This window comes from Malus sylvestris, chromosome 9 (assembly GCF_916048215.2).
Source record: "Malus sylvestris chromosome 9, drMalSylv7.2, whole genome shotgun sequence".
Classification (NCBI taxonomy): domain Eukaryota; kingdom Viridiplantae; phylum Streptophyta; class Magnoliopsida; order Rosales; family Rosaceae; genus Malus; species Malus sylvestris.
Window position 1 is genome coordinate 20,807,139 of NC_062268.1, and position 72,089 is coordinate 20,879,227.

At 35.4% G+C, this 72,089-nt stretch overlaps 3 protein-coding genes and 3 long non-coding RNA genes across 8 annotated transcripts; 2 read left to right on the top strand and 4 right to left on the bottom strand.

Moving 5' to 3' along the window:
* Window positions 1-8,769: 8,769 nt before the first annotated feature.
* LOC126634045 (N-terminal acetyltransferase A complex auxiliary subunit NAA15-like) lies at window positions 8,770-20,899 on the top strand. Its single transcript, XM_050304531.1, has 26 exons — window positions 8,770-9,007; window positions 10,101-10,179; window positions 11,272-11,354; window positions 11,460-11,609; window positions 12,892-13,007; window positions 13,087-13,192; window positions 14,106-14,177; window positions 14,286-14,401; window positions 15,042-15,174; window positions 15,351-15,428; window positions 15,514-15,567; window positions 15,689-15,759; window positions 16,057-16,111; window positions 16,214-16,309; window positions 17,017-17,145; window positions 17,459-17,541; window positions 17,637-17,867; window positions 18,061-18,193; window positions 18,269-18,376; window positions 18,520-18,651; window positions 18,961-19,017; window positions 19,112-19,209; window positions 19,311-19,369; window positions 19,462-19,573; window positions 19,671-19,771; window positions 20,198-20,899. The coding sequence occupies exons 1-26, from the start codon at window positions 8,957-8,959 to the stop codon at window positions 20,386-20,388; spliced, it is 2,694 nt and encodes an 897-aa protein (XP_050160488.1). The 5' UTR covers window positions 8,770-8,956; the 3' UTR covers window positions 20,389-20,899.
* A 297-nt stretch (window positions 20,900-21,196) lies between these two features.
* On the bottom strand, window positions 21,197-25,520 carry LOC126634054 (E3 ubiquitin-protein ligase At1g63170-like). 2 transcript variants are annotated; one of them, XM_050304546.1, is made up of 5 exons: window positions 25,361-25,520; window positions 23,642-24,481; window positions 22,478-22,603; window positions 22,090-22,351; window positions 21,197-21,618 (listed from the first exon to the last, which is right to left on the bottom strand). In XM_050304546.1, the coding sequence occupies exons 2-5, from the start codon at window positions 24,310-24,312 to the stop codon at window positions 21,439-21,441; spliced, it is 1,239 nt and encodes a 412-aa protein (XP_050160503.1). In that variant the 5' UTR covers window positions 24,313-24,481; window positions 25,361-25,520; the 3' UTR covers window positions 21,197-21,438. The 2 variants fall into 2 exon arrangements, with proteins under 2 accessions (XP_050160503.1, XP_050160502.1); XM_050304545.1 differs by having other exon boundaries at window positions 22,090-22,378.
* A 2,396-nt stretch (window positions 25,521-27,916) lies between these two features.
* LOC126634066 (uncharacterized) lies at window positions 27,917-28,382 on the bottom strand. Its single transcript, XR_007627177.1, has 2 exons — window positions 28,238-28,382; window positions 27,917-28,134 (listed from the first exon to the last, which is right to left on the bottom strand). It is a non-coding gene; the product is annotated as an uncharacterized LOC126634066 (long non-coding RNA).
* A 47-nt stretch (window positions 28,383-28,429) lies between these two features.
* LOC126634065 (uncharacterized) lies at window positions 28,430-29,947 on the top strand. 2 transcript variants are annotated; one of them, XR_007627176.1, is made up of 4 exons: window positions 28,430-28,465; window positions 29,157-29,235; window positions 29,385-29,451; window positions 29,530-29,947. It is a non-coding gene; the product is annotated as an uncharacterized LOC126634065 (long non-coding RNA). The 2 variants fall into 2 exon arrangements; XR_007627175.1 differs by having other exon boundaries at window positions 29,385-29,439.
* Window positions 29,948-49,550: 19,603 nt separating this feature from the next.
* LOC126634305 (uncharacterized) lies at window positions 49,551-51,784 on the bottom strand. The gene is made up of 4 exons (XR_007627277.1): window positions 51,592-51,784; window positions 51,387-51,508; window positions 50,566-50,624; window positions 49,551-49,703 (listed from the first exon to the last, which is right to left on the bottom strand). It is a non-coding gene; the product is annotated as an uncharacterized LOC126634305 (long non-coding RNA).
* A 7,301-nt stretch (window positions 51,785-59,085) lies between these two features.
* On the bottom strand, window positions 59,086-60,708 carry LOC126633874 (uncharacterized). The gene is made up of 2 exons (XM_050304409.1): window positions 60,599-60,708; window positions 59,086-60,371 (listed from the first exon to the last, which is right to left on the bottom strand). The coding sequence occupies exon 2, from the start codon at window positions 60,340-60,342 to the stop codon at window positions 59,086-59,088; it is 1,257 nt and encodes a 418-aa protein (XP_050160366.1). The 5' UTR covers window positions 60,343-60,371; window positions 60,599-60,708.
* Between the last annotated feature and the right edge of the window lie 11,381 nt (window positions 60,709-72,089).

Here is a 72,089-nt window from a genome sequence, read left to right on the forward strand (position 1 = left end):
AGCAATATTCTCAATTCGCTGCGAATGAAGATGCTTGGGGTTATCAAGGCCATAGCCAATCATGGGACAACATGTTTTCCAACGCTTACAATTTGGATTGGAGAGATTATTCAGATTACATAAAACCTCAACAATTTCAACAAGATGGATAATTGCAGCAAGAAGAGGAGTTCCATTCAAGACCTATGCAGCCATCATAACCTCATATACAATATGCTCAATCAAACTCAGGTTCGTCAATAGATTATGATCGAATTTTTGATGAAATAAATTCTTTGGTGCAAGGCTCACAAAATCAAACCAAGGAGGCTCAACAAGATGGATATTGGCAGCAATATGATGAGTTTTATTTAACACCTATGCAGCCACCACAGCTTCCTTTACAACAATTCCAATCAAATTCATGTATGTCCACAGATAGTGATCAAAATTTTCAATTACTAACCTCTTTGGTGCAGGGGCAGCAAAATCAAAATGAAACAATGCTCAATCAAACTAAGGAGATGAGCGAATTGAAAAATCAACTTGGAGAGATTATGGAGTTCATGGCACAAATACAAGAGCAAAGTGAACTCTCCAACTCAACTATTGAAAATTTGAAGGAAGATTTTGAAATCCATGATGCTATCACTTTAGGAAGTGCTATGGAGGTTGGAGGTGAACCCAAGACATCCAAACCAAGCCAAAACATGGATGAACAATTGATGCTTAAAGAAGAGGAGAAGAACAAGGCCACGGCAAGGGAAGAACCACCCTTGCCGTAGCCCCATATGCTCTCTATGCCGTCCACTACAACCAAGGTAAGCCTAAATTCAATTCGTCTTGACCTCGTTTCACCAAATGTCCTTATTCCTTGCAGGATCAAGCAATCCAAGAAAGAAGAGGGTGAGAAAGGCATATTTGAAACCTTTCCAAAGAATCAAGAGCAAGAAGTGGATGGGAATGTCTAGAATTCATCAAAGAAGATACACATGAGACGAAAAATCCTAAAGAAGTTGGATTTTATGACACGAGACAAGTCATAACTCTCAAAACACCAAATCTGGCCAAGTCTCATATCCCTGCAACCTTCAAAGATGTGGTGTTCGTAATTGAGTTTGTGTCAGAGCAAGTAAGTAAGCCATCTTCTCCAACTTCGATTTTATTTTATACTAACTTGCTAATTTTGATGATTTAGGCACCTACACTAGAATTCAAACCATTGCCAGATCACGTCAAGTATCACCTTCCATTTAAGGATCAATTCCATGCTATAGGCCCTATCCAAGCTTAGAAGGAAGTTTCGTCCGGCTGGAAGATGTTAAAGCAAGCACTTCTTGGGAGATATGCAAGGTATTTTTACATTCATTTTCATGAAAAAAAAAAGGAACATTAAGCAGAAAATACAAGAGGGAGCCTTCACAAAGGTTGCTTAGGAGAAGTCTCAGTAGTTAGAGGAGTATCAGCAGTCGGCAGAGCCACAAAAGGAGGAGGTATCAGAGGTTGATCATTTGGAGCTTCACTAAACGGTACAACCCTAGAAGACGAAGGCAAATGCTGTTGAAACAAACCCACAAACCTCTAATGATCAAGTAAAATCTGACCATCAGATTCCTACATTTGGTCAATTTTCCTCTTCATGTTTGTAACATAGTTATGTGCAAGCTTGTGCAACTGTTTATTCTCATGCTTGAGCCCTCTAATCTCCTGTTTGAGACTCATCACTTCAGCCGCCAATGATTCAACTTGACGAGTTCGAGCAAATAGACGTTGTGCCATATTAGACACAGAACCTGCACACTGCACACTGAGAGCCAGAGAATCCTTAACAGCCAACTCATCACACTGTTTGGAAAGCAGTCTGTTATCTTTGGGAGTGACAAGGTTTCAGGCCACCACCGCAGCGGTCATATCATTCTTCATCACCGAATCCCCAACGGTAAGAGAACGAGTAAGGGATATGAAGGATGGGCGCCATATGTTGTCTGGAGATGGCATGGCTGCCTCTTCACCAAGGTTCAAGTCAAAACGATGGTCGGAGGAATCAGACATTTTCAAAGGTGTTGAAGAAAGAAAAGGTCGGACAAGTCAAGATCGTAGAAGTGCAAGAAGTGAGTTTCTACAGGCAGAAATTCAAGTGTGCTTTGAAACGTACTGCATGCCTCTATAAAAACCAGCACTCGACAAGATTTCAGAGATCGAAGAGGCGAGCTCAAAAATCGAAAAGGCCAATTCAAAAATCGAAAAGGCACTAGCTTTTTCAAAAGCTAGGCTTGCTCAGAAACCACAGGCTAATCTTCTTTTCCAGATTTGTCCGCACTTGTCACATGCAACCTCTGCACTCGACGGAGCTCAGAACTTGAAAAGGCGAGCTCAGAACTCAAAGAGGCAAGCTCAGAAATCAAATAGGCATCTGTTTTTCCAGACGTGTCAGCATCTGTTACATGCACACTCAGCTTTGCGAAAATCAAAGGCAGTTTGTCGAAGCGCCAATTCCAGATATCGAAGAGGCACTTACTTTTCCAGACGTGTCAGCGCCTGTCACATACACACTCAGCTTTGCGGAAATCATGGGCAGTTTGTCGAAGCGCCGATTCTAGATATTGAAAAGACACTTACTTTTCCAGACGTGTCAGCGCCTATCACATGCACACTCAGCCTTGCAGAAATTACGAGCAATCTGTCGAAGATTTCTTGTGAAGTAGAAGGCATGTGAAGTTTATTATTAAATCATCCAACGGTTGCCGACAAGAGTGAAAGAATAGTACCGGTTATTAATTCCTATAAATGTCAACCTTCACCCTCAATTGCAAGGCAGACATACATAACCTTTCTTCATCTCCGAGAATGTCTTCCCAACGAAGCCTCTCGAGTCACTCAGTGTTCCTTATTCCTTGGGGTACCTCTGCAAACAACTTATCCAAAGCAAAAGTATTTCATATCATGAAGGTTGAAAGCAAGAGTATCTCATATCATGCTTTCTCCCTGTCCTTCTCTTTGTCGTTGCTTTCATCTACGGGACAAGGAGAAAGAGAGCAATCAGCTAGCACTTGGTATCAATCTTCCGATTTGGAACCGACTGCCTGGAACCCCTTCCTGATTGCTTACCTAGCCTTGCTCTCGAGTACTCATCTTCAACATCTTATGCTTCATCTTCGTTTACCACATATGCCTGGGGAACAGATAAGGGAAGTGAAAATGATACCTCGAAACATGTGGAGACAATGTGCTAATTCATCCTCAGCTAGGGACAAGGAGAAAGAAAGCAAATGGTGGGCACTTGGGAAGATTGAAGAAAGAATCAGACCATCACCTCTACCTCGTGCCTGCCTGCCGTGCAGAAGAAACAAGCAGAGAAGAATGCAGACTGCACAATCAAATTAACCCAGTAGAAGGAGTCTGATTTGAAACCAAGGAACTTTGATATTCCTCGCTCAGAATTACAAACCAGTTCGAGATCAAAGCTGTGGAAAGTCGCCAAGATCATCTATCTCCAAAACCAAATTTGCATTCTTAAACTCTACTCTGTCTGGTTTTTACTTTACCATACTTGTCATGTTTATTCGTTGTTTGTTTGTTTGCTTGTTTTTGTGTGAGTTTAGGCTTGAAACATTGAGGACAATGTTTGATTTATGTGTGGAGGGGGTAACCAAGTTGTTTTGCATGAAATTTGTAGGAGTTTATCACCCATTACTTCTAGTGTTGTTCCTTGTTGTTTTTAAGTGTTTTTTAAGCTGTTTCGGAGTGTTTTAGTGTGTTTTGACATAAAAATCCAAAAATCTCATAAAAATTTGAAAAAAAATTGTTTTGAAAAACCCAAAAAGAGTTGTTTTTGTGTGTTTATTTGTGTCTTAGGGTACCTTCCAACACAATGATAAGGATTTGGTTTTTAATTACATGACTGTTAAAGAGAGTTATAAACATGGATGAAAATTTGATTTACTCTTTGGTGTATACTTGGTTGTGGTTATAATTTATGAATTCACATGCAATCATAAAGGAAAAATCAATTTTTGTAACATGCTTGAATGAAGGAATTCAAATGAACGCTACAACCTTGTGAGACTTGAGCCTAAACGTTTATTTGGAGAGTTAATAATCTGTGCATCATTGTTTTCTAAAGTCGTTGCATGATCTCATTATTCTTTGCTTTGTTGCTACTTAGAAGGCGTTTCATCATTTAGTTCCAAATGCTAAAACTCATGCCTATTTCATTCAAAGCATGCTATTGATTTGCATAACACATATTCAAGATGAAGTTGTGTAGTGACCACCAAAGCCAAATTGCCGTGCCCCTATTTCATTATGTATTTAAGTTTAACCCCGTTGAGCCTTGTTAAGCCTATGTTCTTTGTTAACCCACATTATCCTTACCTAGCCTAGGTTTAGGACCATCCATACCCTTATTCTTAAAGCATAGTAAAACATGACTTAAAATGAACTCTTTTTTTATCAATGTATTGCAGAGAGCAAGTGTGGGGGAAATGATTCTTGTGTGTGTGTGTGTGTGTGCCAAAATCCTTAATAAGGCATGGGTAGAAAAGAAAAAAAAAGAATTGAAAAAGTATGAAAAAGACCTCTAAAGTGTTGTTCGTTAAAGAAAGGGTCCAAAACATTGAATTCGGTCCTAAGTGTTGCATGAATCTTCCCTTTGTATTTAAAAGTTGATTATGCATTCTAAAGTGATTTCCAAGTGTCTATTTCATTGCTTTGCTTGCTATCGCTTTAAAAACGTTTGTTATCCTTATCCTTTCTTTGTTAGCCATTATCCCCAAGCCCTGTTACAACCCTTGACTTCAATCTTGAGTGATGTGTGTTTCAATTTGTGGAGTTCGAAATTGGTATGAGCATATGGTGTCACTGGTTCTCGAATCTAAGTAGTAGCATTCCATTCATGAGATCATATCTAAACATGCTTAATAACTCCAGAAAATTGCTTTCTTTGTTATAACATATGTGAGTCCTAGTCTTTCGTGTTTACATCAATCTTCTCACATATACTAGTGTAGGGTGTGTAGTCAGAAAATGTGTGTGAAAATAGAGAGTATCTTGTAAGGAATTGAGCAAATTCTCTAAGGCATGTTACTACATTCAAAACATTGTTTTAATTGGTTAATTGTGAACTAGTAAGTGGTGACTGTGATTAAGTATGTGCTCAAGTGTAAAGATGACCAAAATTTGTGGGAATGATGATTTTTAACATGTCATGTTTCATTAAAAATCCCTGAGGCAAATGTTGGAAGATCTAGGTTGTGTTTTGTTTGTTTCGTTTCTTTTGTTTTGCTCGAGGACTAGCAAAAGCTAAGTGTGAGGGAATTTGATAGGAGCATATTTATGCGACTGGGTTAGCTTGTTCTCATGCATTTATGTTGTTATTTCTTAGTTAATTATGTATTTTATTCTATTTTTGTGTGTTTGTAGGTCCATAGGCCTTATAAAGCAATAAGATGCATTTTGGAGCAGTTTTGGGCTTGGAATGAATAGCACATGCATTGAGCAAGGTGGATAGACAAAATTGAAGACTAAAGAGGCTAAGAATGTGTTAAAGAGAAAGAAGAATTAATGTAAAAAGGACAAAGAGCTCAGCCACAAAGGGGTGTCACTCCACCATTCACCTCTCCATCATTTCAGATTTCATGCATCATTACATTAAATCATTGCACTCAATTGCTACACCATTCCTTGTTCCTTCCATCATTTCAGATTTCATGCATCATTGCACTCAATTGCTACACCACTCCATGTTCCCCTCCATTGCCATGCACTTCCTCTATAAAGGGAAGTGTGTGTAACATAAATGGAGTTCATACTTGGTTAGATCATTCACTCCCATTTCAACACAACCTTCATCCAAACACATCCATTCCTATATACAAACAAACCTTCAAACACTCACCAACACCTTGTGCTGTAGCAAAGGAAGGGAAGGAAAGTGGTTGGACGTGCTTGCTGTCCAACTTGGATCGTTTGAGCGTTTAGGTGTTTTCTTTCTTTTGTTTCTAATGTTTAAATTCATTTCCTTTCGTTTTGTTGTAAATATGAGTGGCTAAACCCTTCTTGGCTAGGGGTGATTTCAAAGCCATGATTATGTGTGCAATATAATTTGATAAATTCTAGTTACGAACTCTTGAATCGTGAATGCAATTGGCTTAACTATTTGATTGATAACTTATTTGTATTTGTTAATTAAGGATCGACACTTAATTAGCATGCATAAATCCGTTGCTAGAATATAAGGAAGTTTCACATAATCGTTACAAACTTATATTCACATGTAGTGAAGGTCGCTTATAAACGATCGCGTTAAGTTCAATTCCTAGCATGAGTGACATGATGTCATAGTTGCAAATGCTTTGTCAATGCTTATGATTTTCATTAAACGTAATGATCTTTGATAGTATCTCTATTATGATGTCATGTAGGGAACTTTTGAAGAATGTTTTGGGTTGTCAAATGATGTCATCCAATCCTATAAAACAAGGAAAATCTGAGAGTTAACTAGTGATGTCACGGTTAATTTGGAGCATTGTCGTTCATAATTCAATGAAGTACTAACTAGAAATCGAGTTGTTTGCATACATATCATGTGTGGAGAAAAAGCCTCTAGCTATCCCATCCATCATTTCTCAAATTTGTTTTACAATCTATCTAGTTTTTCATACTTGTTTGTTTGTTTCAACTTCGTCCAAAACTCAATCCCCCTTTACTTTATGTGTCTAATTAGTTAGAATTTGTATTAATTTGTGTTTTTAAATGTTTTGATTCAAGTAAAAGTCAATTTTCGTCCAAAGTCATTCCTAGTGTCTAATTTAAGTTTATTTAGTTGTTTTTAAGCTGTTTTGAGTATTTTAAGTTTGCTTTGAGTCTTGTGAGTCTTGTTAAGTATTTTTAAGTTTATTTTTATATTTTTGAGTCAGTTTAGAGGTTATTAGCATGCCCTCATAATCCCCCGTCCAGAACGATCCCTACTTATACTTCTACTACAGTTGTCAAAAGAGGGTTAAATTTGTGTGTTAATTTAATTTTCACATCAACATGCGCAGCCACGCGCCTGGCACGCTGGACAGAAACCCTAACGACGTGAGGGAATATTCCTTAAAGATACCTGACGCCGTTAGAATATTCCATCAACTTTGACTCCGGCGAACCAAAGTTGACGGAGTCCGGCGCCTGCACCGTTGCAAGTGCCAGATTTTGGAAAATGTTCTAAGCTTAATTTCTCACTCATATCTCAATCAAAATCCATGAACTTTGAACCAAAATGAAGTTTAGGACGAAGGGAACAATTCCTTACCACTTTTAGGTCTTAAATCTACCGAAAATTCGTCGGAAAAAGTCACGATAATCCCGCCACCCTACAACTCACTAAATCCGAGTGTTTCTACGTCAAAATTACTCCAAAATTAACCCAAAGTACTAGAAAAGCAAGAATAAAACCTTTCTAAGTCTTAAAACTACCTGAAACCAACGCGATCATGACAAGTGAATAGTGCTCCTCATCAGAGCTTTTAGTTCCAGAAGCCCTCACGTCCCACCAAGGGTATAGTTGAGTTCATATGGTTACAAGGAAGGTGATGATGGCATTTACAAACTCAATCTATGCATGAAAAAGTAGATTTGAGAGATTGTCCGTACAATTGTACTGAAATGGAAGAAAACTTGAGAGGGAAGGAGAGAGAAAGGGTCAACAGGTTGATGTGTGTGTGTGAGCGTGTGGTCCAAGTTGCACCCAACCAAAAACAAGGAAAAATTGAGTTCTAATTGGGTCCAAACAATTAGGACTTAACATATTTGGTCCACATCCAAAACTTAAACCGCACATCACCACACAACACTCAAGGGTTAGACTAGCTCAAAGAAAGTTACAACAAGGACATGAGAAAAGAGGACGGAGTATTCAGTGTCGAAACAATGTAGAAACTCAAAAAAAGGTGTGGAGGATGGGTTGTGTACAGAAGACGCAATTGCATTTAAGAAAATCATCTAGTTTCATTGTATGCATTGTGGGGATCGTGGCGCTTCTATGTCTGGTAACCGCTACAACTATGTGAAAGGGTGGACAGTTTGATTTATCTAAATTTCTCTTGTTTTTATTTATAAACTTTTATTTTTTATTTTTTTTTACAATGGAAAGTTAGAATATGATGAAATAGTTGTGGGATAATTAATCTAACTATAAACATATTAGGTTTCTTTTTTATTTTATATTTTTATTCAATTACTGAAAGCAGTTTGAAAACTGCAGAATCTCCCACAATCCCACATTTCTTTCCAATTTTTTTTTTCATTTTTTGGATTGAATTTTTTAGTCAATCTCTCACCTTATGTATTTTATCTACTTTTTTTATTTATTTTTAAATGAAGATCAGTTAGCAATCACTTACCCATTTCGTGGACTCTTGACCAGTATTGGTTTTAAATTCCCTTTTCTTTTTTCTTTTTCTTTTTTTATTTATTTTGTTTTCCAATACAGTTTTTTGTTGAGATATGGTTTTTTACCAATTTGTCTTTGTTTTTTTGAATGTTGTGGGTTTTGATTGTGAAGGAAACAAATGGGCATTTTTAGCGTTATGGAAAACTTCACCAAACTGGGGCTCTTCTTATATAGATATAGATTAAAAAAAAATTTTGATACCTATAATAGTCATTTGCACTAAAAAAAAAGTAAATAAAATGCATAATTTCCATTTCACAAGCGGTACATAGATAGAAACTTCCCCTATCAAAAATTTAAAAAAAAGAAAAGAAAAAAAAGAAGTAAAATCCTAACAGCTTCGAGGTCTTATTTTACTCTTTCGGTCTCTCTTTGCTTCTCCTTCACAGTAGGGTTGCAGCAGATAAATAAACGCCACCATTTTCTTCCTCTCCTCTCCTTTCTCTCTCTGTGTGAACGCAGCTCATCACCGCCGACCGCCGCACTCCCGGAAGCCTCTCCGGGCCCTCTAGTACGTGAGGCCCTTCTTCTTCGTCTGCAACAATGGGTGCCTCACTCCCCCCCAAAGAGGCCAACCTCTTCAAGCTCATCGTCGTAAGCTCCGATGCCGCTCGTTATCTTACTGCTTATCACTAGGATCCAATTTTTTTTTCACTTGTTCTCACTAACACAATCCAGAAGATGAAAAGAAGCAAAACCCTAGATTTTCTGTGCGATTCTGTGCTTTGCTTGTATACTGTATTCTATATTGCTCAGGAATTAGAGAACTTTGGTAAATTGTAGTAATTGGGCCTCTTTCAGATTGATGTCAGGGTTTTTGAGCTAAATGAATGGTTAAGTCTACTGGGTATTCTGCAATTTCATCAGCTTCGTTGATTTTTTTGTCTTTCGTCTGTAAGGAAGCATTACAGTTTAGGTTTTGTTTGTTTTGTTTGGTTTTAGTGAATGTAAAGCTTATTACTTTGGTACTGCTTCGGTTAAAGGATTGAGTTTTCAAGTAGAAGAAAACGATTGGGAAGTGAAATTTTGTGGGTAGTGATTATTATAAACAAATCAATAAGTAAGAAAAATTAATTTGAAATAACTTACCATCTCTGGTAATTTGTTGCACCACGGTAGTACATTCTTAATTGAGAACTGTATAATGTGCACTACAAAGCTCTGTGCTGACCCTGATTGTTAACGTAAAGTTGGTTAAATATTGTCTATCCATATGGTGCTGGTTCTAATCCCGGATAGTTAATATGGAATGCAAGCATTTTACAGAAACTTTAACTGAGGTTTACGTTATCACGACTGCTCTGCACACAGTTAACCTCTGGGTTTGTTTTGTGGCCAATAACAAAAAACCCTCATATAATTTCACCTTTTCATTTCCATCGTATGAGCTGTCTTGGTAGAAGAAAGAGATACATCCAGAAAGTTTCTAGTAAATTTTGTTTTGGTCGAATTTAGTATTCAAGTTATTATCGCAGGATTACTTTTTTTCACCTGCTGGCTTTTCTACTTTATATATGATTACGATACTGGGTCTTGTTATTTAGCCTGTTGTTATTATTAATATGGTGATAATAATTGGCAGTATGATCTGTATCTCTTGTAATTAACTTATCACACATTGTTAGTGGCTGAAGTCTCTGTGCTACAACTAATTTAAACCTCTTTTTTCTTGTTTACATCATTGTAGAAATCATATGAAACTAAACAATATAAGAAGGGACTGAAGGCAGCAGATGCCATATTGAAAAAGTTTCCAGACCATGGAGGTATGCTTACAGCCTTTACTAAATGTGTTGTTTAATTTAAAAGTGCTTGTCTTTTGGCCCAACTAAATGATCTGTTTTGTTTTCTTACTGAGACAGTTCCGTGAATTTAATGTTTTAATTCAAATATGCTCAACTTACATAAAGTTTATCTGATAGTCTACCGAAAATGCTTTTATGTACCCCACTGAATATTATGTCTCATTGTCATTGGTAGTAGATGATTTCTTATTTAGACATTCTCATTGATTTGTTTAATGCGTTATACGGGAATTAGTGAACACTGAAAAGAAAAGCCCTGGGTTCACGAATCCAGAAGGACAGGTGATATTGAAGAATCCTGTTCTGAAAAGAAAAAGAACCAGTACAACTTAAATGCAAGAAATATATGAAACTATGGGATGATAGAAGTTCTTGAGCTCAAAAGATGATTGCTTATCAACAAAATACTTTATTATCTATCCCATATGTCCAATTACTTGGGACTAGGATGATTAGCACTTCTCAGAAAATTAGATTGATAATGAAATCATGATGCTGGTGATATAATCATTGTCGCTCTCTTCCTGAGGGTATGGATGTCATTAGTTAGGTTGTTGATTTTGTAGTATCTCTCCGTTGTTAAAATGTATAGTTTTGGAATATATGATACTGTAGTTTGGATTTGACTATATATTTGAGCCTTTATTTCTGTGAAGTATGTGGCTCATGAAACTGTGAAGATATTGGAGACGGTGTTCAGTTTAGCGCTTTTTTTTTTTTTTTGTGTTTTGTGTTTTGTGTTTTGCTATTGTTTGTTTTTACTGGAGCTATGCTATTTTACTTATCCACCCAAAAGTTTCCTTTGTTTTTTTCCCCATTTTGCTGTGGTTTCCTTTTGAACGCTCATACTTATGATTGTTTCTTAAGGCAAGCCGAAAAAAACCCAGTTGTTTCTTGAGTTCTTAGTTGATTATACTTGCTGTTTTTCTTTATGGTAGAATGATATTGAACTTTAATGTAAATATACTAATTTTTGTGTCAGTAAAATACTTTCTGTTTCCCATCCCTAATAAAAGAAAATATCTAATTTATGGAATCATGCTACCCTTTCAGAAACTTTATCAATGAAGGGATTAACATTAAATTGCATGGACCGCAAATCTGAAGCATATGAACTTGTCCGGATAGGACTCAAGGTGAGGATGTTGTTTCAATTCTTCTTTTACTTTATATTGTTTTGTGGATATATCCTAATTACTCTGTAATTTATGGGACTTACCTTTATGTCTTCCTTTACCCAGAATGACCTCAAAAGTCATGTTTGCTGGCATGTTTATGGTCTTCTTTACCGGTCAGACAGAGAATACAGGGAGGCAATAAAATGCTACAGAAATGCTCTGAGGATAGATCCAGACAATATTGAAATACTACGGGATCTGTCACTCCTACAGGTATACATTAGATGTCACTTAAAGCTTAGAATCAAGTAAATGCCTTTGTTGAATTTTTCTTATCAACTTGCATGCAACAAGAAGATAGTGTTGCCTAAAAACATAAAATGGCCATTGTCACTTATCGATGTTTGACATGGGTGCATGCTTTACATTTTCTAACCTACTGATTGCAACATGTTTTGTCATTTGAAATTGAGATGTTATAAGTCAAGAGTGTCTTTGCATGATATTGATGATTTTTCCTGTGTTCTCTCATTATACCAGTATTGGAGGTTAATGCCTATCTGGAAAAGTAATAGGATGCATTATGGTGTACCCTGTAATGGTTGTTTGGATCCATTGAGATTTTATTTGCCAAAATATATGCAGGAACGACTGACTATTATAAAGTAAGACTTGTGAAAAATTAACATGAGGTTTTATATAAAGAGTGACTTTGAGTTTTGGATGGCTGAGAGGAGAGAATGTTTCCAAATCTTGTGACCTCATTGCTTTAATAAGTTGTGAATTAAACTTGGCATAACAATGATAAGTTTTTGACATATTATCTTGTGTGAGTAGAAAGCGTAATGCATAAATAGAGGGCTGAACATTTTTGACACAAATTCAAGGGTGGTGCAAACTGAAGTCAATGTCGGAAATGGCTAAACAGCACACATCAGTTTGGCTGCCACTGGAAAGATGGTCCACAGTTGATTTTGTATTGGCTATCTGCCGTTGCCTAAATTAATATTCTTTATCCAGTTAAAAAAAAAATATATTTAATATTCTTTATGGGTCTCTGAACTTGACCACAAAAGGGGATTGTGCTACATTTCATTAAGGACTAATTTCACCTGTATGATATACGGACCGGAAATCCTCATCGTTTGCAATTTGGTGCACTTGTTTAGGAAGTGGGACGATAAGGACATGCGTATTTTTAACTTATGGAGATACCAATTACTATATATATGTATGTATATGTGTACTATGAATCATAAATAAGTTTATACTTGCCGCTTGGGGTCCATCAGACTTGTAGAAAAGAGAATTTATAAGAAAATATTTTGATCGCTAGTATACATTTGCATTAATTCTCAAGTTCGTCAGGGTTTTTCTGCTTAACATATACATTTCACCTGTGTCGCTAGTTTGTTGGTTACTGATATGATGCTTTCGTTAATTTTTACTTTTTCTATTGTGCTATCTACAACAATCTTGGAATTTTTTTTTTAATTTGGTTTATTTATATGCAAATTTCAAGCAGCTACTGATGCATTTACCCATCTTGTTACAGGCTCAAATGCGGGATTTGACTGGTTTTGTTGAGACAAGACAGCAACTTCTGACTTTGAAACCAAATCATCGCATGAATTGGATTGGCTTTGCTGTTTCCCATCATTTAAATTCAAAGTATGAATCATAACTTTTGAATTTTTTTTTTAAATTTTGCAGTAAGTAGTACACAAAAAATTAATTTGTTATCTTTTAGTGCTTTAAAAGCTGTTGAAATCCTGGAAGCATATGAAGGGACTCTTGAAGATGATTACCCTCCAGATAATGAGCGTTGTGAGCATGGGGAGATGCTTTTATATAAGGTATTTTTCACTGATGCTTTTTCTATAGGTTCATCTCCTCTCTGCTGTACGAAATGGAAAAGGCCTGTAAAAACAGGAACTGTAAGTCCATGTGAGAATTGTCTATGCCCTGCAGAGGGGTATGCTTCCAGTATTGGGGGCCTGTACATTCAACTGTATGGATCAAATGAATGTACCTCTCCTTTTCTATTAAATGAGGAGGATTCGTGCTCTTTAATATAAATATCTTGGTTCTACCTCTTGTACTTCTACTTTTAATTTTAAGTTGGGTTTCAAACTGTCAACATATGATGAGATCAATTTTGGTTTGAAATAAATTGATTTTACATAGGTGCTTAAGTAATTTGTGTAAGTGTCTTATATTAGCTATATTTGATGAATATATTTTGGAGTTTGGATAAGCCATGGAAAGACTCAAAAGAGCTTAAATGGCTGAAATTGGAAGATAAAGTTGGGGTTTGTTAGGTCAAGTTTTGATCACTACTGAGTACTTAGCTACTATACGACAAGGAAAAAAAGACTTCTAATTTGAAATGACTTTCTATTCACGGGTAACGGTATCATCAAAAGGACGTGTTTCATAATAATTGTAACCTTTCAATCATCATTCTTTTTTAATGACACTTTAATTATTATTTTTAATGTAATGCTTTCTATAGATCTTTCTAAAGAATGATTTTAAGTGATTTGAGAAACTGTTTTTTTGGTTGTCGTAAATGGTGCCATTGCTCAAGGTAGGAATAACTCAATTTGGCAAATTTCCTTCTGCATAATCATGCCTAGTTCTTTATAACTCTGCCAGCATGACTCCATTAGCTTGTTATTGTACCAGATTTGTACTTTCATGCAAAATTTATGGTATTTTTAGTGGCTACCTCATAAGTTTTTGATCATTGTATGTGAATGTCTCTAGATTTCGTTGTTGGAGGAATGTAGCTTAATTGAGAGAGCTCTTGAGGAGTTGCACAAGAAAGAGTCGAGAATTGTAAGTGTGTATTTCAATTTTTTCTGGTCAATCGGGTTGTTTAATTTCATGCTTTGAATATTAGTGGCTTCTGGTTCTAACCATTCTTTGTTGATTTTTTTTTTCTAGGTTGATAAGTTAGACTATAAAGAGCAAGAGGTTTCTCTTTTGGTGAAGCTTGGTCACCTAGAAGAAGGTGCTAAATTGTATAGGGTATTGCTTTCCATGAATCCCGACAACTATGGGTAATGTCCATTTTCCACTTACCATGTTTGCATTTTTTAAACCATTTATAGGTCCTAAATTTCATTTTAGATGTTTGGACAAGGTGCAAGAATTTTATTGGATGAACGATATGTGCTTATTTTGAGTTGGGATTCTTGAGAACAGTAGTTGGAGTTTTATGTTATTTTTAAACCTTAGAATTGCTTATCCTATGCTATCCTAGACAAAAACTTTATTGATTAAGCAAGTTAAATCAGTTTTGTCCAACAAAAAAAAAAAAAAATGTAAATCAGTCAAATTTGTATCAAAGTTACTTGGGTTGGTATTATAAAATGTTGACTCCTGGTGGAATATTCCCAATCCCAAGTACCCAAACAGAGTGGAAACAACGAGACTATGGTGTGATTCCTCATGCCTATTGACTTTGTAAACACTGAACTGGTTCCATTCTCCTTCCCACTAAACATGTCCTTAATCAATGGTGCGTGACCTTGGTTATCTCAAGATTGTGTTCATTTTTTCTGCTTTAGTTTTTTTTTTTTTTCTAATGTTGTTGACTAAGTTTTTGGTTGGAAAGTATTACTATGTATAATGTAATCTTTCTTTACACATTTCCTATTGTTTAAGGTGAGTTTAATTAGTTGCTTTTTCAATGGCCAGATATTATCAAGGCCTGCAAAAATGTCTTGGGCTGTATGCAGAGAATGGCCAGTATTCCCCTGATGAAATCAAACGCTTGGATACCTTGTACAAATCCCTTGCGCAGAAATACAATTGGTCGTCTGCCGTTAAGGTAGCATACTTTCTATTGATGTTTATAGTGCTATTTCTTTTTTCCTCAGTTAATTTTTTATTTATCTATACTATCTTAGCATTCCCACATATTCAGGGGTGCGATGTTTGTTTAATTGCATGATTATTTTCTCTCTACTGTCTTAACTTTCTTTGTTTCCTGTTTTGTTCAATCAGAGAATTCCACTTGATTTCTTACAAGGTGACAAATTTCGAGAAGCAGCAGATAATTATATCAGGCCTCTCCTTACTAAGGTATCTATGGTCATATGTATGCAGTTCTTATCGGACTACCCAGTTTTGGAGTTTAAATTTTGACTAATCTTTTTTGTGTTTCTAGGGAGTTCCTTCATTATTCTCCGATCTTTCTCCTCTGTATGATCACCCTGGAAAGGTTAGTCTAATCATTTGTATTATGGTTTGAATATTTTGAGCAGGTTGTGGGAAGTAGATGATGGTATTGGGATTATTAACTCTTTGGGTTTGAAATTTTTATTTTGGGAACTCTTATCCAGGCAGACATTCTGGAACAACTTATTCTTGAGTTGGAACATTCTGTTTGTACGACTGGTCGATACCCTGGGAGGTAATACGCAACTGTAATTATGATATTGTGAAATTATGATTTAGGTATAAACCATATCATCTGGCTTAGCATTACAACATCATTATTGTCGTATACCTCCTTGCTGAGTGTGAAAAGCTACAACGGGTGGATTGGTTTTTAGACTCTAAATATTATTCTCTTCTGGTACTAACTACTTACTATTTTTATAAAAAAAATATTATTATCCATTTAAATTTGTTTTTTTTTTTTGGTGCCTTGGAGTTCTTTTAGTATTTGTTTATGCTTATGTGCTTTTGCTTTTTGTCTTGAATACAGGGAAGATAAGGAGCCCCCTTCGACACTTTTGTGGGCCTTGTTTTTGTTGGCTCAGGTTGACTGTAATTTATGGGTTTTTTCTATCTTTGGTGCTTCTGCACCTTCAATTCTTATTGCTTTGAATTCACATATACTTATAGCTTTTGTACTGATGCAGCATTATGATAGACGAGGTCAATATGACATGGCTCTATCTAAAATTGATGAGGCCATACAGCACACTCCAACTGTGATTGATTTATACTCTGCAAAGGTTGGTTTGAACCACCCGTCTGTGTGCTTTTGCTGTTTATTGCTGTCTTCTGGTTTCACCAGCTGTGGCTTTAAATAATTGTTTTCTGAGGTGTTCCTATTCTCTTTATTCTCTGTGATGTTTGCGAGGGAAGTATAACAGGCAGTTCAAATGGTGGCGTTGTCTAGATAGTCTATTTTAGTAATCTACATATAACAATGAAAATTAATGCATATTTTTGTTTCTTTCGGAGTTATTTGAGTTGTGAATGAGGTGCGAAAATGAGATTCAGTGCTTAGATAAAAAGCCTTGATAAGTTCTAACACATGCCATATTGAAAAGGTCAACTGTAGGTGCTGTATTCTGGTAAGTTCTTATATGAGTCGTTGGAAGGCATTGAATAAAATTCTTACCCCCTGTATATTGGGGGGCCCAGAAGTTTCGAGACCACAAGCAAGGCCTTACGCAGACTGTTTAAATTTTATTCTTGGGCTGCTGCTGTATTTTTGATTATTTATATTTTGTATTAACGTCAGTTCACTCTTAAGGATTACCTTAATTTAAACTATCCAAATTAGTATCCTTGGGTAATACTGTTTCTCATTGTATTCTATCTTTAACTTGCACAAAAAAGTAATGGATCATTTAAGTTGAACAATGTTTTACATGTTTAGTTGGAAAGCTTTGTTTGTGTCAATAACTAGTTTTGTCTCGCCTCCTGTTCACAGAGTCGGGTTTTGAAGCATGCTGGTGATTTGCCTGCTGCTGCTGCACTGGCAGATGAAGCTAGATGCATGGATCTTGCAGATCGTTATATAAATAGTGACTGCGTTAAGCGTATGCTGCAGGCTGATCAGGTTTTGGATCTCACCTTTCGTGACCTTTTCTCTTTGTTCTGTTAATAGGAAAATATTTTGTAGAAAAAGGAACATAGCAAGAGAGAGAGGAGGGGGGGGGGGGTGTGAGGGGAATGGACATAGGGTCCATTTGAACCAAATCACCTAAAACAAAACAAGTAATGCCACACTTATATAAAAAACAAACGATATAGGGGAGCCATACTTAGTAGGCATTTTTATCGTAGAAATTGTTGAATTGTGTTGCCCTTTCTATATAGCTTCTCTTAATACTGAGCCTGTTTTCTACATGTTTTTTCCCCTCCTTTTCAAGGTTCCTTTGGCAGATAGAACTGCTGTATTGTTCACAAAAGATGGTGATCAGCACAATAACCTTCATGATATGCAGTGCATGTGGTTTGTATCAATTTTCTCTGGGACCATTTACTGCTTGCATGAAATAACATTTTTGGTCAGGAACTCTTAGTATTCCATACTTTGTCCTTTTGAAGGTATGAACTTGCTTCTGGTGAGAGTTATTTCCGCCAAGGTGATCTTGGACGAGCCTTGAAAAGATTTTTAGGTGTGGAGAAGCACTATGCTGATATTACAGAAGATCAGTTTGACTTCCATTCTTATTGCTTAAGGAAAATGACGCTGCGGGCCTATGTTGAAATGCTTAAATTTCAAGATCGGTTGCATTCACATGCATATTTTCACAAAGCAGCGGTTGGTGCAATCAGGTGAAGTAGAATTAATGGTTTGCAGTTTTCATATAATTTTTCCATGTCACAACTGCATCCAAAATTTGATGTTATTTACGCCTTATAGAATTTGTTGGTTTGTAGTCTGTCATTCACTTTGAAATAGAATAATATGCAGTACTTTAATTCTTGGCCCATGTTCATATTCGTGGTTATTGAATTTGACATGCAGATGCTATTTGAAGCTGTATGATACTCCTTTGAAATCTACATCCGAAGAAGATGATGAGATGTCTAAGTTGCCCTCTTCTCAGAAAAAGAAGCTGAGGCAAAAACAGAGAAAGGCAGAAGCACGAGCTAAGAAGGTATTGTATTTTCTTTGTGTAGCTTGTGGTTGTCATTGTTGTCTTCCCCATCCTAACACTCAGCATTCTTTTTAGGAGGCAGAGGGGAAAAATGAAGAATCTAATGCAGGTGGTGTTTCTAAGTCTGGGAAACGACATGTAAAGCCTGTCGACCCTGATCCGCATGGGGAGAAGTTGTTGCAGGTTATTTTTGTTTCCCAATTGCTTCTTACCCCTAAGCTTCATATTTCTAACTGCTATGCAGGCATCTTTAGATTTCACTTTATACTGCTGTGACATAGTAAATGGCGTTATTCTCCCTCTTACATTTGTACATATTTGCTCAGGTTGAGGATCCCATGTTAGAAGCTACTAAGTACTTGAAACTGCTTCAGAAGAACTCGCCCGAGTCCTTGGAGACACACTTGCTTTCTTTTGAAGTAAATATGAGGAAGCAGAAGATTTTGCTTGCCTTTCAGGTAACATTGAGCAAGATGTTTCTCATTTATTTTTGTTTACTTGAAGCACTCCCATTTTGTTTTATGGTTGGAAGAGTTCGAATTTTAGTATCCAAGATATCTGTCACAAACAACTGGAAAATAGTACTTAGAATTTATACTTGTTAGTTTACCATCTATCACAAAGTGCTTCTGCCAGCAATAGAAATTCATTATTGCTAGTTAAATCACTTTGTATTTTGGAAGTTACTTGACCTGTTTTGCATAAATCATTCTTATGATTTGGACAACAATTTTACTCATATTTTGTAAATTTTCTTTTGGCTGTAGGCTTTGAAGCAGCTTCTGAGGTTAAATGCTGAACACCCAGACTCACATCGCTCCTTGGTACGTCATACATCATGTCTCGCTTGTTTGTATGTGTACATATATGTTGTGATTCTTTTAGAGGCCCTTATTGCAAGACTTAATATGTTAACAGATTAAATTCTTCCATAAAGTGGCTTCAATGCCAGCTCCTGTGACTGATAGTGAGAAACTCATTTGGAGTGTCTTGGAAGCTGAGCGCCCAATGATCAGGTTTTCTTTGAATGTGCACTTTGTTCTCTCTCTCTCTCTCTCCGCTGTATGTGTTTGACACCAAACTCACTTACTGGAGATCTGTTCTATTCTCTCTGTAGTCAATTGCAGAATAAATCTTTGGTGGAGGCAAACAAGAATTTCTTGGAGAAACATCAAGGTGACTTTTAAGATTGCCCTTTAAACGATAAACGCTTAAGCCATTGTTTGAATTGTTTACTTATGTCATCCTTTCTTTGTTCGTCTTTTCAGATTCTTTGATGCATAGAGCTGCAGTTGCAGAAATGCTATATGCTCTGGAACCTCACAAGAAATCTGAGGCTATTAAATTAATAGAAGAGTCGACCAACAATATGGTTCCCAAGTAATGCCCTGATCCATTTTATGAATTTCTTTGAAAATTGAAAATCGGTGTACTTTCTTTAAAAGTAATTATTGTAAATCTTTGCATGTATCATTAGAAATGGAGCACTTGGACCTGTCGGAGAGTGGACACTGAAAGATTGTATTACTGTCAGCAAACTCCTTGAAACAATTGTTGGTGACCCTACGGCTGCTTTGAGTAAGTAGTTTAGCTAAAGTGTATTTTGTTCCTTCCGTACACTTATTCATGGTCAACCTTCCTTTCGTACTCAATAAAATAATAAAAGCAATTTTACATATTGGTGCTGGCATTTTAGCCAATTTATGGTATATATAAGAAGTTGGGTTACTTCTCACAAAATTGAAGATATTGGTATCAAATAGCACATTGGATTGCTCCAGTTCATCTCACTCAAGTTTAAATTGTTTGTTTTGAAAATTTGTTACCTATACTCGTCATCTTATGCTTTTCTGAGTTGAATCTCGTCCTGGTAGGAATCCATGTTACAAAGATACTTTATAGTTGGGAAATAGTCGGAATTTGTATTGCTTTATGTGTATTAAGAGCGCTTCATTCGATGCAAATTGACATAATTCAGTAATATGCTATTTGATTCCTTTGTAGGATGGAAAGGGCGATGTGCCGGGTACTTCCCTTACTCAACATACTTTGAAGGTAAATGTAGCTCTGCTGTACCCAACTCAGCATACAACCAAAAGGGAAGGGCGAAACATTCGGAAGAGCATCCAAGTGCAGATTCCATTGCAGTAAATGGAAAATTAGAGGCCTTCAAAGGCCTCAGTGTCCAATCATGAAGTTGAATAGAAACTTTAACTAAAGAAACATGCAACTTTGCGGTGTTTGATTGACAAATCACAAAGCCAAGCTGCAGGTCAAAAACGTATGCGTGGGGATATTAGGTTGCAGCTCTTTTGAGATAACTATACGGAGGTTTTGTGCATGTTATGGTTTGCTTTAAGATGAGGTTTTCTTGAAAATGTGTATAATCTACTTTGTATTGTGCCTCTAGGGTTGATTTTTCTTTCTTAATTTTGAACCTGCTCACATTTTGGTGAGTATGTTAGTTGAGTCTGCTTCTTGGTAGGTGCGACTACGCCCGAGCTTACAAATAGGTCAGGGAGGAGCTACAAAATATCATTTTTTCAGCGATGGGCTTAGAGCCGGTCGGAATAGATGCCGGAGCAATGTTGTACTTTTCCCATTTTATTTCCTTTCATCACTATGTATAAACACTAATTTATTTGAAATTTTTTGCCATGGACATCACTTCAAATCAACGCGTTGGTAGCGAACCAATTTTATGTATATTTTTCCAATCGAGCTTATGGTGTGTGATGCTTTCCGAGCTTATGGTGATCTGCCAGCTTTAATTTGTTTTGCTTGCAACAAGATTTTGAGACATGATTTCTTCAAGAATCCATAGACCCATGACGTTCCAAATTTCTAAACCCCGCAAAAGTATGAGCACCTGAACAGAACAGAAGGGAGTTTCGATCATGTTTAAGAACGCTTCTTAGGCTCTACTCCAAGGTAGAACAGTTATGGACGTGAAACAGCAGTCATTTTTTTCCCTATAGCAATGGATGCCAACCACAGAAAGAATACAAAACCCAAGCGTATATTTTGATTAGTATAGATGAAATTTACAGATATACTGAACTGCGGGTCCACATAATAAAACCCAAGACAACGAACGGTCTCAGTTGTCAAAGGCATCTCTTTGTGAAACGAGATGGAGATTTCGCACTTGGATGAACCACCCCAATTGGGGTTTAACCGTTCCATAATTTAGAATAATCTCTGCTTTCATATACAGCGTCATCGCTGAGCTCATCTTGCTTACCCTATTGTTGGCTGGAGTCCCTGGCCTCGCCGCTGCTCTCTCCGGCCTCACTTTTGCAAAGTGGACACGATGCATTTATTTTCAACCATTTGTCAACACACTCCACGTGAAAGACATGTAAACATGGTAGCTCCCGTAGCTCATCGTCATCTGCATACTTTGCCAAGCAAATACAACAAACCTGCACCATATGGAAGAAGAAAAGCAAATCAATCAAATGAGAATTGCAGATAGGAAACGGTCTCGTTGTTGCACTTTCCAAAACTTTAGGAATGTATAAAGCTTTGTTCCTATAACAAACGCAACGCTATATATAACCAACTACGCGGGCATATAACTCCAGTTCAAGCTAACCAAGAAAGTGATTATTGCCAATTAACCAATACGAATGTCATTGGTTGTAATATTTTGTTTTATAGTAATATTATAATACGGTTAAATAAAATTCAATTTGTTCTAATATCTGATACCTCCAGCTAACTTAATAATTAATGACGCGTGTTAGGTAATACGTAAGAAGTATACTGGATTTTAATTTAGTGTTAGGTAAAATTTTATGAACTTGATGGTTAAAGTTGGCGTGAGAATCAAATTTGATTAAGCATGGTTTAATTTCAAGACCATGAACTTGGGAGGGACAGAACCTACTCACCGCATCTTCTCCAGATATCTCACGCTCCTTTTCTGTCCCTGCAGCCAAGAGGCCACATTCACTACCTAGGTTGCCCTCTTGATCATCATTGCTCTCGTTTTCCTTCAACTTGAATTTGTACGTCGGGAGAGCATTAATTGATTCCACGGTGGCTCCTCTAGTCTGAGAAAGATCCTCTCGAAATCCGAGGACAGAAATGATGCAAGGTAGGCAGCAGCAAATTGTTGCACATAGTATGAATGGCATTGCATATCCAATACAGCTGAAGGTAAGGAACACTATGCATAACCTATCAGAAACACCGAATACATAAAAATGACTCGATAACCTAGAAGAAACCAAGGAAACGTTAGATGACTCAAACATAGCACATATTAACTTTACGTACTTGTACAGTTTAGGAGCATCAGAAGGAGAAGAGTGACTTCCAAAAATCCACACATTGCCTACAACAAACCAGACTGCAAAGAAGCAATCTAAGGCCATCTTGAAATGATCCACTAACCCATTAATTCTGCAAAATTGAATGAGCTTCCTCACTTCACGACACATCTATAAATTGCATAAAGCACATGGAAAGACAAAAAGACAAGATACTTACAACTTGAAAATAGTATTTAAACTGTTTGATGTATCAAAGTGGCCTTAAAATCTTGGCGTTGTCATCATGCTTCAGTTTATTGTCTTATTTCTATGTACATACTACAGTAAAAATAGATCTCCTTTTGATTTCACTTTCCAAAGTAAGTAAATTTCTAATACGACCTATGATTTTATGCTAGCATGGATGACAACAGGTATATTATAGAAACCCAAGCAGGAAAACCTTTAGAGAAGAATTAGAGGCAGAGCAGCAGACAAGAAACTCAAAACTGAAATTTAACATGTGGTATTTTATGTCAGCCACTTCTTGGTGATCTAGCATGCACTATGAATATCTTTCCCTATCAAAATTGTAAGTTGTGAATGAATGAGGTAGTTCATCCTTCAAGTACTGTAGATCACTTGGTTAATTGATAATCCATCCATTCACCCTTTCAGTCCATCATCAATGTCTCGAAGGCATAAGGTTCCTTGCAAGGTTTAATACTTGCTTGCATTGTTGCTCATGGAGGCTCAATACTTAAGATTACTATTCGACAGAAGAGGCCCTATATGTTGTCTTTCACCTTCTTGGTGTGTTATGAACACGAACGAAGAGGTTCTTCAAACAGTGATAATTTATTTCTTCATTATCCAATTAGATAGTGCCAAATATTTTTGAGGAAAATATTGAGTTGGGTGATTCTACCGTCTTGTGTATCTTTATTAGCCGTTTGTGCATTTTAACTTTTAGAGAAGACTTGCCTTTTCGGGGACATACTGTTGAAAAGTTATGAAATGTGTGTTTAATTTTCATAACAAACACAACTTAACGAACTAAACTAAACTCATTCTCCTTAAAGCATGCTCGCTAGGAAACTTGACAGGTAAGGTGACAATCAATAAGTAAAATGCAAGACATGACCACCAATTAAACATAAAATGGGAAGATGAGGGAAAAATGGAAAACCTTGCACTTAAGGGTCCTCCAATTTGAGGGTTAGTTGTAACCGTTTCGGAGGTGCGATTGTGCTCTTCATCTGAAGCTTGAGTAATTGAAATAGCTGTATAAGACGTTGGTTCAGGACTGCTTACAGAAGACCCTTGATGCGATTGAATGGATTCTTGCTCAGCAGCCCTGTTGCGGTTACGGAACCTCCAGTAAAGAACAGGAAGTGTTGCAACACAACCTGATGCATAACCCACAACCCATGCAAACAAAGGGGCTTGTGGATCTTCGTTTGTTGAAAGTGACAAAACAACAATAGATGCTATAATCTGACTCACAGTGACAACAAGCTCAACGGAAATCCATAACCCTGAATTTAAAGGGCTTCTTCGGCGATGACTATACCCATCACGTCTCCTCACAAATGAGGAATTCCTAGAATTTAATCTGTTTGATGAAAATGATGCACCTAGATAAGTCGGGGCATGTGTACTCGCTGATGGTCTGTCTTCATGCTGGGGCATGTCCACTCTAGGACGTTGGTCATCACTAGATGTACTTGATGAAGCATCATAATTCCTTGTTACATCAATTACGTGCACACGATTGTTATGAATTTCCATCTGCTCTAGTAGCAAAGGAAATTGGTCACCTTGGGTGTCACTATTAGGTGCTGCAGAGGGAACATCCATCTAACTCCACCAACCAAATTGGAAGGTGGGAATGCATATAGATTATGCTCAACTTTCTAGATTTTTCACTTTATCAAAAGTCTTCCTCTTTCTTACTCACAATACATGGCACGGTCTGGAACTGGAAGATTCAAAGAATTTATTTCTATTTCATATCTAAGGCTGTAAGCTGCAACAATATCCGAACTATGATTAGTTCTTTTAATCATTTCTATAAAACATAAATCAAACAATACTAATTAAATGCAGCAGAACTGGATTGCAATATCACATAATTGGTAAAATGAGCAATGCCAGCCTACAAAAAATGATCAGGATCACACAACCAAACAGATGGGTGGTTACATGATTCACGAGACTAGTTGACGTTCATACATTACTAAATTACTCCCTAATTTGTCGGGGATATCACCACGACAAAGAAACAAGAACGAGAACAAGACATAAAAAAACATAACCAAGATTCAACAAAAAGATACAACCGGACAAGCGGAAAGTGAATAAACCTCATACCCCATCCAATAAACACTAAAGACTTGTTCTATAACATAATAAAAGCCTCAAATTATCTTCCTAAGTGGATGACCATGCGCAATTATACGTTCATCCGATATGCATTACATTTTCGACTAGTTTTTCGGTCTCAAACAAGTAGTACAACATAAGTCAATGCACAAAACAGCATCAAAACACAGAGACCCACTTAATGGAAAATCAAAATAGATCAAATTTAAGAAAATCAGAGCCTTATTTCAATCTCAGAAGCAAAACCTATGTCTGAAAAACTTCATACACTCGCTCAATTCACTAAATTACACTTAGTAGTGATAGAAATTCAAAACCTTCCAAAAATTCACTGTCCCAAAACGATCGAACCAAAGAAATGGCATTAAGTTATAAACTCGAATTAAAACTTAAAAACCCCACTAATGATCATACAAAATTAATCAAAATATAATCAAATTTCCCAGAAATAAAAACCCTATAACCCAAAAACGATAACCAAAAAAGGAAGAAAACTTGCAGGGATTGAATCAATCAAATATACCTGGTATAAAAGATACTGTGAGTATCACACAGTCAGAAGAAAAGCTTCAGAGCTCGCTTTTTCTTCCCATTTCTTTTATTTTCTCGCGGATTTTCAGTTTTCTCCAGAGAAAAAAAATAAAAATATAACGTCAGCTTTTTTGCTCCATCGCTCACGCAAGCTCATATGAGAGAGATGAGCTGGTGGGACCTGGGGGAGTGACTGCGAGGGTTTTTGCGCCGTTGGATTGCGGAGGGTGATATCAATATGTTGTTGGGTTTGATGGACGGTTGAGATTCACTTGATGTGGTGGGAGGCACTGCACCAAATCTACTAAAATGGGACTACAACATGGTTTGGTATTGAGGTGATTTATATAAAAACTGGTATGAAAAAAAGCTGAAAGAGTTTTTGATGTTTGATAAACCCCTCAAATCAGCTTTATTTCAAATTTTTCAGATGAAAAAAAGCTAAAATAAACTTCAAAAATAGCTTATTGTGAAAAACACAAAACTACAGTAATTTTGTTAATGAATTTTTCAATTTACCAACCTTGCCCTCCTTTCTCCTTTCTCCTTTCTCATTTCTCCTGCCTTCCTCACACTTTCACTCTTCTCTGCAAGCCCTCTCACAAAACACTCTCTCACGCCCTCTTCCTCTGTTGCCTGCCGCTGCACCTCTTCCTCCTCCTCCTTTTCCTCTCTCTCCGTCAGTCTCAGCGCCACAGACACCGCCGTTGCCTTCCCTCCTTCCTCTGGTAAGCTTTTCTTGTCTAAAATTTCGTTAGAAAACCCTCCAGCCCAGTTCAAGAATAAGCCTGTGGAAAGTTACTTCTTCAAAAGCAAAAGTATCTCATATCACCTTTTCTCCTTTTCTTCTCTTTATCCTTCATGCTACCTGCAAGATAAGGAAAAGGATAACAATCAGCCGGAACTCGAAATCAAAACTTCTGATCTGGGACTGATTGCTTACCTTGTCTGTCACCTCTTTCAGCAGATCCCCTAGCTCGGCGACTTGGGGGACTCCTACTACATGGTTTTTATCGCGCTTGACCAAGCCTGAAACTACAAGTAAGCGTCAAGTGAAATTGATACATTACCTTGTGCATCTCCACCAGTTAAAGATACCACCCCTGGAGGGAGGAAGAGTACTTCCAAAGAAGATGCCACATCTACCTATGAGACAGATAAGGCAAGTGAAGACGATACCACACTTCGGTACTTAAAAGTTTCGTGATTACGAGATCATTCTTCCACAATATTTCCTAATGTCTTTTGTACTAAATCATTCACTTGTACTCACTAAAGGAGAGCTTGAACCTATATATTGTGTAAACCCTTCACAATTAATGAGAACTCCTTTACTCCGTAGACGTAGCCAATCTGGGTGAACCACGTACATCTTGTGTTTGCTTCCTGTCTCTATCCATTTACATACTTATCCACACTAATGACCGGAGCAATCTAGCGAAGATCACAAACTTAATATTTAAGATGATATTCTTTGGTGTATGCTTTTCGCAAACGATATAGTGTTGATAGATGAAACGCAGGTCGCAAACGATATAGTGTTGATAGATGAAACGCAGGAAGGGGTAAACGCGAAGCTTAACCTTTGGAGAGAAGTGTTGGAATCTAAAGGTCATCGCCTAAGCCAATCAAAGACAGAATATATGGAGTGCAAGTTCAGTGCAAACGGAGGCCAAAATGAGTTAGGGGTGAGGATCGGAGATTAGGAAATACCAAAGAGCGACCGTTTTCGCTACCTAGGATCTATCTTGCAAAAGAACGGAGAATTTGATGGAGATCTCACCCATAGAATACAAGCTGGATGGATGAAGTGGAAGAGTGCATCCAGCGTGTTGTGTGACCGTCGTAGGCCACTGAAGCTCAAGGGAAAATTTTATAGGACGACAATAAGGCCGGCAATGCTGTATGGCATAGAATGTTGGGCGGTGAAGCATCAACACGTAGGTGTAGTGGAGATGAGGATGCTTCGTTGGATGTGTGGGCACACGAGAAAGGATAAGATTAAGAATGAGGATATCCGAGATAAAATAGGAGTAGCCGAAATTGAAGGAAAGAAGAGAGAAAATCGGTTACGGTGGTTTGGACATGTGCAAAGAAGGCCTACTGACGCTCCGGTTCGAAGATGTGACCACGGGACAGAGGTTCAGGGCCGAATGGGTAAAGGAAGACCTAGGAAAACTTTGGAAGAGACCCTAAGAAAAGACTTAGAGTACTTGGATCTAACGGAGGACATGACACAAAACCGAGCGCAATGGTGTTCTAGGATTCATATAGCCGACCCCACTTAGTGGGAAAAGGCTTTGTTGTTGTTGTTGTATTTGTTTGGATTTTTAAATTTGGGAATGGGGAGAGTGAGTGAAAGAGGGGTGGGAAGAGCGAAGGGATGAGTGTATGGGTGTCGGGAAAAAAAACTGGGGATGGAGGAAAAAATTGGGGGGAAAAATTAGGGTTTGTGGAGGAAACAAGAAAAAATCGACAGTTGCTCCGTTTATGTTCAATGTTGTGGATTCTATTTCTATATCTTAGGAAATGCAAATCATTTTTCAGCTGCTGCAGAAATCGATTTATTTAGCATCATATACTTAAAGTCGTTTCGATAATTAGCACAACTAATAAACCAACATTCCAAAATGTATCATTCGATTTCGAACCCTTCAAGTAAACCCCTAAGAAAATAATACAAAGTTTTGTAAAGACAAGATATTGGGGCGGCAACACTGAGAAACGACCCTGATATCTTAGTGTCATATGTTACCTTGATCTCCACTGCAAGAAAATGTGATGAAATAGTTAGTGGTGTAACCAAAAAAAAAAAAAAAGTTTCAGATCACACGAGTTTGCTTCTCACCATACTTTGCTTAATTCTTACCTTCTTGTTCAATTCAGCGGGAGCAGCACTCTTGTGCCTCTGTGGACACTTTGCTGCAAACAACCAAACTGGCAATCTCAGAAGTTTTTTACCAGATTCTTGCTCCAAAATCCGGCAGAATTGTTATCTGGGTCTTTTTCTCTGAGGTGTTCTGTGATTCTGAGGTTCCTGCAAGAAGAATCCATATCATATTTTTGTGTTCTGTAGCAGCTCCGCCATTGCTGATTAGTGAGCTTTCTTCTTTTAACTCAGTTTATGTGTTTGAGATTTTGTTCAAGTTGTTGTATTTTGTGGGTGAGTCAGTGATTGCAGTACTCATGACTGAAAAAAGTTTGCTTTTCTGGTTTCTGCTGGGTTTGCTTTTTTCTTTTTTGATTACATAAGCTTGATGAATTGCTTGTTATATGTTGTCCTTGAATTAATTGTTAGTCTTGGACTTCGATAAGTTATGTACTTCTTATTCGGAGAAGAGGTCCTTTGCATTGTATAACATTGCAGTTCAAAAATTTCATGTCTTCTATGATTAAGGGAATTCAAATTTGCCTTTTGATAAGGATACAAACTTTTTGAGACTTGGATTATTAAAGTGTTTGCGTAGTATAGTCACTTATGCAATTTTCACTGTAGTTATGACATTTTGGAGTGTTCCAGATCCAATTCAATCCGCACAGCTGATCAGTTCAGTTTGGTGGATTGGATCCATAACAATAACTGATTCAATTTTGGTTGGTTTTTAGATTTTGGAATCAGATCTAATCCAATCCAAAGCTAATAGCGTTGGATAGGTTTCATAGGATTAGATGATTGATCTGTTGTCATTGTCTATCCAATAATTCCAATTTCAATAGATTCACGTGTAATATGAAGATATAATCTATCCAATATATTTTCCTTCTTAACTTTGGTAATATTGCTGCAGAGTTGAGATTCTTCCCTGCTAAGAAACTGATCAATCGGGCATATTGCAAACACTCAAGCTTTCTCATTCATTGAATCTGGTAAGGCCAATGTATCTCTACTGACTAATTCTCTGCTCCTTTTTTTAATTCTTAGCTCCTACTGAATATTTTGCATTGCTACTGAGTTGGTTACCTATTGCAAGAATTTGGAATTTGGAACATTATGCTCCTTGTGATTTCAATCACAGGTTTATTTGATTAGTGGCGTTATGGCCAAGCATGAGGTGGCTCCATGTGTACTGTGTATGCCTTCATGTACATAATGCTTTGATTAGTTATTTCTTGGTTATATTACAATATTATTTGTTCTTGTTTTAATATGTATATATGTAGGAAGAAAGTGAGACTATGCAGTACTAAGGCAAGCTACTAGGAAGGGAAAAAAAAGAGTGGCTAACCAAGGAGAATTTCAAAAGAAGAAGGTTGATAAGAAAGGGAAAAAAAAATGGAGGTGCTGCAAAACTTTGTGGTCAAATTGACCGTCTTGTTGAAGCTTATGAAACTAGGAGTTCTGCAAACTTGTTGATGAGGCCGCTGCATATAGGCAGTAGTATTCCGGAAGTGATAGCGTATGTTGCACAATTGCCCGGTTATGAGCCACGTAGCGAGTTATGGTTGTTTGTTACATGTTTATTTTGTAGTGCAGAAAAGCGAGAGGTGTTTGCTACTATGAAAGATCTTGAAGTCCAGCTGACTTGGTTGAAATATATGTTCAACAAACAACAATAAGGAGTTAAAACTATGAATCAGGACTATGTTTAGTTTGTACTTTGCATTAAGATTATGTGTTGAATGTTGCTTGTATTTTGTGTTTATTGAATGTTGGATTATATGTTGAATGTTGGATTATGATTTCTTGTTAAACGTTGAATTATGACTTATTCTTGAATGTCGGATTATGACTTCTTAGTGATTGTTGGATTATAACTTGTGGAATGTTGAATTATGGGTTAGGTTATAGGTGTATATTCAATATGAACACCTATGATGATGATGTTGAGGATTTGGAGGATGGTCTAATAATATGCGCTGTAGTGAGAGTTGTTGAAACATATTATTTAAAACATGTCCACAAAACTCTGTGTATGAATTCTTCTCAAATAGGTAATATTTGGTTGATGGAAGTACTACAAGGAAATGATGTGCGATGCTATATAATGTTTAGGATGAACAAAGATGTTTTTTTATAGATTATCCAATGACTTGCAAACTAATTATGGATTGAAAGGTTCAAGGAGAATGAGTGCAACTGAATATTAGGAATGTTCTTATATATGTTAGGACATGGTGTGAAAAATAGATTAGCGTAAGAGAGATTTCAACATTCTGGTGAGACAGTAGATATTTAGGTGCTATGTTGGATATCGTATGTAAGATGGCAATACATATTATCAAACCAATGGATTCGGAGTTTTGTGGCATTCCCCAAGAAATAAGGAGAGATACAAGATACATGCCTTATTTTAAGGTAAAGTTTGACTCATCTTCTAACTTACTTACGAACTATAAGTGTAGGTTGATGGTTTTCTTCTATGTTATTATTTTGAGGATTGTATTGGTGCCATAGATGGAGTACATGTTAAGGCTTCAATACCATCTCCGGATCAAGTTCCATACATTGGCAGGAAATGAATGCTGACTTAAAATGTTATGGCTGCATGTAATTTTGACATGCAATTCTCATTTGCTTGTGCCGGATGGGAAGGCACTGCACATGATACAAGGGTTTTTCTATCCGTGCTACGAAATCCAAATTTAAACCTTTCTAAGTCTCCAAATGGTAATCTTCATACTTATTATAATATTTTACATACTTGCTTTGTATAATTATTACAATACCAATCAAAATTTTCAATTGTTAGGAAAATATCACTTAGTAGATGCGGGGTACCCACAAATGAGAGGTTATTTGGGACCATATAAAGGTGAAATATATCATCTCTCGGATTTTCGTAGAGGTGCCGAACCAACGGGTCATAAAGGGGTATTCAACCACATGCATTCTTCTCTTAGGAGCATCATTGACCGAACTTTTGGGGTATGGAAGAAAAGATGGGCTATTTTAAGGGATATGCCTAATTACCTATACAATAAGCAAGTGAAGATTGTCATTGCTACAATGGCTCTTTATAACTATATACGAAGGTATTCTGAACGTGATCGTCATTTTGATGACCCCATGGACTTTTGTGAAGAGAGCGATAGTAGTGATGATGATGATAAAGAATACCAAAATTATCAAGTTGAAAGATCACATGAGACAGGCATTAAGAAATAGAATAGCGCAAGTTTGATGAATGCATCTAATTAGACTACTTTCAAGTACATTAACAATATTGTACTAATGAATCATAGCTATTCAGTCTAAAATATTTCAATTGAAGTAGTTTGTCATACTAATTTATATTTAAGATAACGTTTATATATATTTTTCTTTTAAAAATAAATTATATTTAGCAATTAACCTTTATTTGTTAAGAAAATTAAATTAATAGAAAATCTAGTATTATACCATTTTTGGTCATTACAATCACAGTTGTTTTATATAAAAGTTTACCAAACACTATCATATTGTTTTTTTTTTCCAAAAGCATTTTTACAAAAAAGTTTACTAAACACTCTGCTGCTTTATTTCACAGTTGCTTATTCTCACAATACAGCAGAAACAGTTTTTTTTCAAAGCACAGCAATACCAAATCATATTTACAACTCGAGCTTGTTGCGACTCTGGAGAGCTTGTTGCGACTCTGGAGTCCTAACTCAAGACCAAGGTTCTAAAAAATGTCAAGTGCTAGTCGGGCAGAAGGCAGGGATCAAAGCAAATTTATGTAAGTTTATTGTAGGAAAAATTAGTATCTGGTTCCTAGTTACTAATGTTCATTGATTGAAACCTTATTAATTTTCAGATTTTGATCCAAGTCCTTAGCATTAATGTAATAATGAATTTACATGTCAGTTACATAATTTTAAAAAAAATTAATAATTGATTTAGAATTTTAATACTCACTCCTTTATTAAACTCCTAACTAATTTTCAATTCAAAACATTTCCAAAATAAATAAATAAATTAGAATAAGTTTGTACCCATTAGCTTTTTTAAAAAATATTTTCAATTTTTTAATCTTACATGTTGTATTCATGTAATTTTTTCAAAATTTTAATCTTAAAATTTACTCATTCTTAAATATACCAATTTGTTATATGTAAAAAATACCATTTTTTTAATATAAAATCTATTCAATTTTTTTCTAATCCAATTTTAAACTTGTATGGGTACATTTTTTTTCCTTTGATTTGAGAATGTATCCATGTTAAGTTTAATTGAAGAAATTTACTAATGTTATTAAGCCTAATACCTTTTTTTTTTTTTTTTTTTGTGGTTTTGAAGAATGTACCCATGTTTTGGTACAATAATTTTTTGGTTAATTTTGATGAATGTACCCATGTTTATATATATACACACAAAATAGTATATTTATATTTTAATATTTTTAACCCCACAAATTATGATTTTTTTATATTTAAAATCTCATTAATATAAACAACTATAAATTTTAATTTTTAATTTAAAAAATTAGTAACATACATAGAAATAAATTATCACGTTAATTTCACAGACTTCGATAAAAAATTAAAAACCAACAAGGTTTCAATCAAAGAATATTCATAACTAAGGACCGCATCCAAAGTCTCATTTTATTGTATATCTTGTAATTAAGTATCTATTTACACTAAAAAAAACCTATACTTGTATGAATAATAAAATAATGATAAAATATTCCTAAAAAAATGATAAAATGCGAAAATAAAAGTAGAAGAATACACAAAGTATATCCATCCAACAAGTTCAATATTTAAAAAACAATGAGCATATAGATTAAATTCTTCTTGTTCATGATCCTTGCATTGGATTGGACATAGACATTTAACCTTGTTGTATCTAGTTTATTTATTTTCTTTGTATGTATCCCCTCAAAAGTGCTCCAATTCATTTAACAATTGGATACACTTGTAGTAATCCATCATTTGCAAATTAGGTACACCATTTCCATAAGTATACCACCATGAAACTAAAAAGAAAAAAAAAACACACAATTAATAATAATAATAATAAAAAACGAAACAACCTAGGACCACCTAGGTGCTGCCTAGCTCCAGATCGATTTTTTGAAATGATTTGCACTAAATCGTGGTGGGCCTTCATCCTAGAGCCTAGGCCGATTTTTAGAACATTGCTCAAGACTCGAGTCAACTTGCTTATTTGGATAGTTTTTCCTTCGGCTAAATTGTTTTAGTTTTGATCCTTAAATTCTAATAATATTTGTTTTTGTCCTCAAGCTCATGTCTCATGTGTCATGTAGTAATACTAGTCATTTTAATATTTTTCATTGAATTATTACCAAAAAACAAAGTTCCCGTTAAATTCAAGAACAACTTAATCCAAAATTTAACCAAAAAAAAAAAAAAAAATTGAGAAAAAAAAACTAACCTAAATTAGATTTTTTTTGGGTGACAGTTTCCCCTAACAGTGGGGCTTCATGGTTTTTTTATTTTTTTTATTTTTAATATTCTTTAATTGTTTATCTTTTTTTTTTAACAAATGATATTAGCTATATTAAAGGGGTGATTTTTTAATATTCTTTAATTGTTTATCCTATGACCTCTTACTTACAAACGCAGAGAAATATTATTAGACTATAGTACTAAATGGCCAATAGACCATAATACTAAGTGGCTTTAATTGTTTATCTTATTATTTATTTAAAAACGAGATCATTCGTACATGCCCATTGTTTTTTTATTTTTTATTTATACTGTTTTTTTGTTTGGAAAGGGTAATTCATTAATACCAAGGCAAGCCAGAGATACAAAGAAAACCGACTTAGCAAAACAAAAGGAATATAGCAATAGCGAGAATGGGAAGTACAAGATATGCTACCAAGAGAGGCTACATCGTCTTCCCTTCTCTCTCCAAAAACAGTTAAAAAGGGAGACACGATATGCCATTTTTGTTCATAATGCCCACAAGCGAAGATGTAGGGGGGCTGGGGGGGGGGCAAAGAAAATAAGAAGTGGGGAGAATGAAGAAGGCACAAGCCTATTTGATGAATAAGGATTTGGCTTACGAACCTTTCCGTCGGGTAAGTATAAGAACATTGTCCTGCAAAGGCGTTGTCGCTGGATTCTGACACGTCATCATGGGACTTTGCCCAACGACATGAAATCTAAGGTCGACAAAAAGGGTCGTCGAGCAAATAAGACCTAGTTGACGAATACAAGTTTCATTGGGCAAATTTTCAGGCATTACACGCCATTTTATCCTTCTTGGCACTAAAATCTTGGCCGACGAATATAATCTTGCCCTACAACTCTATTCCATATTGTAAAGGTTTTGTGTAAACTCTAAATGTTGACCAGTTTTGTCTTATCAATTGAAAAATTCGTCATGTAAAGTACGTTTACCCGACAACATGTGGTTCGTTGGGCAAGATTTGTGTGCACAAATAGTTTTATTGTTTGGAAAAACATGTTTGGTTTCCTCCACCGTAAAGGAAGAAAAATAGTAGAGCAAAACTTCTCTATAATGATACTTAATGAGTCGATATTAATCCATATTTTTACTCAAATGACACATCCCTACTCGGAATGTCCACTTGAACTTCGAATCGAGCTATGTTGGCCGACACCATAAAGGTGACAAAGCCATAAAGTGTAGTGATATGAAAAATGTGAACGAATTTAAACCTAAAAGTGCCTAAATATAAGAGTGCGCATGTGAGCGGGATTGAACCCAATTCACACGTGATGCAGAGCATAAGTAAAATACTATAGAGACAGGGTGAGAATTATACCCTCGAAGGTAATCTCCAAAATTGAGATTTGCCAAGAATCTTTGTCAATAAGAATCTTCGTCGAAGGTAATCTCCAAAACCAAGATTTGCCAAGAATCTTCATTGATACGAAATCTCCAAAACAAAGGTGAATGGGCCTAAAAATAAAGCTTTGTAAAAACCTTTCAAAAACATAATAACCCCTCGTCGTAAAGCAAGTGTAGTTTTCAAAATATACATACTACGTATAGTACGAAAGTACTTACCGTAGCCTACAATATCTCAAGAATTCAATATGTCACAATATTTCATGGATAAACACTTAATGTCCGATAATCACAATGTCTCACATAACAAACATATCATAACGAGTTCTCATCGACATATGTTGACACATGAGTTCATGCTGAGGTATTTTGACATGAACATGGTTGGGTATAATAATGATTTATGCTTAAGTACTACACTCACATGAAGACTGGCGTTATACGTGTCACATACAAGTCTTAATTGCTTGTAGCAACCTAGGACAGGACTGACACTTACAATGGATCCAAAGTGAGCGAACGGTGCAATATGAACATACACGTGAAAGACTGACCCTGGCTCGGGCGAGTACTAACATTAGTGCAGCAACGATGAGCAAATAACGTAAATCAAATCATAAAGCGGTAAATCAATAATTTACGTCGACATATTACTATTCACTACCATAAATATAAAGAAGGTATCTCGTAATAATATGCATACCTGTGCATCTGTGTGATTCATAATAATCTCACAATTTTTATCATCACAACAATTCTTATAACGTCAATTTAATTATGGCATCACTTAGAAACTGCATTATTAATCTATGTATGGAAACTCAAATAATATATAAAAGAAAAGACCCACTCACAAATACTTGCGAAGTCGTAGCTGTTCGGACGAGTAATACGGATTGCCGATGCTAATCGTACCTAAGCATAATAAAGACCCATTAGTAAAACTCAATTAAAACATTTGAATTTGGAGAAACAGACGGTAGATTCAAAATTAGGATGTCAAAATACGCTAAGAATGGTCTTGGGCAAATTTTGTAAAAAGTCAACGGTTGACCCTAAAAGTTAACCGAGCAGCCTCGACGGTCGACTACATTAAAACTTTGGAATTTTACTAAATGGATGTCAAAAACTTAATCGAGGCATTGAAATTAGCCTGGGTTTCCGAGAAAATTCTTAAAAAGTCAACACAAGGAATATTCCAGATCCATTTTCGGAAATGGGCTGGATCAGGTCAATAGGGCAAAGGTTTGGGCTGGGTTTGGGCTTAGGCTTTTTTTTTTGCCAGTTGCCATTGCAACCGCTAAAAACTACGAAAGATAAGGTCGGGATAAATCCTGGTTTCGATCAACCACGAAACTTAGCCATGTAACATACCAAAATGAAGATCAAAGAACAAGGAATTGAAGTATACCCTCACTGGATCTTGCAGTAGCCGGAAAAGTGTGCAACAACTCGTGAATTGCCTGAAATCTGGGGAAAAGTCCCTACGTCGTCTCTATGAAATTCCACCGTCCAAAACACGTCAACACGATCAACAACAACTATAAGGATAAAATGGAAAAGGTCTAGAAACTCGGAGTTTTGTTAGGAAAATCTCTGAGTTCGTATAGAGGTCGAAAGTCCTCAAGTTTCATTTTAGTCCTCATTTCAGCGCTTAAAAATGTGTGATGGTTGTTAGAGGACTCGCGGAGTGACGATGGTGGTGTGTGTATGGTGATAGGCTTGGTGATGCGTCGATGCACAGGAAGCAAAGATAGCTTGAGAGAGTTTTAAGTGTGAGAGAGATAGATGGTAAGGGAAGAGAGTAAATAGAAGTTGGGTTGGTGGTCTGGAAGGGTGGTTGGCCGGATAAAAGGGTGGTGTGGTTGGTTCCTGGCCTTTTCGCCTCTCTATTTATGGAGATGAATAAGATATAATGAAAGAGAGAAAGAGTTTAAAAAAAAAAATTATAAAATAGTGAGAGGAAATGAGGTGGTAATAAGAGAGTGGTCCAAAAATTTCTGGAAGGGAACCCGAGGACAAGGAAGGAGTGGTGTGTGGGCCCCACATGGCTCACAAAACAAGACAAAATATCTTCCTAATATGAATTTACCAATTTGCCCTTTGTATTTAGTGTGTTGTAAAATCTTCGTTATAACTCTAAATTCAATTCCACTTGCGCCCACACGTTCGTACCATCGAGTACAACATAAATACACTAAAATAATAGGTCATACGCATCACGAAATGATTGTTGACAAAAGTCAACAATCTCGCCTCTAGGGGCATTTTCATAAATTCACTATTTTAAAATGTATAAAATTGTAAAATTAGGGACGGGTTGTTACAATCTACCCACCTTAAAAAATTTTCATCCCCGAAATTTGAAATAAGTTGCTAAAATAAAGTACTTGAGGATAGAAAGAAAATATATAAAGAAGAAATCAAGCTAGAGCGGTTGCATAAAAGAGAATGTCATTCCGACGCGATTGGGTTGCAATGATTCCTTTTTCATGCCTCCAAACTCAAACTTTCCTTTTCCTTTAGTCCTTTATAAAAACATAAATTCAAAAATAGATATATAATGATGTAACATCAAACTACGTATTTAATAAAATTAAAATAGTTGTACTGAAATCAAAACTGAACGTAGAAAAAATTCACTTACTCACTCGTAGCATCATAAATTCCGAAGATATGCATGTAATATCTTTGGGTCAAACCCCAACAATAAATAAGTAAATAAATGAATAAAAATACTAACGTGGACGGGACTAATTGTCCACTTACTTAACAAACCTAACGAATAAGTTATTGATACTACGGTCTGCAGCCCGCAATACTGACAACTCATTGTTGTCCTGATAAGTAAGTAACAAATTCTCAAGGGTGCAATATTACCATCTTGCCCCCATTGGGAAAGTGATAGGAGCATATTTATGCGACTTAGTTAGCTTGTTTTCTTGCATTTTCATAGCTAGTTTCTACTTATTAGAGTGTTTTAAGCTATTTTCGTGTGTTTGTAGGTCCAAATGACAAAGTTGGCAAGAAAGTGCAATTTGGAGCAGTTTTGGGCCAAGAATGGATAACACTTGTATGGAGCAAGGTGGATGGATGTTTTTAGAGTTCAAAAGGCGAGGAATATGCTAAGGAGATGAAGAAAATGAAGTCAAGACAAAGAAGATAAGGAATCAACTACAAGGAAGGAACATTATCCAACCTTATCTTATCCAAACTAACCTTATCTTATCTTATCCTAACGTAATCTTTTCCTACCTTAATTCCAGCTGCAAGGGGGGGGGGATCAATTGCACATTAAATCACCTAAATACCCCTTTCTAGAAGCCCTATTCCTGATCCTAAGTGGTGCAGCACCTTTTATCCTTTAGCTTCTAGAAATCTGTCAGATATCCCATTCTAGAAGCTTTGTGTGAATTTCCTAGTCCTTTTTCCTTAACATTGTGTAATCCTTCTCCTCTACAACCTTTGTGCTGAAACCCTAGCCTATAAATACATATTTTTTGACTTTATTTTCGCACCACACACAATAGAGAAATCAGAGAGAAAAATACATGAGTGCCGCAGGTTTCTGAAGGAGTTTGGAGGCTTGTGACGTGCTTGCAAGGAGAAGGAGAGCTTGTGTCGTGCCCTAGCACCAAGAATTGTGCCCAATCTGCCATTGGAGTGCTGGAGTATTTCTGGGTTCTTTATATCCTTAGTTTTAGTCCAATGTTTAGTTTAATTTGGTTTTCAATTATGATGAACATGTGGAACTAATTTCGTTTTAGTTAGAGGAGAATTCGAAACCATGAACATATATGTGATATGAATTGATTACATCCAGTTATGATTTCATAAATTGTGAATGCAATTTACTTATCTGTTTGATTGATAACTTATTCTTGTGTGTTGATTGAGGATGCATACTTAGTTTGCATGCATGAATTTGATGCTAGGATATAAGGGAATTTCACCTAATCGTTATGAACTTATATTCACAAGTAGTAAAAGTCACTAGTCATGATTGTGTTAAGTGAATTCTTGGTAGGAGTATTATGCAGTTCATGGTTACGAATGCCTTGTCAATGCCTATGATTTTCATAGAACTTAATGATCTTTGATATGTATATCTATTATGCAGTTCATGTAGGGAACTTGATAAGAATAATTTGGTTGTGTCCCTGAGTCAAATTCAATGAAATTAGGAAAATATGAAAGTTAATTTGTGCTTCTCATGATTAATTTGGGGCATTGTCATTCATGGTTTATCGAAGAAATAACTGGAAATCGATTTGTATGCATGTGTGTCATGTGTGGAGAAGGACCCTCTAACTAGCTTTACACCCTAAAAACATCCAATTTCGTATTAACATTAGTTTGTGTCTGCAAGTAATTAGTTTTAACTTTAAATTCGTCCATAACAAACCCCCTTTCTCTTTTGTGTTCTTAGGTTAGAATCTGTCTAGATTGGCTATTTTACATTGTTTTTGGTCTTTTGAGTTCAATTTTTGTCCAAATTGCTATCTAGTTATTGTTTTGAGTCAATTCAACTTAGTTTGTGTGTTTTGAGTCAGTTTAGCTTGTTTTGAGTTGTTTGAGTCTAGTTTTCAATTTTTAAGTGCAGTGTGTTGATTAGCATCCCTAGTTGATTTCCGGCCTAGAACGATCCCTAATTACGCGTACTACAACTATTTTAATAGGGTTTAATTTGTGTGTTAGTTTTTACCACATCAGAAAGACGCATAAATCAACTGAACAACACTCAATCATGCCACGTACTACCCTCTCGGGTGACAACGTCAATAGCACACAATTTTGCTACATCGTAATCTAGATCATTCGAATACCTGTTCGCAATACTCTTCTGTCGATCATGTATTGTGCATAAAATCTCTATACAACGTCTCAAACGATGCCATACCCAAAACTGAAAATTGTAACCGTAGTTACACACAAGTCTAACAGGGATAGGTGTCGGTCATAATCATGCTAAAATTGCAAAAAGAACAAAACGCAACATGTCCACTAAAATCTAGATAGTTCGTTCAGAATGGCCATTAGTCTGAGGGTGAATGTGGTATTGGATAACAACTTAGTACCCATGGTTTTCAAGATGATTTCCCAAGACTTAAAAGTGAAACGTGCATCACAATGAGATACGGTGGTGACTTGCACACCATGTAGTCGAACAATTGTAGTTCACAACGCCTTAGCCAGTAGGTTTATAGTGAATTTCTCTCAAATTTAGCGAAAAATTATGTCAAGAAGGCTAAAAGACCACTCAAGAATTTGAGAGTCAAAACAAGTCCATCAATCTAGAATACAAAGTAACTGGATTAAATGCATCTATCTCGCTACAACTGTAGCTTCCAGAATATTCAATCACCAATGGTCACGGTTTACTTAGCAGAGTATTTGTTCGGTCATTGAAGAATTAATGGTCACAACTAAATTTCAATGTCTGAGCAATTCTACTAGACGATTTGTCTATTTCAAAAACAATATGAAACACAATAGGGTAGACACGTACCCAAGGTTGAATGAAATGCTTTCTAGCACAAAAGGTGAATATGGAATCACAATCAGAGTAGATTTTGATTGAAACCCCAGAAAATCTGATAAATTCAAGAATGAGGAATTTTTACCAAGTGGTCTAAATGTAGTCCCTCTGGACCAACAAAAAGTGAGTTGACTTGTCAAGTCGATCGATAATCATTGAAACATCATCATAATCTCCACATGTAAAAGATACCCTGTACGAGCAGCTTATGGTGATATTTCCCTATCTCTATTTGGACACATGAAGTGATTATAACCACTCGAACAATTTCTTGATGATTTGTAAGTAACGTCACATCAAAACTCATGAATTCCAACTAAAATGAAATAGGACAGGCTGAAAGTATTCAAGGGTAGATATGTCTTTTGCTGTGGTAAATAAGAATTACGTTTGTGCGACCGGAGTAATACACGATAGTGTAATAATAGATGTTGATTTGGTTTCTCCATCATCGTAGTTTGAGACTTAGCTCATTTCGAGAGAAGAGGTTTTTGAAAAGTTTGTGTGGTTGGTAAAGATTTTGGATACATTTCTCCATAGAGAAGTGTCATCCAGTTTTCAAGTAAAAATGGTAATTGTCGACTCTTAAGTTATGAGTAAGATGGTTCATTTTGTACGGTTCTGACCGTTAGGAAACATACGCAATACTACGTCATGATGCATTGGTACACAACCAAATCATTCAAAGGAAATGTCATCATGAATATTGAATTTATTGACGTTATCGAAAAATGCATAAACAAGGGTAGGAAATAGGCAACACCTCAGTTGTCACAACTTTAATCGTATTCCATGTCTCAATTTAAATTAACTTTCCTTGGTTAACAAGTAAGGAAAACACTATAATTGAAAAATTGCTAATAATCTGCCGATAAAATCGACAAGGCAAAAATTAATTTGAATTTCACAATAATTTGTGGGAATGTCACACTTTCTTTAGCTACAACCTTTTGGAAAAATGAAAAGAATATCGTCTACTGAGATTACATCTCCCACGAAAGGTACCAATCTAACCAAGCTAGCATTTAAGAAATTTGGTATAAAACTGATTGCCAGTGATTAGAGAATTTGGTCTCGTTGTTAAAGTAGATGAAAAAATTGTCGATAAGACTACTACGAATTCATCATGCTAAGGAAGAAAACTAGGGCTACGAATTCATCATGCTAAGGAAGAAAACTAGGGCTCCAAAAGTTGGTTGGAGAGAACATCAACTTCAAGTATGGGTTAATGGTTTTAATCGTCACTTGATTGAGCTGCTAAAGTCTAAGTACGATCCTATGATTCAATCTTTCGCCTTCGCGGACAAGTTTGAGGTTCCTAAGATAAAGTGTTTGGTTCCTGGTTGGGTAAATTCGTAATCGGTAAACTTTGCAACTAAGTTTCTCAATGATGTCGAAGTTGTTCAATATGAAGGAAGGAGAATAAGTGTGGTATTAGAAATGTGGATTATTGGTGTACTTCAATTCTAATGTTTGACTGTGGAAGTGACCGTAAGGATGACTGGTCAAGAATGTTCTGGTTACCTAGATGGGTAATATGGTTAAAAACAACTGTGAATTTACTGTCATTCTAAAAGGCTTACTCTTAAGTTTCCACGATTTAGTTTCTTCGGCTTGGGTAGTTACTGTTAATCAATCTATCAGTAGCGCCGCTAATTAAAGCATTTATGATATTTTGATATTGTTCGTTACCCTGAAATTGTGAATTGGCATTCTGGCACAAAGGTATCATTCCCAGATACTAGCATGTGTTCGGTATTATAAATCATACCGCCTAAATACTGGTTGTCAGCTTCTGGATATCAGACAGTATCGTTAATAAGTAGTGCCACTGTAGGCTTATTATAGGTTAGAGCCCGCTCTGGTGATGAGTTGCAGATGATTGGTAAAGAATTGGTCTTATGATTTGATTTTGTTGATTCTAGGGGAAATTGATTACCCCTAATCGAAGGTATAACAACTCATGCTTCCATGCCTATACTCATCGAAATGATGAGTATGGCAACAAAAGAGATTCTAGGAACTGGTGCTGGTTGAAATGTCCTAAGGCTAGGAAAAGGAATTTGCTAACAACCTACTTTAGAATGGATTAATGACATTAGGCTTATTATAGGTTAGAGCCCGCTCTGGTGATGAGTTGCAGATGATTGGTAAAGAATTGGTCTTATGATTTGATTTTGTTGATTCTAGGGGAAATTGATTACCCCTAATCGAAGGTATAACAACTCATGCTTCCATGCCTATACTCATCGAAATGATGAGTATGGCAACAAAAGAGATTCTAGGAACTGGTGCTGGTTGAAATTTCCTAAGGCTAGGAAAAGGAATTTGCTAACAACCTACTTTAGAATGGACTAATGACATTCGATCTTCCTCACGAAGATCTAAAATTATGATTAGTGTGTTTGAGAAGATTAGTGCTATCGAGAACCAAAAGTGATTGTCCCTCCAGATGTTCTTCCGTTGAGTGTTACCATTTTAGCACCACATTGTACTCGAGACATTTTTGGAAATCTCGACGAAAGTAAAACTTCCTAAGAATTTAAATAGGTGGTATACTAACACGTACTGCCAAGAATCAAAACTAATTTTGGTTTCCTATCTCGAAAGGTTTGGTAATGATGATTGGATAGTAGTATTGAGATTGATGGGTAAATCTCCGGTGGTGCACAACTACCAATACCTTAACCTTGCTTCAGGGCCACAAACTCGTTCCAAATCGGGATTTCTCCTTGGCAGGGAGGTTTTCTATTTAAACTACGGAGGTGGTCACCAAAATGTTCTTCTAGAAGGTCAATAAATCATTTAAGTAACCCATAACTTAGGAAAAGCTAACACATTATTTCGTATTCAACGAGGTGGCAAGATTTGATGTTTAGGTTCAAAAACTGAGAATGCTTACATCACGTGTGTGATGAACGCAATACTGCCCAAACTTATGCTCTAATACCAAACTGACACACCCTGACCTGAAATGTCCACCTGGACTCCGAATTGAGCTGTTCTGGCTGACACCATAAAGGTGACGAAGCCATAAAGTGTAGTGATGTGGAAAATGTGAATGAATTCAAACCTAAAAGTGCCTAAATATAAGAGTGTGCATGTGAGTGGGATTAAACCCAATTCACATGTCATGCAAAGCATAAGTAAAATACAGTGGAGATAGGGTGAGAATTATACCCTCGAAGGTAATCACTAAAACCGAGATTTGCCAAGAATCTTCATCGATACGAAAACTCATCTACTAAAACTTGGAGGGGCGAAAAACAAAGGTGAGTGGGCGTAAAAATAAAGCTTTGTAAAAACCTTTTAAAAAAATAATAACATCTCGCTGTAAGACAAGTATAATTTTCAAAATATACATATTACGTATAGTATGAAAATACTTACCGTAGCCTGCAATATCTTAGGAATTCAATATGTCACAATATGTCTTGAATAAACACTTAACGTCCGATAATCACAATATATTGCATAACAAACATATCATAATGAGTGCTCATCGACATATGTTGACACACGAGTTCATGCAGATGTATTCTAACATGAATAAGACTGGGTGTAATAATGATTTACGCTCAGGTACTACAATCACATGAAGATTGGCGCTATGCGAGTCACATACGAGTCATAATTGCCTATAACAACATAGGACAAGACTGGCACCTACAATGGATCTAAAGTGAGCGTACGGTGCGATGTGAACATATAGTGAAAGACTGGCCCTAGCCCAGGCGAGTACTAACACTGGGGTAGCAACGATGGGCAAATAATGTAAATAAAATCATATAGCTGTAAATCAATAATTTACGTCGACATATCACTACCATAAATATAAATAAGGTATCCCGTAATAATATGCATACCTGTGCATCCTATGGGATTCATAATAATCTCACAATTTTCATCATCGCAACAATTCTTATAATGTCAATTTAACTATGGCATCACTTAGAAAATGCATAATTAATCTATGTATGGAAACTCAAATAATATATAAAAGAAAAGGCCCACTCACAGATACTTGCAAAGTCGTAGCCGTTCGGACAAGTAGATACGGATTGCCAATGCAAATCGTACCTAAGCATAATAGAGATCCATTAGTAAAACTCAATTAAAACATTTGAATTTAGAGAAACAGATGGTGAATTAAGAATCAACTCATCTAGACAGGGACAAGGGAGGAATGGTGTGTGGGCCCTACGTGGCTCACAAACCAAGACACAAAGTATCTTCCCAATATGAAAATACCAATTTGCTCTCGGTATTCGGTGTGTCGTAAAATCTTCATTATAACTCCAAATTCAATTCAGCTTACGCCCATGAGTTTGTACCATTGAGTACAACAAAAATACATTAAAATAATAGTTCATACGCATCACGAAATGATTATCAACGAAAGTCAACAATCTCGCCTCTAGGGGCATTTTCATAAATTTACTCTTTTAAAATTTATAAAATTGTAAAATTAGAGATGGGTTGTTACACAAGTCTTAGTAGTAATTTATTTGTTATTTTGGGATAATTTTAATACATTTCTATATGTTTTGATTATAGGTCATGTGAGATCTACTTTGCTAAAATTGTGGTTAAATGGTGGAATTTTGGTGTGATTCCAAATGGAGTAGATTTGCAAGTTTTCGAAGATGATTGTGTCAAAATCTCAACCCTAAATTCCAAGTGTGTATGATCATGGCAAATAAAAGAAGGTTGACTGAGCAATGCTGCTAGATTGATGTTTAGGCTTATTTGGGGTCATAAATCATTGAATATGATGTTTTTTTAGGAAAGCTCTTTCTACAAAGTTGAAAGGGCAGTCCTAAGATTTCCAACACCACTTCGTATGTCTGATTTGGTTTAGATCTGATCAATGGAGGTGTTGATTCTTTGGCTGCCCAGATTATCCAATTAGAATAAGATTGTGTTTTCTAATTTATTATTGGGTTATTATACAAAATGGTCCCTGAGATTTGCATGATCAATATAAATGGTCCCTAAGATTTCAAATCAATAGAAATGATTCTTGAGATTGTCGACCATCCTTGATTTTGGTCATTCCGTTAAAAACTCCATTAAGTGTCCTGGAGCTCTTAGTCGGAAGATTGGGCAATTTTCAAAGCTTCGTAACTCAACCGTTTCTTAACTAAATTCGATCCATAATATATCAAAATGAAGATAGGAAAGTGTAGAATAAGATTATACCTATTTGGAAGCCCAATGGTTGCCAGAGATGGCCAGAAAATAGCCTCAAAGTTGACTGGTCCGAGGGAAAACTTGAAAACTCGCCGGAAACTGGGTAAACTTTAAACGTTCATAATTTCTTCAATACTCAACATAATCAAGTGATTCAAAAGTTAAAATCATACTTTTTGACGAGACAAAGAGAATGGTACTTTTTTTTATGGTTAACTCACCGTGGTTTTACCGAAAAAAGGCTCAAAAATGGTTGTCTTGGTCTCGAGTTAGCCACTTTTGAGCCGTTTTATGGCCAAAACATGGCGAGTTATCCTTTGAAAAAGTACCATTCTCTTCGTGTCATTGAGAAGTATGATTTTCATTTTTGAATCACTTGATTTCATTGAGTATTGAAGAAGTTATGAACGTTTAAAGTTTACCCAGTTTCCGGCGAGTTTTCCAGTTTTCACTTGAACCAGTCAACTTTGAGGCTGTTTTCCGGCCATCTCCGGCAACCATTGGGCTTCCAAATAGGTATAATCTTATTTTACACTTTCTTATCTTTATTTTGATATATTATGGGTTGAATGTGGTTAAGAAATGATTGAGTTACGAAGCTTTGAAAATTGCCCAAACTTTCGGCCAAGAGTTCTGGGACACTTAATGAAGTTTTTAACGAAAGGACCAAAATTATGGATGGTGGACAATCTCAAGGACCATTTCTACTTATTTGAAATCTCAAGGACCATTTCTATTGATCATGCAAATCTTAGGAACTATTTTGTATCATAACCCTTTATTATTTTATTTGGTTTTCTAGATTTGTTGGGATACCTATTTTAGGTAGGATTCAGATTTATTAGTTTATTTATATACTGAGTATTTAGTCCAAAAGGGAAGAACGTTTTTTTCTAGGTAAATTCTGTTTATAGAGCTTTGGATGATTTTCTTATGCGTAACTAATTCTCCATTGCTAGGGCGAGGCCAGGAGCCTTAGCATGAATATGTAGTTTTTTTTTTTTCAATTGGCTTAAGATGTTATACATGCATGCTCTGAATTATTAATCATTGTGTTTAAACTATCTACATATCTTGATGTTTGATAACCATCGGGATGTTTAGATAAGTAATTGGATGCAATTTTTGTTAGAATGTTATCTTGAACTTGGTTAATGTTGACAATTGTGGGTTCACTTAAGGCGAACCACGCTCTTAAAGGTTGCATGATTTTTCAAAAGGTTTTATTAATGAGTCTTGCATGTTTATATTTGATATGAATGTCATAGATGGATTACATGTTAGATATATGTTCTAACTTGAATACAATAGGTAAAATATGCATTAGGAAAACCTAACCTTCAAAGTTTGCATGTGTTAACTCATAAGTAATTGGAAAAACTATATAGGATTGCTAATGGTGACAACTAAACTCTAGTGTCTTTTAGCTTTGAATTTTCTAAACTGTGTGCTATCTTTACTTTCTTTGATTTATATTGTTGCCAATAAGTTAACTTTAATTACTTGCGATTAGGGGTGGTTCGATATGGGATCCCAAACCAAAAATGAAATCCCGAATCCCAAACCAAAAATTTTTGGGACGGAAATTTGAAGACAAATCCCAAACTGAAATTTCAGTATTCTCAATTTTTGGTATTTCGGGATGGTTTGGTATTCCCAAATTTCATACAAATTGAAATAACATGCAACCCAAATAAAATAAGAAACAAAACCCAAAAGCAAAAAAATAAGTTACAAACCTAATATGTTCAAAAACTAACAATACAATTTTTTTAATTTTGTATCGAGGAAATAGACACAGTTGTAGGAGGTTCGTACCGACAAATGTGCCAATAAATGGTTATGGTTATTACCTGTAGACCATACAATTATATTGCTACTAGTAATTAGCAACTGTTCAAATGTTTAATAATAATAATAATAATAATAATATATATATATATATATATATATAATACTTATTTTTGGTTCGGTATGGGATTACCGAAAATTGAGTAGACAATACTGAATTCTGTACTAAAATTTCGGGATCGGTTCGGTATTTCATCCTGAAAATTTTGGGAATTTTTGTTTGGGACATTTTTGGTTTGGGATTGGGAATTTTTTGGTTTGGTTCGGGATTTTCGGGAATTTTTTCCAGTCTTACTTGCGATTTATATTTTATTTTATGATTTGAATATTCAAAGTTCAAAATTTCATACTTTGGGTTGAATAGTTAATTAAGAATTGGTTTTAAAGACGAGTTATTCATATCAATTCTTGTGGACAACGACCTTACTTGAGCTATTTATGCTATAATAACCTTGCTATCTTACAAGTATTTTTAGGTTTTTAACCTATTTTCGCAAGTGATAAAATCCCATCAATACTCCATATAAGAATAACCTCCTTGTGGTCATAGAAAATTCCGGTCCCAACTTAGGTCAGTTATATATTGGAATAAACTCTACATTCTAATAAGTTATAACTTTCCTAAGCTCCGTCTTATGAAATTTGCCTTTACATAACAATAATTAAATATTCACCCCACATCTTTATGAATACACCCCACATTTAAAATGTGCCTTTAAAATTCTAACTTTGTCCTCCATTTTTCTGAAGCCATCCTATCCCCATGGATTATCCGTTGATTATCTTTCATCCATGGATTCTGTTCCCAACACCTTCAATCCAAACAAACGTCTCAAAGAAGAGTTATTATTCTCTCTCTCTAACATCCTATGCTTCACTAAATTGTGTTGATTTAATTTAGGGAACTTTAACGAAAAGCACCTGGTACTGTTCACTTTAACGAAAAACCACATTTTTACACTAAAAAGTCAATCATGGTACTATTCACTTTACTCTTTATTTTGTCCTTATCATTAAAACTCAAAGTTTTCAAGCCCTTTTCATTAGTTTTCCTTTTAATTTAACTTTGTTTTTGCGGAATTTGATGACTTTTCAGGTTTGTGAGCAATTTGAGTGGATCGTCGATGATGGAGATTGCCACACTTACGAGGATTTTGGCAGCCGGCATAAAAGGGTGGATGGGTTTTATTTTGAGGTGTATTCATAAGATTGTTGGAGAGAGGGGGGGGGGTGTTAATAGAATTACCCTTAAAATTTGGACAATACGACATTCCCCTGCTCACTTATAAAGCATCTTCATTGTAAATTTTTTATAATCTAAACCGTTCAATCTCTTAATTATCATTTAAAGATCATCTCTACTATAAATTATATGAATCGAATACAGTTTAGTCATTTAAAGGTAGGGAGTTTTAGATCTAGGTCCAAAAACATAGATGGTTTTTAGGAGTGAGTCCAGTTATCTAATTACAGGTTTTTATTTTTTTATACTCATTTTATATTTTTTTAAAATATTAAAAATCAATTAAAATCTTCTAATATTATGCATTTTTTAACTCTAAAAAAATCTAATTAATATCTTACAACAAAAAAAACTAATATACTAACATAAATTATCTACAAAACATTCTACATTAACTCAAGTAACAAATATATGAATATATATTATACCTATAAGCGAGATATAAAACTGAACTAAAAGGTAGGAAAAAACATAATATACCTACAAGCAAGATACATTTATTTGTGACATGTTGATTATAAAAAAGAATCTATCACATAGATACATAAAAATAATTAACCTGTGATATAGGTTGATTATAAAAATTAAAAATAAAATCTATAAATGAGCTTTAATGACACACCCCGTCCCGAAGGAGGACATGTTGGCCGTCACATGAGAGTGACGTAACCATTTACACAGTTCGGAAGCTTTTAAAATACAATTATTAAAATGGAAACCCTCGAGGGTGAGTCCTACTTTTGTGATTTCTGTCAGAATACCGTTGGATTCCTCGTGGCCACCAAAACTCTGCTATCAAGAACCTGGAGGGGCGAAAAACAAAATTGAGTGGGTCAGTAAAACCAAGCTTTTCAAAAACATTTCGCCAAAAATAATTCTAACCCCTCACTGTAAAACCTGTATACTTTTCCCAGAAAATAGTATAATAACATAATACTTTTCATAAATCTCGAATCATCAATTTTTCATTAAAACCCGAAAGTATGCCATGTTGTAATTTCGAAAACAAAATAAATGATGCATCAATGTAACAGGTGAAAAGTTGAATTAACCGGAGACCCTGCAGTTGGTCCTGTACGGTTAATTCCATAGCTCAACATCCAATCCAACCGGAGTCACCTCGATGACCTGTACGGCACTACACTGCAGATAAGTCGGAACTACCTGAAGTAGTCTGTACGACATGGATGGTGTAATAATACGCTCTAGTGCTTCTCTCATCAATCATCTGTGCACATAATCTAAGGTCACCCACTAGTCGGAATCACATCTAGTAATCTATACGACTAGCATGTCGGAACCCTCACTTGGTCTGTACGACATCCACCTACTTGGATCCAAGACGAGCGTGCGGTGTGGTGAATAATATAAGCACTAACACCATGATTGCAGGTTATGAGCTATCCACAATATACACATCAACAATGCACATGAATAATATAAAACTCACCTGATACTTACCTGTGCGTCCACAGCACCAATTCACATATATATATGCATCATATATCAATTCATGCTTTTCATATACTTCTATGCATGGCATTTCAAATCATACTTTTCATATAAATCTATCCATGGCATTTTAAATCATGCTTTCATTTAAATTCAATTTCTGGGAAAACTCAATAGTATATAGGTAATACGAAAACAAAACTGCCCACTCACCTGGAGTTCGCCCTACAACTCCCTAGCACAACTCATCAAGGCGTCATGACGATCGCCGCCTAGAACAATAATCAAATCCAACCTCAGAAATCATATCAATAGAATATAACTTATATAAAATACGTCACTACGTAGATTGATCCGAAAGATCTGCAACTCAGATTTTAAATCCATAACTTCCAGAGTCCACAATATATCTCTAGGACAACATCTTGAAATTTCATTACCATCCAACGGTCGGATCTCCGTCAATTTCCAAAACTAAGTGACGGTTAACATTTTATTTTATGAACTTACAACTCCAATTCCGGAAGATCCGTAACTCGGATTCCCAATCCGTAAGTTCCAATAATCCTCAAATATTACGTATTACAACGTATCAAAGTTTGGTGACGATCCAACGGTCGGATCGTCAATTCACATTTTCACCTAAATGTGAAAACTATAAAACGTTATTTAAAGCACCTAACCAATAATCGTAATAACTTTCTCATACGGTGCTCAATTTGGGTATATGAATATACCACAATGACCTACTTGATGTCACGGACGTCGACAAATTTTTAAAATAATTTTTTACTGTGGCACGCACCCCCACGCGCCAAGGAAGGCACGGGTCCACGCGCGCCCACGCGCACCTTCTTCCTCGCGAGTTCGCCGGACTGGTTTTTCTCCGGTGGCCGGATTCTGGGCATTTTTCAAATGCCTTGTTCTCCTTCGTTTCTCAACCATTTTCTTCGTATAATATATCAATTTAAAGCCCTCAACATGTAGAATCACAATATACTACTTTTAAGCTTCAAAAAACAACTAAATCTCACCGGAAAAATCCAAGCAAAACCGGCCAAACTTAACCCTCGTGATCCCGACGTCCAAATCCTTCCAACGAAGCACTCCAAGCTTCCTTGGGACCTCACTAAGCTCACTATGAGCTTGGATTGTCCTAAAAATCAACCAACAAAAAGTTCATGAACAGTGCCAAAATCGGTGCTTGGGATTTCGATGTGAAATCGAAAGATTTCTTACCTGAAATGGGTGTGGTTGAGTTCGTATAGTCCTCACGAGCACGATGGTACCTTCACAACCTTCGATCCGTGCTTGTAGGCTTGGTGGTGAGTGTGTCCGTACAAGTCGAGAGTGAAAGAGTGAGAGAAAGCCGTGAGGGAGGAGAGAGGCAGCACGGGGGAAGGAAAGGGTTGAGGTTAACCCGTGTATGTGTTGTGTGGTCCAACAAAACCCACCAAAATTCCAAGTCTTTTAATTCCTTAACCACACAAAAATACATACCAAATTTTAAATCAACCTTTAATCCAATTTAATTAATTTTCCAAAAATTTAGGAACCATGAAATGTTCAAACATATCACACACACGTACCTTAATAACTGCTAAGGGTAAATCCGTCATTTCACATTCCCATCAAATGTATCTCCGGGACGGGCTGTGACATTTAAAGCAGGAGAAAGAACAAGAAATAACAAAAAATAAAAAAAAAAATCAAAGAGATAATTAGGAAGAAATTTGATTTTTATAATAAATCTTATTATTGAATAGATAATTATTGATAATAAAATAATTAAATTTAAGGAATTGGACTTATTTTAATAAATTGGACTATTCCTACTATTGGCTAAAAAAATTTGACTTATATCAAGTTTTCCCTTAAATGTATCATATAAATCAACGATTCATCATGAATATGTTTTGGTGCATACACCTTTGATTTATTTAATACATTTGGATGACTAAGCGATCTTTGATTCGAATGATCTTCAAATAAAGATTAAGAGATTAAACGATTCCCATTATGAAATTTCTACGGCAAAGATGCGTTATTTGCAAGTGGGGGAATGAGCTCATTTTCCAAGGAAAAAATACATACAAGTATTAATATTTCTGTAAAGTTTGGGACAACGATTTAGGAATAATTCTTGTGTTTCCCCCATTGGAGAATCTAGTTGTCCTCCACTTATTATTTATGTATCTTCATCGTACAATTACAATTGGAACCGTTCATTTTCTTTATCATCAACTAAAGATCGTATATGGGAAAATCATTCAATTTGGAAATTTTCTTCCAATTTATATGCATCAAACAAATGGACGGTTCATCATGAGATACTTGTTACAAAAAACGTTGATTAGTTTGACATGCATGGATAATTAAACGATTTTCAAATTGAATTATTCGAAGCCCGAAGCATCCCACAATCTAAATTGTCTCAATCAGCAGTATGAGGCACTTGACCATGATAGACATTCTGAAAGAAATGATATGATTTAACAAAATAAATCACTTAGGAGAATGAAAAGAAACATTCCCCTAATTTTTTTCATACAGAAACTCAATACAAGGAAACAAGGAAATTCTGATTTTTTTCCTTTCTAATACACTAGCTACCCACAGACTCAATTATGTCCTTTTGTTTTCCCCTCCGGTTGTAATCTTTATTAGGTTGTAGAAAGCCAAGGTTTAAGGATGTTGGAACGAAATTTTTTATTTGCTATTAAAAATTCCGTTTTGAATCTAAAAATTTTCGTATCCAAACATTTCCAAAAGATCTGATGGAAATTGGAAGGATATCGATAATGTTGAATATTCAGTCTAATTTTATCCAAAATTACCAAACTCTTCTAATAATATAATAATTATGTATCTTGTAATCAACTTTTGATTTTTAATGATAAAGAACTAGCTAGCTGAATTGAAGAGCAGCTCAAGAAGTGCAAAGGTGGCTGATAGGGATTTTACAACTCATGTGAATGGGCTAAAAACTCCTATAATACTTGCAAGAATCACAAGGTTGTTGTAGTATAAACGGATATCGCAAAGTCATTCTCCACAGGGATTATTAAATAATTCGAAACAAATCAAATTCCAATTAATTATTATAAAGTAGAAATTGAGATGATTAATTTTATAACCTACTTAAATTAAAAACGAATTTAACTATTAAAGATAAGACAATCTGCAATATTAAAACTAGAGGGAAAAGAAAACAGTTTTGGGAGAAATCAAATTAAGAAAGCACTAAGGTTCCACCATCACCTAGCAATCCTATAAACTTTTACCAATTACTTATGATTTACAAATGCCACTTTGAAGGTTAGGTTTTCCTAATTTATATATTCTACTTGGAACCTCCAACATAGAACGTATATCTAACTTGCAACTCGTCTGGACGTTCGGATCAAATATGAACATGAAAGACTCATTATGCTTTATGAAAACCCTTTGAACAACCATGCAACCCTTAAGACGTGGTGTTCATCCTAAGTGAAATTCCAATTATTAATCACAAGAAGCCAACGTCAATTTCAGGGAACCTTCCGACCAAAATTGCATCAAATTACTTTTCTAAAGATCCTAATGGTGATCAGGCATTAAGACAATTAGATAGTTTTTATCCCGGTGATTAACAATTCAAAGTATGCATGCAATTAATCATAAGCAATTAAATAAAAAGCACATATTCATGCTAAGGCTCAAGGCTTCGCCCTAGCAAAAGAAATTAGTTACGCATATTCATAATTGAAATCATAGAAAATATTCTTAAAAAAAGGATTGAAAACACCTTCACGTAGAAAATCTCCAAAACCCTAGCAATTCTCTCTGTCTCCAAAATTGCATAAAATAAAGCGTAGTGAAATATGGTAGACGGCCAAGCAAAATATCTACTAAACCCCCACACAAACCCTAAAAACAGGTCCTTTATTCCCACTAGGAAACTAATAATAATAATAAATAAAATAGGAAACATAACCCTAAATTAAATGGTAAAATTCGCCTAAAATCTGAACAGCCACGTTTTGGACCCATAAGCTGCTCCAAAATTGGCCCAATATAGCTGGATTTAATATTTGGAATATTATGAACACTTATTCAAAAGGCCACGAACCCATCCGAGGTCATCTTGGGCTCCAAAAACGCAATTTAAGCCCAAAAACGTCATTTTCCAGCACTACACATCGCTCCTTTATTTTATCGCCAGAAAATAACTGCTTAGTGGAAAAATCCTAAATTTTGATACGATCAAGCTAAGTGACTCAAGAACATCCTCCAACTGGAATTACTCCAAAATTCATCCATTTGGTCTTGTTTTGCTCCAGAGGAAGTCGAAAGTCCTATATTGAAAATACAATTCAAAGTATCAAAATTCTTCCAAAATATTAACCAAAATATACTAAGATTAGGGTAAAATATATAATATAAAATATAATAAGCCGCAAAGGATTGTAGATTCGGGCTTCTGCGTTAGAATCAAGCCTATAAAATGCCGCTTCGAAGTAAACAACGTGTAGAACAATACTCACTAACTTTGTTTATAGGCAATTTTGACTAAATTCCCGCATTTAAATCCCAATATGTAGCATAAACTCAAATTAAGAGTTCATAAACTCAAATTAAAATAGGGGTAAAGCTCCGAGACCATTGCTACAATTAAGCCTTGTTTATTTTGTTTCCTAGTGCAACTTTAAGTCCTTATAGGGTTTGGTTTTATGTCTTGGACGTATAAATATACCTCTTGGGTGTTATGATTGTTATCTTTCGACTATTGTTCAATAAACTTGAGATTACTCAATTTTCATGGTAAATTCTAGGGTATTGCTGGTGGATTCTAGAGTTGAGTTGTCGTTCGATTTTCCTTGTTATATATATCTTGATACGTCATTTTAACGTATTCATTTTTTTTTAATATGTTTTATTCAGAGTTTCTTATATTCATTTATCCACTTATATATTAAAAATGACTCAGCATTTTACTACACGTGTTTAGTATGAACATACAATACTATTGTATTCTGTATATGCTACAATTCTAAAATACTAATATGCTACAAAATTAACTAATTGTACACAAGAAGATAATAAATAATAAAAATTAACATTAAAATGCGTATAACATAACGTTTTCGAATGTCCAAAAACTGTTGAAATGTTAGAATTCCAAATCATGTTTTGAAACTTTCGAGATAATTTCGATTTTGAAAATTTTGAATAATCCGAAAACTCCAAATTTGGCAAGGAAGTCAATCTGTTTGAAAATGACCCATACCTAAGTTATACAAAGATGGGTTTAATTATTAACTGCTAAAGCCTATGTTACCTAATTACTTCACTGCGGATGAAAATAACAATCAAAACTTGCGATTCAATTAGGGAATTGTTATTGGCACTCCAAAAATCTCATTCTACACTCCAAACTTTCTATATTTAGAAAGAAAAATACATTGTGAGGAGTGTACCATGAGATTTTTGGAGTGCTAATAATACTTCCCTTCAATTAAGTTCCACATGTTATAACAATTAACTAGCATTAAAATCACCGACAAGATTTTATCAGGAAATTTGGAAAAATATCTAAAATTAGACGAGTTTGTATCAAATATAGCCAAAAATTAGCTCTTAATTTAAAAAATGTCACTTTTTATAAAAACTTTCAAAATATATTCAAAATTTCACTTAAATAGACACAAATACCCTGAAATTTAACAATTAAATAAATTAAAGGCCTTTTAGCTACTATCGCCTCAAGCTTTGGTCCAACTTCACCTTCACTTCTACACTCCACCACCACAACCCTATCCCCTTCGACCCCCTCATCACCGACATTGAGCGCTATCACGGTTATCGCAAGTGGGAGCAGCAGAGTTTCAATCATGCCTTCAATGCCATTTTTTCTTACTAATATCATTTTTAGTTTTAAATATAAAATTAGTTTTTAAAGTTAATCCACATATTGTTATATGATTGTACTTGTGAGACCCACGTAGCGCCACATCATCACACTAACAAAGCAATTGACAGATTTTTCACGAAAAAACTAAAATGATCATGATGGACAAATTCAAAGAATGACTAAAATGATTCAAGATAGACAAATTCAAGAACACTACTATTGATTATCATTAATTGTTAAGAACCGGATTAAGGAGTTATGTCAATGTCACGAATCATTTTGGCTAAAAAGCCTTTAATTTATTTGATTGTTAAATTTGAGGGTGTTTGTGTCTATTTAGGTGGAATTTTGGATATATTTGAAAGATTTTATAAAAAGTGACATTCTTTGAAATTAAGGGCTAATTTTTGGCTATATTTGATAAATACTCAATTGAATAGTTACGTGGAAAATAACAATCAAAGCTTACGATACTTAGTGAGCGTGGGAAAAGGACGAACTTGCTTGTAGCTAACAAAATTGGATCTTTATGTCGTGGCATAGGATTTAAGGGTACATTAGTATTTTAATATCAACTTTTGGTTATAATTATCATAAATTCAAAAGTGTGGTTATAATTATATATGGAGTCCAAATTTTAGTTACTTTTCCAAATTTTCTGATTTTATCGAGGCCCATATTTATGCAATCTATTCTCTTATTGGATAATACTTAGGTGCTTATTAGTGAGTATTCTCTGCTTACTTTATGATTTGATCAAATTATCTTTGTTTTTTCAAAGCTGAAAAAGAAAAATTAAATAATGTGTCCAATATTTTTAATTTTTTTTATTAACACCTCACATAAAAATTTATTATTAACTTACTTATAAAAGGTCTATTTATGTAAGATCCCACATCGCTCAGGGGAGTGATCCTTATATGTATATTCTCATCCCTACCTAGCATGAGGCCTTTTGGGAGCTCACTGTCTTTGGGTTCCATCGGAACTCCGAAGTTAAGCGAGTAGCGTGCGAGAGCAATCCCATGATGGGTGACCCACTGGGAAGTTCTCGTGTGAGTTTCCAAAAACAAAACTGTGAGGGCGTAGTCGGGGCCCAAAGAGGACAATATCGTGCTATGGTGGTGGAGTGGGCCCGAGATGTGGTGGACCCTAGGCCAGGATGTGACAGTTCAGCCCATTGTGCATACAATCTTATCGAAAGTGCTTAACAAAAGCTTTCTTCTTCGAACTCAAAACCTCATCTCTTCCAACCAGGGCCGGTCCTGAGTTTTTGGGTGCCCAGTGTGAAAGTTCAAAATGTGCCCTTTTAGTACAAAAACATATGTTAAAAAAAATATTTAACGAGGGCTGGAACCCAGTCGAAGCTGGGGGGCTAGGCCCTCACGCCCAAATTATATTACCTGAGAAAATATACAACGGGGGGGACATAGTACCTAAACCCCGACAATCAAAAGTACAATCATATACAATCACTCCTAGCAAATCTCCTTCAAATTTCAACCTTTAAGAAATTGTCTTCTAGTATTTTTTGAAGCAAAATCATCAATTATATCATCATACTCCAAGTCTTCAATCTCATCCTTTTCAATGCATAAGATTGCTAATCCATTTAGCCTATCTTGAGTCATAGTGGTTCGCAAGTAAGATTTTAATAATTTCAATTTTGAAAAACTTCTTTCTGCAGATGCCACGGTCACAGGTACAGTCAACATTACACGATAAGCAATCAAGACATTAGGACACATGTCAATTTCTTTGACAAAGTTTGCTATTTCCATGGATGTCCAAGGGTTATTAGAGAGAAATGATTTTTCAGGTAACATCATTTGCAAAACCTGTAATTCGGAACATAAATCGGCTCCATCTACATCCATGGTATTTCCATGTTTCAAATGTGCTTCAAGATTCATACAATTTTGTTTTAGCTCTTGATCATCCAATGAAATTAACTTCGATGCATCAAACAAGAAGCCAAAAATATATTCAAAAGCCTTTAACTGTTCAAACCTGTGTTTCAGTTGAGAAAGAGCAATATCCACTATAACAAGAAAATAATCTGTTCTAAATGATTCTTCAGCAGACTGTTGTTCCCTCTCATTACCATCAACTTCATCATGATGTCTTTTTCTAGGTCTATGACGTTTAGTTTGAAAAACAGGGTCAATTTCTGAATCAAGTGCAATTTCTTTAGCATCACTCATGGCAGAAGCAAAACCAGTTTCTCTATAGTTTTCGAAAAACGTAACAAGTGCTTCCAATGCCTTTACAGCAACATCAAGACGCATGTCTTCAGATTGTAATTTTGTACTCACCATGTTAATTTTCAACAAAATGTCATACCAAATAACCAAACTTAATACAAAATCAAAACTTGAAAGTTCTCCTGATGCTAAACATTCTGCATCCCTACTCAATTGGGGATTTTCAGTAATTTCCACCAATTGAAACAAAGCATTTCTAACCTGGGCTACTTGGGACTTAATCGCTTTAACACTTTCAATATGACTTTCCCATCGAGTAGTTGACAATGACTTCAAAGTTAAACCATCAATATGTTCAAGCAAAATATTCCAACGCTTTGTAGAGTTGGAAAACACTGTATATATGCATTGACACGCTCCAAAAAAAGATTTTGCTTTAAGACATGAACTTGCCATATCACAAACTATTAAATTAAGACAATGAGAACCACATGGCATGTAAAAAGCTCTGGGATTTATGTCTAGCAATCTTTTCTGGACACCTTGGTGTTTCCCTCTCATGTTAGATCCATTATCATAACCTTGTCCTCTCACATTATCAATATCAAGATCAAGAGACTTTAGGACATCTTGCAACTAATTAAAAAGTCCTAATCCTGATGTATCTTCTACACTTAAAAACTCCATGAAATACTCCCTTATATTTATTGACCTACTTGACAAGTCAACACATCTCAAAATTAAAGTCATATGTTCCACATGACTTGCATCAGGAGTACAATCAAGAATGACAGAAAAAAATTTGGCTTCTTTGACTTTTTTAATGATTGCGGTTTTGACTTTTGAAGCTAAAGTAGCTATCAACTCATTTTGAATTTTATGGCTCAAATAGTGATGATGAATCTCTTTATTCTCAATGAGTCGAAAATGCTCTTGCATTATTGGATCAAACTCTGCAATCATTTCAAGTAAACCTAAGAAGTTGCCATTAGAGTCTTCATAAGGTCTTTCATTTGTTCCACGAAATGCTAAATTATGTATGGCAAGACATTTCACAACAGCAATAATTCTAAGCATCACTTGTTTCCAATGATTTGTCTGTTTCTTGATTCGCATTTGAAATTCTTTGTCAATTGTCTGATTTTTTGTCAATCTACTTTTCAACTCAACCCAAGTTCTCGAATTAACGAGATGCTCTTTACTCTTTTCATGTTGGTCAATCTTCTCACCAAGATGTCTCCAATCACTAATTCCATCTTTTGCTAACTCACTTTTTGAGGCAATTGTTTTAAACAATTTACAACAAAAGCAAAATACTTTATCCAACTCTTTTGAGTACACAAGCCATTTCCTATCATAAATTTCACCCGTTCGTAATTTTCGACCATAGTAGTGTGATGAAAATTTTCTAGAGAGTTTGTCCTTAGGATACGTGAAATTAGTTTCTCGAATTGGTCCCTTTTCTATAAGTAAGTCTTTCATTTCTGCATTAAGGCTATCCCAAACTTTTGGATCATAAATGTTTAAATGGAAAATAGGTTCAGGAGATTCAATATTTTCCTCTACACCAATATGATCATCATCAACATTTAAATCCACATCACCATCATTTTCATGATCTTGAGACTCATCACCAACATTTTCCTCTAAATCACCACTATTTTCTTGGTCATTAACATCTTCCTCCACATAACCACCAATTTCATGATCATGAGACTCCCCAACAACATTTTGTGACTCTTCACCAACATCATTTTCTCTCAAATTTTCAACCAACTCATTCTTTGTAGAAAAAAATTTATTAAGAGATCCTCTTAAACTTTCGGCAATTTCGTTATCCTTTGCCTTTTTTTTCCTTTTCATATTACCAGAGAGTTGTTTCCTAAAAGACATGGCTTTGATAATTTGTTTGCAAAAATTACCTACACATGATATAACAAAAATTTCCTATTAAAATTATCATTCCAAGTCCAACACATATTATATATTATAAAAACACTAACATCTATACATCAATTAATCAAGAATTCAATCCATCAACAACAACAATTCTATACATCAATTATCATATAATTCTATGTCACTTGCAAAATTTAATTTAAATTATGAATTAATAATTCAAATTTTAAAAATTAGTTTATCAAATTACCTTAAAAGTTATTCGGATTGGTGAATGCACAGCAACCAGCAGCAGGGATTGTTGTGGCTGAGAAAGATGACAGTGCAGATGACTAGAATAAGCATGTGTCTGTGTGTCGGGGTTGGAAGGCTGGAATAAGCAAGCAGTGCAGATGACAGTGGGGGAAAATAAACAGCACAGGGGAAACAAACAAAGGGGCGGGTGGGGGGATTTGGGAAAAAGGGAAAGGGAATTAGGGTTAGGTGGTGGGGGGGGGGACCGGGGAGGTGCCTTTACATTATTATTAATTTTTTTTTTTTAAGGCTAAGCCGGTTCAATTATATATATATATATATATATATATATATATATTTTTTTTTTTTTTGTTTTTTTAATCCTGAAACTTGGGCCTATTTCTTTATTGTCAAATTTGGGCCTCTTGCCCTCCATTTCTTATTTTTGGGCTCTGAACAAATTTTTTTTTATACCTAATTATTTGGACTTTTTTTTTTTTTTGGTGCCCCTTAAAATTTTGGGCCCTGGACAATGGCCCTGGTTGCACTGGGCCTGGGCCGGCCCTGCTTCCAACTAAAATCTACCGTCTACAAATGTCTCAAGACCACCATCGTTTCATATGAGGAGGAGAAGCCAAGGTCTAAATGATTTGGAATGGAGCTCACAAGGAGGTAGGGACCACTTTGGTCCTTATAAGCGGCCTTGCCACTATATCAAGGTTCTAAACAAAACTAGGCACTGGTCGGGTGGTGGGTTGGGGTTTAGCACCTAGGTAGCTAGGCAGGGTTTAGGCGGATTTAAGTAAAATCCATTATATATCGTATAAATAAGTGCATTCTTATAATTAAAAAAATAGATAATTGCATTGAGATACATAAATTGCAAAATATAAAGACATATAGATCATAAAGTATTAGAACATAACGAAAACATGGGGAACAAACATATAATTTGTGTTAATCTAAGTATTCAACAAGTCTTTTACAATTTATTAAATAATAAAATGCAAAATAAAAGTTATTTATTTATTGTCTAAGTGAGAGTCGCGACCTAGGCGGGGTGCTTAGGCGGGTTTGGGCTAGCTAGGCTGACACTTCAGCGCTCTAGGAGAAGCAGGTCTAGGCCTAGCCAGCCCTTTCTTTATTTCAAAGCCTAGGGAGTAAGCGTTTAGGTGGAAATTTTTAGAATAGTGCACAATATAAATACACAACATAAAATTTCTATTTGACAGATTCTTGAAATTTAGAGAACCAAAACTTAGAATGAACAAGAAACTAGATGTGCAAGAAATTGAATAGAGGATATGAAACCCTAAATTGCCTAATAGTCAGAAAGTCCAAAATTGAATGAAGACTTTGACCTAAGTTCGGTCAAGATTTTCTTTTTCAAAACTAAATACAAATAGAAATGATCTGCCAATAGTACAAACGTCATGCATGAAACTGAAAATCCATGAACAACAAAAAATCATCTCAACAATCAGCAGCATTGCGATTTTCTTTCTTTCTTTCGTTGTTAGAGAAGAGTTTAATATGGGGTGTAAGTGCAGTATGTGGTGTGAGGGCAATATTGAAAATTATTGAGAGTTTAGTTAAATATGTGAGAGTTTAGTTAAATAAGTTTTAATTAAAAAAATAGACACAGGGTATATTAAATATGTGAAAGTTTAGTTAACTAAATGTTGGAAGTGTATAAAACAACCCTTATTTTTTAATGCCATAAAACACGTGCTAAAATATCATTGACCAAATCAAAAGATTGCATACTCATTAGCGAGTACGTAAGTCTTACTTGCATCTATTCACCCTATCAATAAATATCGTACTTGTTAAAAGAAAACAACATTAAAACCCATAGCCCAAATAAAATAATTGAAGGGAAAATTATGAGTTTTCACATATAGGGATTTCAAAAAGACTATCATGCATATACAAATCAAATTTAATATACGAAAGCAGCGGAAGCATTTATAACAAATTATCAAAGCTATAGTCATGCAAATCCCCTTCAAGGTTTATAGGTTTATATATAATGCATCAAAACAATTTTAGAGAAGAACAAAGTGAAGGTTTAGTCTAATACCTCTTGATCTAGACTTGAGACCAAGGATGGACCACCTCCAAGCCCTTTGTTCCTTGAACTCCTTGAGCCTAGCTTCCCTCCTTGCCTCCTCCACTTTGTTAGAATGAGTGCTCCTAGGTTCTCTTCAAGTTTCCAAAGTAGGAAACCTCTAAAGATCCTCACCCACTAATGTAGTGAGAAGGATGAAGGAATAACCAAAAGGGTGAAAGATGTGTTAGTAAAAACACCCCTAAGGTGGCCCGCCTTTGTAGTGTTAGAGAGCTATTTTTCTTTTGCCTCTTTGTTGTTTTAACACTTCAAAAAACCCTAATGAACAATATCTCTATAAAGTTCCTTATATAGACAAAAAGAAACCTAGTCAACCACTTGACTAAATATCTCTCCCTTTCCACTTAAAGTGGCCGGCCTCTTGTGTTGGATTTGGGCTTTGGGCTTTTATATATTTCAAGTCATCCAATGCTTGAATAAAAGCCCAATGGGTTTAGGCCCAATGGGCCCAATTAAACCCGAACGTTTCTTTAAGCCCAAAACGATCTTTATCGCTTTTATGATTTCTTTAGACTTTCTAAATTAATCACAACACTTAATTAATCCAATTAATTATTTCCATCATCCATTAGTTACTCACTACAATAGTGTATTGGTGAACAATCTTTTAGGTTCTAATTAGCAAGGCAGTGAGGTGATTGGCACCAATCCAATTGATTATATTTAATCCAATCACTTAGTGAATTAAAACATACTTTTAATTCACCTTCTTCTTTGACGACTACATTTAATCATTTAGAAGAACTCACAAGCCATGAGTGACATCTAACCATATATCATGGCTACCCAAGCTAATGTAGAAGTTTGTTCAGAGAACCTATTCAGTTGGAATTACAATGTAATTCGATCCTTCTCTAAAACAATACTCTCAATCACATTACTAGGGTATGGAAATATTATGTCAAACCCCTAATGTGATTATTCCTTCTTATATGATTCTTTTGAGTCGTATAGGAACGCTTTCCTTTATTACGCTCGATACTTCGGCCGAAGATTCCCGAATCATATCTTAGAGTATTCTTTCTCTCTTATCGAGGATTAGAGATTCCTTGTTGCGCATACACTTGCCTTCATGACTAAGTGGCTTAACCCCAATTATGCCGTGGACACCCGCGAATGGGGAGACTTTGACATAATCAAAGATTAAGTACTTAATCACAAGACAACGACGATGCCTCGGGTCAAAGGACTACTTACATTATTCCAACCATTAGAGTTACTTGCTTGACATGTGAGTAGACCTCCATGCAAGTACTCTCGTTCGATTGTGTTCAGTGAACTCATTCCCTTAATGAGCATCTACATACTTGTCTTAGTGTCACAACACGAATGGGATGAGACTTTCCATCCTTCCATTTGAAGCAGACACAGTATGTACCGGTCTAAGCATTGTCAGTATCCCTCCGACAATCCAATGACCAGGAACCTTTTTGGACGTTTGGTTATGTGAAGAAGGTCTCTGTAGTCTAACATCATTAGATTACTTCTTCAATCGATCCATTGTCCATGGATACACTATTTAGGACATATATCGTTTATTGAGATAGTCCTAATTAGTATCTTTGCCATTTGATGTATAAGATTCATCTATACATCGATTTATTTGTCTTGAAAGGTTTCTTCCAAAGATTGACTTTCAGGGCATATTTCCAACAATCTCCCACTTGCACTAAAGTCAATCACTAGTGTATCTTATACATCTTGTTGAGAGAGCTTTATGCTCGTAGGTTAACTTGGTTATGTATTAATCCCTTTTATTATTTAAAAGGGATTTTCTTATCAAATGTTTCCAAAACATTTGATGATGTCTCTTTATTGTGTTCGAATACTTTGATGAGACCTTGATTCCATGGCTTGAGCTATCTCCCCATTACATCGTAGTATCCTACTAACGACCTTATGGTTTGGATTCAATCATTGGTTCTATAAGAACCCCTTCATTCAAAACACCTTTTTGAAGCAGTTTCTAAAACAATATATCGTCATATATTTCGTTTGTATACTTTATACAAACTTTGCTCCAACCTTGAGACCATTGTAGTACAATACTAACAATTCATTCATATGATTAGTACTTCATCCATTATGAAGTTCCATTTATTAAAATGGCTTATTTTTCACTTTGGTTAATAACCTAAGTGAATGCACGCTTCCAGAGTCCCACTCTGATGTTTCTTTCTTAAAAGCAATAATACTCTATCAGTTGCTTTGGTTCTGATCCTGGGATATAGTAATATCTTAAAGTGACAACCATGTGGTTCTTCACCTTTGGATATCTACTTCACAAGTCTATACATGTGTCCCTTTTGTGATTTTGTGACATATTCATTATAAGGGTTATGAAAGTGATTTTCTATCACATAGGAAAAAGCTTTCTTAAATCTACAACATTTGAGATTTAATTCCCATATAACATCATTGAGATAGCCTTGCTATATCAATAAGTCCAATTTCAAGTCTATACTTCAAAATTGACCATGTCATGTTTTGTCATTTTTCGAGTAATATTTATGTTTTATCAAGTCTATCAAATAGACTTTATTCACATCATGTTGCTCAAATTATAACATCACTCCCACTGGCCTTGTTGTAACTTAGCATTCATTCAAAAATAACAATTATATTTTCTTGATTTGAATGCATATTGCTCCCACTTAACTTAAACGAATCATACACAAAAGAATTCATTCTCAAGTAATTCCATGAAATGTGTGACTTGCTTTATCAAGTCTATTCATTTAAATTATATGGTGTCATACATCATACTTTAAGTTTTAGTCATACTAAGACCTTTAATGTAGTCATATAAGAATTATCCAAGTCTTTAGTGGAAGCATGGCTCCTACTAAGGATAACAACTCAACCATTCCTTCTAGGTGGTTGATATAATTCTTTATCAAAACTACATAGAGCAATATTGTTACATGAGATGTTGAATTTGGATTGTCTTGTTGTTAAACCATATGTTGTGACTCATTTTGAAACTATTCCCTTTTGTTTCATCAACTTGTCCATATGCTTGGTTATTTAGCTTGTTCTCTTAAAAGAGAATGATGGACAACTCCCAACATATAACCATTTTATGCTAGGTTGACGAAACCAACATTCAAAGACTATTCTTTAGAATGTCACACAACATGGAATTTTAACGTTTGAAGAGCTTGAGTCCTTTAACAATTAAAATTACAAACTCTTAATAATAGTCAAGTACTATTATCCTTTAGACAACTATAAACCAATCATATTCAAGTTTATATCCATTTTCACACCTCCCACTATTTCTCATGACTTTAATGAGAAATCATTTCATACATTCAAAATGTATAAAAGTGGATTATATTGGTAGAAGACATTGTGTAGTAGCTTAAAAAACCTTTCAAGCTCATTTGTTTCAATCTTCACTAAGTTAATGTCTTGTTATTAAGTGACTAAAGTCTTTAAACATTTTATAGATTTAGACACTTCTTTCTTGGTTTAATCACTAACACAATTGACATTTCAAAACCTTTTAAAGAATGCCCAATTAGTTGTTCAAAACTACTAATTGAATCAAGAGTGATCTTGATCATTGTGTTTCAAGTGATAACCATATAAGAAACGTTTTTCTTATTACTTATATCATTATAATGTGATCTTCCTTTTCATCAAGAAAGGATTCTCTAGACTTTTGTCAATTCATGTAGAACTCATAGGTAGTCAAATGGAACCAAATCTAAAGATTCATTGTATCCTTTTATGTCCTACATGTGAGATCTATCCATAATTGATAAATCTAAAGTTTGGTTATCACATTACAATAAGTGATATAACTCTTGTATCTCATCTAGGATACAACAAGACAAACTTCAATTCATAACACTACTTTAAGGAAATAGTATATTGAAAAGGCATTCTTCACATTACATTAATATGATAATTCAAACATTCATAATGTTTAATACAAAAAGTATTAACTCTATACATTTAGAGACTAATTTAAATACCTTTATACATTTAGGCACTAATAGTGGTCTTCCATCATATGAAGCCACATAATAAGTTCTTATCAAAATAAGAAAGTTTAAAGACTATCTTTAAATGCCTAACAAACTTCCTAAGTAGTAAGCAAAAACATGGTGGCCGAACTCTTCTCCACACTTTTCCTTGCTTGTTCCTCTTCTACTTGGCTCCTCCACCTATATACAATTATACAAGTGATTAGCCCTTTATATCAAATATAAATATTTAGAAGATCTAACATTTCGAATTGAAGATAAGAACATAAACCATACCTTGTGGCTTGTCCTTAAGAGTTGCAAGGTATAACCTGCAATTCCTCTTCCAATGCCCCTCCTTTCCACAGTGGTGGCAAGTCCCTTTGGGCTCCATTTCCTTCTTTTTCTTCACTCCTCATTTCGGCTTAGGAGTGGGTGACTTCTTCTCCTTCCCTTTGCCTTTGCCTTGCGGCTTGGCCTTGGAAGATGATGGCTTGTTGTAGACTACTGCAGAAGTCCCTACAACGTTCTCTTTCTTCATAGTCTTCTCGGCAGTTACTAACATATTTAGTAACTCAGAGAGAGTACTATCCATCTCATTTATATTGTAGTTCATTACGAACTGCGCGAATGAATCAGAAAGAGAAGCCAATACGAAGTCCTGGGCCAATTCCCTGTCAAGTGGAGTACCAAGGTTCTCCAATTGTTCAATGAATCCTATCATCTTCAGTACATGTTGATGCACTGGAGCCCCCTTGACCATCTTGGTCTTCACAAGTTCACAAACAGTGCTAAAGCGACGGTTGCGCGTCCCTTCACCATATAACTCCGTAAGATGGAGTATTATGGAAGATGCACTGTCCATGCCCTTGTGCTGTCTCTGTAGCTCCTCATTCATGGAAGCCAATAGATAGCACTTGGCTTGTGTGTCATCCTCAACGTGATTGTCAAACTTAGCACGTTCATCCTCAGTAGCCTCAGGGCCGAGAGGTATGTGAGGTGGAGCCTTGTCTAGTACGTAAACAATCTTCTCCAATGTTAGGAGAATCTTGACATTACGATACCACGATGGGAAATTGTGCCCCTCTAGGCAATGTTTGTCGAGTATTTTCGCGAGTGTGCTTCCAGCAAAAATAATAATGAGAGGATACAATTACCCATTCACAACAACCTCTTGTGATTACCCATCTTTTTGGCCTCTAGAGAGTAATGCCTCACGATGATACGATGTTGGCATTATTTCTCTTAGTTAAGTTCTTTCCCACCATACCGGTTTAGATAGGGGTTCAAGCATAACCTCACGATGATACGATGTTGGCCACACTCGTTGCCTACCTTAACCTCATCAAATGTTTTAAATAAACTCCTCCTGAGTATAAGCATGCACTTTGCACTCCCCCATGATAGGGTGAAGGCGATGTACAAGTCATAAACGATTGGAGCCTACCACGGTGGAAGGCCACGAAAAAGTGTTCAAAGCACTCTTACGCTTACAACTTAATATTGTTTGGTTGAGGGATTTAAAGGTCTCATCAATTTTATTTATTTAATCACATTCAAATAAATAATGTCCTATTACAACTACTAGTCCAAAGTTTAATGAATTTAGTAGCATATAATATCCCCACTATTCGTTTTCATAAAACAAATCAATATCAAAACATTTTTCAAAATATTGGAGATATATATAACTACTAATTGTATTCATTATAGTTTAGTAGCATATGATACTCCCACTATTTGTTTTAAGAAAAACAAATCAATATCAAAAACGAATTTTTCAAATATTGGAAGTAACTAATACTACTAAGGTTTTTGCATTCCTTTGAAATTGGACTTTATAGTTATCTTAGGCTCTTGGATGACCATGGACTTATTAGGTTATTGCAACAACGAGCCAACATTGTTGAATATAAACTCGGGGAGGTTGTGTCAATTTAATTACGTGCTTATCAATCCAATTAAAATATTTTCATTGAGCCATTAGAAATGAAAGACAATCATTCATTGCTAATTAGGGCATTGGACCCATTTAATCTTTAATCTCATGTCAAAACCCTCTTTTAGTTATGTCTCCGTACCAATAGTTAAAGAAACTCTAGTCTAGCACTAGAGGGAATCAACTAACGAATAGAGATTAAGAAGTAATAAGAATTACAAACCGATTTGTACAAATTCCTATAAATTACACATACTAAAAGGGGAGAGATAGATTAACGTCAAACGTGACAAGGTCCAATTAAACAGTAATTAAAACACATTCCCAAGGTTCAAACAATTTGATTTTAGCGCCTTATCTCATAGCTCAATTATCGTTTAAGGCATAAGTCCAAAGTCATCCATTTTCTAACTACTTAATCATATTAAATAATCAAAATGGAATGCAACATGAACATTTAGATTTAGTGCATATGGGCATAATAGTATTATGAGTTTAAACAACTAACAAAATTAAAATCAAATATTTTAACTTTCTAGTTAGTAGGGGCCTAAATGCAAATATGAAAAAGTTAGGGGTCAAACCGTAAATACTCAAAAGTAAATATCAACTTTTCTAAGATTACAAAATAGCCCCACAAGTGGATAAATCCACTAGGGAGGCCGGCCACATTAAGGGGATGAGAGGTTTCTTACACACTCTTACACAACATGCATCAAAAACCACATTATGTAGAAAAAATTAAATTTTGCTTGTCACTTGGTTTTGCTTCAAAGACTTTAGGGAAAAGGTGATGGAAATCCTCCTAGTCAAGTCTAGGATTTTATAAATATATGATATGGTTATGGATGGTATGAACATCATCCAAAACCACAAAACAATGCATAAAAACCAAATAAAACCATTTTCACCTAAAACCAAACCATGAACACCAAGAACAAAACCATGAACACATTTTCAAGATTTGTATATTCTTGGTGATTTTTCAAACCCAAAAACAAAAGTGACAAGAACCTTTTTTTCTAGCTTTAAAAGGATGTGTGAGTGGTTTACAATAAAACACAAACACAACCCAAAACCACCCCCAAAACCGTGCCCTCCCTTTTGGTTCAAAACCCCAAAATTTTGTTCATGACTTATTCTTCATTCATGCATACAAAACAACTTTTACATGCATATCTTTTCAACTCTTGATTTATATTTTTCAACCATTGAAAAACAAAAGACAAACATACTTTAAATGAAGAAATAATATGTCAAACTAGTTCTAAACTCATTTTTCATTCATGCATACAAAACATTTTTGCATACATATCTTTCTCAACTTTTGACTAACATTTTTCAACTATTGAAAAACAAAAGATAAACATACTTTGAATGAAACAATAATGTGTCAAACTAGTTCTAAACTCATTTTTCATTCATGCATACAAAACATTTTTGCATACATATCTTTCTCAACTTTTGACTAACATTTTTCAACTATTGAAAAACAAAAGATAAACATACTTTGAATGAAACAATAATATGTCAAACTAGTTCTAAACTCATTTTTCATTCATGCATACAAAACATTTTTGCATACATATCTTTCTCAACTTTTGACTAACATTTTTCAACTATTGAAAAACAAAAGATAAACATACTTTGAATGAAACAATAATATGTCATACATAACATTAATACCCATATGCATAAAATCCAAAAGGACACATTATACATAAACCTTTGGCTCTGATACCACTTGAAGGGAAAATTATGAGTTTTCACATATAGGGATTTCAAAAAGACTATCATGCATATACAAATCAAATTTAATATACGAAAGCAGCGGAAACATTTATAACAAATTATCAAAGCTATAGTCATGCAAATCCCCTTCAAGGTTCATAGGTTTATATATAATGCATCAAAACAATTTTAGAGAAGAACAAAGTGAAGGTTTAGTCTAATACCTCTTGATCTAGACTTGAGACCAAGGATGGACCACCTCCAAGCCCTTTGTTCCTTGAACTCCTTGAGCCTAGCTTCCCTCCTTGCCTCCTCCACTTTGTTAGAATGAGTGCTCCTAGGTTCTCTTCAAGTTTCCAAAGTAGGAAACCTCTAAAGATCCTCACCCACTAATGTAGTGAGAAGGATGAAGGAATAACCAAAAGGGTGAAAGATGTGTTAGTAAAAACACCCCTAAGTTGGCCGGCCTTTGTAGTGTTAGAGAGCTATTTTTCTTTTGCCTCTTTGTTGTTTTAACACTTCAAAAAACCCTAATGAACAATATCTCTATAAAGTTCCTTATATAGACAAAAAGAAACCTAGTCAACCACTTGACTAAATATCTCTCCCTTTCCACTTAAAGTGGCCGGCCTCTTGTGTTGGATTTGGGCTTTGGGCTTTTATATATTTCAAGTCATCCAATGCTTGAATAAAAGCCCAATGGGTTTAGGCCCAATGGGCCCAATTAAACCCGAACGTTTCTTTAAGCCCAAAACGATCTTTATCGCTTTTATGATTTCTTTAGACTTTCTAAATTAATCACAACACTTAATTAATCCAATTAATTATTTCCATCATCCATTAGTTACTCACTACAATAGTGTATTGGTGAACAATCTTTTAGGTTCTAATTAGCAAGGCAGTGAGGTGATTGGCACCAATCCAATTGATTATATTTAATCCAATCACTTAGTGAATTAAAACATACTTTTAATTCACCTTCTTCTTTGACGACTACATTTAATCATTTAGAAGAACTCACAAGCCATGAGTGACATCTAACCATATATCATGGCTACCCAAGCTAATGTACAAGTTTGTTCAGAGAACCTATTCAGTTGGAATTACAATGTAATTCGATCCTTCTCTAAAACAATACTCTCAATCACATTACTAGGGTATGGAAATATTATGTCAAACCCCTAATGTGATTATTCCTTCTTATATGATTCTTTTGAGTCGTATAGGAACGCTTTCCTTTATTACGCTCGATACTTCGGCCGAAGATTCCCGAATCATATCTTAGAGTATTCTTCCTCTCTTATCGAGGATTAGAGATTCCTTGTTGCGCATACACTTGCCTTCATGACTAAGTGGCTTAACCCCAATTATGCCGTGGACACCCGCGAATGGGGAGACTTTGATATAATCAAAGATTAAGTACTTAATCACAAGACAACGACGATGCCTCAGGTCAAAGTACTACTTACATTATTCCAACCATTAGAGTTACTTGCTTGACATGTGAGTAGACCGCCATGCAAGTACTCTCGTTCGATTGTGTTCAGTGAACTCATTCCCTTAATGAGCACCTACATACTTGTCTTAGTGTCACAACACGAATGGGATGAGACTTTCCATCCTTCCATTTGAAGCAGACACAGTATGTACCGGTCTAAGCATTGTCAGTATCCCTCCGACAATCCAATGACCAGGAACCTTTTTGGACGTTTGGTTATGTGAAGAAGGTCTC

What these genes read in the sequence shown, in the direction of transcription:
- LOC126634045 (XM_050304531.1), top strand. Translation starts at nt 8,957, where the DNA reads ATGGGTGCCTCACTCCCCCCCAAAGAGGCCAACCTCTTCAAGCTCATC. An exon ending in ATGGGGAGAAGTTGTTGCAG is followed by an intron (nt 18,377 to 18,519) that starts GTTATTTTTGTT and finishes ATATTTGCTCAG; the next exon opens with GTTGAGGATCCCATGTTAGA. An exon ending in TTTCTTGGAGAAACATCAAG is followed by an intron (nt 19,370 to 19,461) that starts GTGACTTTTAAG and finishes TCGTCTTTTCAG; the next exon opens with ATTCTTTGATGCATAGAGCT.
- LOC126634054 (XM_050304545.1), bottom strand. Translation starts at nt 24,312, where the DNA reads ATGGATGTTCCCTCTGCAGCACCTAATAGTGACACCCAAGGTGACCAA. An exon ending in GATGCTCCTAAACTGTACAA is followed by an intron (nt 22,379 to 22,477) that starts GTACGTAAAGTT and finishes TGTTTCTGATAG; the next exon opens with GTTATGCATAGTGTTCCTTA. An exon ending in AGATATCTGGAGAAGATGCG is followed by an intron (nt 21,619 to 22,089) that starts GTGAGTAGGTTC and finishes CATATGGTGCAG; the next exon opens with GTTTGTTGTATTTGCTTGGC.
- LOC126633874 (XM_050304409.1), bottom strand. Translation starts at nt 60,342, where the DNA reads ATGTCTTTTAGGAAACAACTCTCTGGTAATATGAAAAGGAAAAAAAAG.